At 34.6% G+C, this 63,840-nt stretch overlaps 1 protein-coding gene, 1 long non-coding RNA gene and 2 pseudogenes across 2 annotated transcripts; all 4 read left to right on the plus strand.

Moving 5' to 3' along the window:
- The first annotated feature begins 255 nt into the window (after positions 1-255).
- Positions 256-11,228, plus strand: LOC126695708 (pentatricopeptide repeat-containing protein At3g49240, mitochondrial-like; annotated as a pseudogene).
- Positions 11,229-30,334: 19,106 nt separating this feature from the next.
- LOC126694248 (uncharacterized) lies at positions 30,335-36,371 on the plus strand. The gene is made up of 3 exons (XR_007645692.1): positions 30,335-30,526; positions 35,119-35,236; positions 35,337-36,371. It is a non-coding gene; the product is annotated as an uncharacterized LOC126694248 (long non-coding RNA).
- Positions 36,372-37,482: 1,111 nt separating this feature from the next.
- Positions 37,483-48,058, plus strand: LOC126695709 (pentatricopeptide repeat-containing protein At3g49240, mitochondrial-like; annotated as a pseudogene).
- A 9,868-nt stretch (positions 48,059-57,926) lies between these two features.
- On the plus strand, positions 57,927-60,337 carry LOC126694247 (uncharacterized). The gene is made up of 3 exons (XM_050390331.1): positions 57,927-58,287; positions 59,438-60,122; positions 60,223-60,337. The coding sequence occupies exons 1-3, from the start codon at positions 58,036-58,038 to the stop codon at positions 60,270-60,272; spliced, it is 987 nt and encodes a 328-aa protein (XP_050246288.1). The 5' UTR covers positions 57,927-58,035; the 3' UTR covers positions 60,273-60,337.
- Positions 60,338-63,840: the final 3,503 nt, after the last annotated feature.

Genomic DNA, 63,840 nt, shown 5'->3' on the forward strand with positions numbered 1-63,840 from the left:
TAAAATAAAAATCTACTTGAATTTCTTTGAACTTCAATCACAAATTTTGCAGGGAGGGCTCATAAAACCTTGTATGCGCATGCAAGAATTTTTTTAACAATACATTCATGACTTATTTTTTTGCAACTTTCTAATTAATCTCTAAATTTTAATTTTAATATTTATTACTGCTTTGTAAATCAATTGTATTAGCTGGTCGAAAATTAAGACTTAAATCCCCTTTTGGTCATTTACTTGGGGTTGAAGAGCAAGACGATGTTTGAAGGGCAAGACGAAGCTGGGATTGGGGTTGTGGTTCAGAACTCATTAGGTGAGGTTATGGCAACTCAATCGGAAAAAATTAAAAAACCTTCATCAGTTGAGATTCTGGAGATGTTAGCTCAAATAACACATTATCTTATTGAATATGTGGATTTCTATAATGCATTGCTTTTCATACACATTCTTCATACCACAATAATGCACCACAATATAGGCATTTGCATGATGGTTGGCCAAAGCCCAAAGTTGCATGGTTCATAATATTTTCCTGAATTATAATTAATGTTGAGTTTTAGATTGACATCCGATGTCTAAATAATTAACAAAAAATATGATTTAATGTAAAAATATGTTTATTACTAAGATGAAGCCTTTGTTTTTGTTGGTTGCTGGAAATTATAGGAAATTATAGCTGAATTGTTTGGTATATTATCTGCATAAACATGATTATGTAACTTTTTCTCAAAAGAAGGAAAAAAAAAAAAAAAAAAAAAAAAAAAACCTTCTATAAAACAATATATGTTGTATTTATTGCAAAATAATTAGAAACATAAATGTTAGTAAAAAATAAAAATAAAAAGTAGAAACACTTCTTATGCCAGTTTTATTTCTAACATTGTTGAGATCTTCTCTTCTAGATTGTAGTCACTTTTCAGTTTAAAATGAATAAAGCAAGTTAATTTTAGATACTATGGGACAATACAATTTTATATTTATTCATAATGAAAAGAAAAAAGTACCTGCTATATCTTCTCTGCTTTCTTATTTGCTTAAATTGACATTGTTGTTGGACATGCATATATTGGAGAATGTGGGTAGCGATTTGTTGCTTTTGAATTTATTTTGCAACTTTGCCTCTTTATCTTTTTTGCATTCTTTATAAAATTCTACCAAAATAAAGAGAATTAGTGCAATAAGACAAACCGAGGACTGAAGACCCCATTAAATTAAAAATGTAAATTCTAATAATATATTAATATTATCTAATTAAAACGTTAAACAAAGAGAGAGAAAAAATTAAAGCTTACCTTCCTTGAAGCCCAAATACTCATATTCTATCTGGATATTACCTTGCTTAATCTCAATTAAAGTCTAAACCTATTTAATTTAATGGGTTTTGGTGGTACAGAGCATGAATAAGGTATTTCATTAATTCATCCAACAATTTGAGTGAGAGTAATGATACAATACAATTGGAGATAGAGATGATTCCATTCAAATATTGTAAACAATCCAAATGACTCTAAAATTCAAGGGACAATCAGGTTGATGATTTTTTTTAAATGTGTTTTGGTATTGTGTTTTTTTTTTTTTTTTTTTTTAATTTCCCATTACGAAGTCTTCACTCTCCCTTTTGTACAGCTTTGCTTGAATTCTGATTTGAGAGAGTTTAAATGGAATATATATATATATATATATATATATATTTAGAGAGTGTTAACCTATGACATTTGCTCCTGATGATAAAAACATTAATAGGTTTTTGGTATAGACGATAATTGAATCTCAAATCTCTTATTCAACAATTAGAGATTTTACTAGTTGAGCTAACTATAACCCACTAAATGGAATATCTAAATAGATTATTATCCACTCATTAAATATATATATATATATATATATATGGATTGTATTTAGTATTTTTTACTATGTTTCGAATCAAATGAAATATTTTTCTCAAAAAAAAAAAAATCAAATGAAATATGTGGACTGATTCTTTTGTTAACAATAAATGGAATATAAATATTAGTTATATCGGCTTATAGCTAGAGTTTCGTTTGGGATTTATAATTGAAATATGTATATTAGCTAAAGTTAATTTGGTTTTGCTCCGTTCGCTTTAAAGTAAAATATTTTATATGTATCTACTATTTTTTTCCAAAATAAAACAATTAACAATCAAATTACAAGCAACAAATAAAATGGATGACGATTATGGAATACTAGCCTCATCACACATGCTCACGTGTGCAATGAGACTCTTTTTCTTTTTTTTTCGTTTTTTTTTTGGGGGGGGGGGGGGGGTTTAGTGTCATAGTTTTTCATTCGTACCAATTTAAGTTTTACATGTTTTCCCACTAACATCACTCATTTAAAACCACTAATACAACTAGGAATGTCATGAGGCTAGCTTAAAAAAAATGAACAAATCCACACACAAACATATGATTTCAATTTTCGGTGTTCATTTTTTGGAGTTAGCCTCATAACACTCTAGCTGTATTTGTAGTTCTAAATGCATAATATTAGTGGAAAAACTTATAAATCTTTAATTGGGATGAATGAAAAATTATGACACTAAAAAAAAGTCATTGTGCATGTAATGAGGCTAGTATGATATTGTGATCTATAAGATCTTAAATTTAAGTCTCATCATCAAAATTTTGGCCAGTTTGTGGAATGAGGGAAATATCATGGGCTGAATTTAAGTTTCTTTATCAAAATCTATAGGTTTATATTGTAATAGCATTGTAAGATTTACATTGCGAACTAAACAAATGTGTACAAATCCATAATGTAAACCTTACATTGCTAGTATAATTTAAATTAAGAATTTTCCTATAAGGTACTCCACAAGTTTGGAGGCTCAACTTGAAAACTTAGCAAGAGAAAGAGATGAGGAACCTATCAATGGTCTTTAGAAGTACAAATCACCAAGACCTTTTTGTGATTGGTCCTTTCGAGCATTCACAATAAGGTTGCTAAAATGACTATTTAGTCATTTTAGCAATCAAAACACCAAAAACACACACTACAGCAAAGAAGGTAAAGCTCAAAATTTTTGAGTGATTGCTAGAGTGAGCTGCTATCTCTAGCAGTTCATTGTAGCTGGAAGGTATTAAAAAAAAATATTTTTTTTATTCCCCACACGCTCACTTCTCACTCCACACGCATATTTTTTCTTTTCTCTCTTTTCTTTTCTTTCTCCTTTCTCACTTCTCCTCTGCTCTCTCCTCTTGGTTCCGACTCCAACCCATGTGAAATCGGATTGTGGACATCGGCATTGAGGTGAGATCGGATTCGAGGGCATTGGTGTGGAGATCGGATCCATGGGTTTGGGTTGCCTATTTCGTGATTTGTGAGGTGTCGCCAGTTCGGATTCGTGGGTTTGGGTTGGCCGTGCTTGATGGTGTGGCTATGGGTCTCTTCAATATCTTGTAGTTCAATTGGTTCGTGGGTCGTGGGTGATTGTGCTTCGTTGGGTTTGATTGGTTCGTGGGTCGATTTGGTTGGTTGGGTCGTGGGTAACGATGATTGTGCATCAATGGCTCGATTTGTTTGATTTCTATTAAGTTGTGTTGTGTTTCTGGTTGTGGTTGAGAAGTGGAAGAGGAAGGTTGGTGGTGGTTGGATTATAGGTTTGTTTTGGCTTTTGTTTTTTGTTTTTTTTTTTGGTGGTTGGTGGTCATGGGTTGAGAAGTGGAAAAGAAACGTTGTTGATGGCTGAATTTTTTTATTTTTTTTTTCTGTTACGATTTGTGGTTGTGGCTAGTGGGGTGATGGTGGAGGTGGTTGTTGCTGTTGTGTTGGTTTTTGTGGTGGATGTTTATTATTATCTTATTGAGTTGTTTATATTATTTTAAATGAGTTGCTAGAAAAATAGTGTCTTTGATGTTGGGTGTATTATAAAGTGAGTTGTTAAAATAGATAAAGTTGTTTTTCAAGTTGCTAAAAGCTATATTTTTTAGTCCCAAGTTCTTAGGGTCAACTATAAATCCTCAATTCTATGTGTGTCAAATTCCACGTGTTCGTGCATAGCGTCGTATATTTTGTTCACAATCAAACTAGTCAGTCCTAAGCTTGGAAAAGGGGGAAGATTACGGTAAGTTGACAAACAGTTAAAATTTAGTCGCTCTATTATGAATAGATCCATTAATAATAATCTTTTTAAAAAAAATGTTGTTAGCTTCAGTGTAATATTGGTGAAAAGGTACACTTTGTTGGAAAAAAAACCTTTTTCCCAAGATTCCCTCAACCTCTAATAATCAATTAGCGCATATAATTGAATGAAAATTTGTAGCTAGATTCATATAAAGTGATGAAAAGAAGTATGAAAGCATCACCTTGGCCACTTTTAATTGGGAACCACCATCTATTCTCTAAGTGCCCTGTTAATGGACTTATATATGGGTTAAGATTAGACCACTCTTTGCTTCATTTTGGATGAATTATACAAGCAATACCACAAAAGGAAACATCCAAACATCACTATTTTTATTTGAAGTGTACAAAAGATTTGGTCCTAGGCTTATAATAGACCACATACTCTTTGTTTCCACCAGTTTTTTTTTTTTTTTTTTTATCATTGTTTCCACTGTTTGTTTCCTTTTGATCGCCTATTGCTCTTCTTCTTTTTTTACCTTCATAATGCCCCATTTGTGTTCGGCTTTGTTATTCTAAACGAAAAAGACAAACCCTTTTCCCCTTTTCTTCAATAATTTCGTTGTTAAATAAAAATAGGGATCTAATGAAAACAAAGCTTTGTCAATCATTGTCCTCTATCGTAATTTTCTCATCCTAATCAATCCTTAATTCAGGAATTTGTTCTCTAATACCTTCCTTTTAACTCTATAAACTATTCAGAGAGAGATAATGGACGTAAGGTGGGAGAAAGCTCATGTAACCTGGCCTATGAAAACCTTTTCTTTACCTAAAGCAAAAAAAAATAGTAACATTTCTATTCAATCTCATAGTCATAGAATCAACATTTGTGTACTAGAGTTTAGAGCCTTTTTCAAAAAAATTATCTAACCCTTTTTTCTTATTTCAACAAGGTAAACCCGGACCATTTTATGTGCCGGGTCATCAGGTTATCAGTTTGACTAGCCGGGCCGGGTTTAATAACATTGTACTCAACCATATGCATATGCAGGATTGAAATCTTGCACACACACTCTCGATTTCATGTATGCATCCTAAGTCCTAACACAAGAACTTAAATTTTACAAGTTAGATTGAGTTAACTAAAAAAAATTAGTTAAAGGAAAAGAAAAAAAAAAAACTGAAGAAAAACATAAGAAACCCTAAAAACTAAATATGATCAACTCAATATCATATTAACACAACAAGGAAAAGGCATGATCATAAAACGAATCTTGAAATGCATTACATCAAGAAACTCAAGATTAACCTAGCCTCTCTATATATACCCTATTTAAGGTTTCTTATAATTCAAACGATTCATTATGGTAAAAATACAGTTGCTGGGATTTTTTGAGGTGGATTTATGTCTGTCAAGTTGCACAAGTGTTGAGCAAAGTTTGTTTAACCAAATTGTGACTGGAGACAGAATTTGCCCTAGTTCATCTCTCTTATGAAGAAGTTGCTATGTTTGTATACCGTAGGGTTTTGTAACCAAGCATCTTCTTGATCTTCATTGTCTGGATGAACTGAAGAACTTTGTAGCCAACAACCTTCTCTAGTTGGTGATTGAAGTTGCGTACTGGGATCCATGCAATTGGTTAGTTATGTATTGGGAGTCGTGCATTACAAGGAGAGCTTGTCACTACAGAACAAGTCCAATTGGGTATTGGGATAAGGGTTCAACTGTAGGTTGGTATAAGGTATTGGGATTCCTTTACTTGTAACCGCTAGTTTTGATAATAATTGATTTTCGAGAGTGGTGACCTTAAAATCATCCGGTGGGATTTTTGCCGTGTTGGTTTTCCCCATTCGAAAACAAATCATCTTGTCAATTTAATTTCCGCTGCACTTAGTTTAATTGGTGATTTTTTTTGTGCTACCACGCACTTTGCATGTTAATTTGATTAATTAATAAACTTGGCTAATTAATCAATTCATTAATCACAAGGGGTTAATACGTTTTTGGCCTATCAAAGGGGACCAAATACTCTATAGCTAGGCTGACTGCACTTTCTGCCATTTCTCCTCCCTTGTTTGATCATTGGCCACAATTACCTACAAACGAACCAATTCAATGCTAGATGTCACATAAATAAAATCACATTTAGATGGAAAATAAAAAACTTGCCTCTGTTTCAAAATTTACCTCAATATCCTTGTTCTCCTTGAAAACTTTTACAAATTTATTGTGCACTAAAAGAAAAATCTCCTACAAACTCAGCGATGCAGTAGAACGAAAGAATCGTTGCCTTAAGCCAACAACCTACTTATTTAGAAACATAGTGACACAAAAATATATGTCAAATACGGGTGGCAAATGGGCGAGTTGGGTTTGTAATTACCCATTTATCCATTTATGACCCGTTTATATATAAATTAATTATCCATTACCCGCCCAACCCATTTAATTAGTAACCCATCCATTTAACCTAATATGACCCAAATACTTTAAAACTAGTTGAATACCCTATTGACTTCCAAAATTACTAAAATGCCCTTAAATACTCAAAATGACCCAAATACCCCCTACACTTCCAAAATTACCAGTATACCCTTGGACATCCAAAATATTGTCTGTGGAGGTTTATTTCTTTGTTGACAAACTGTATTTGAATCCAAGCAGTACCAAGTGGTTTTGTAGCCAACTTTGAACTATATAGTATATACAAAGTATACTCCGGAATCATCTTTTATTATTATTATTATGATTATTTTAAAAATTTTTGTTGCTTTAGCTTTTACTTTTTCTCTTGCAAGGACCATTTTGTAAAATGCTTCTAAGATGCTATTTTATTCTGATTTATAAACAACCTACCCTTTCTTAAAGAAAGCTAATTAGTTTGAACTCGATCCCATCATGAGAAGTGGTTTTCTTTTTCTTAGGAGACAAGTAGATAGCGAACAAAGAAAATGTCAAATTCGAACCATAGATTTAAAACACTCCAAAGAATGTCATTACCGTTCATCTATCACTTGAAGGATTAAACCCAATGACTTGTGAATTTATATGATGGAAGAGTTGGAAATGGATAGAAAAATAGGATATGGAATGATAAATAGCTCCCCACAACATCAACTTTCAAAGTTACGTCATCATTGGCACTGAATATCTTGCAGCGTCAAGCGTTGGAAAATGAATTCATTGACACTGAGGCTAAGAGTTGGAAGACAAAATTGGTGAGGCAAGTTTTTTTTTCCTCATAAAGCAAACGTTATTTTGGGACTACCAATCAGTACTGCTCTTCCGAATGATGCTCTGATATTGACAACAACTCCAATTGGGAAGTTCTCAATTAGAAGTGCTTACAAGATCGCTATAAAGTTTCGGGATCAAAGTGACAGTGGTAGCTGCTCTAATGATAGTGATACTAAGAAGTTTTGGAAAAGACTTCGGGGATTAAATATTCCTAGCAAGGTGGAACATTTTTCTTGGAGAGCCTACAAGAATTCTCTCCCTATTAAATATTCCGAATGATGCTCTGATATTGACAACAGCTCCAATTGGGAAGTTCTCGATTAGAAGTGCTTACAAGATCGCTATAAAGTTTCGGGATCAAAGTGACAGTGGTAGCTGCTCTAATGATAGTGATACTAAGAAGTTTTGGAAAAGACTTCGGGGATTAAATATTCCTAGCAAGGTGGAACATTTTTCTTGGAGAGCCTACAAGAATTCTCTCCCTACACTAGCTAACCTCCAACGTCGGGGTATTGTTGAGAGTGCCATATGTGAGCCATGTGGGAGTGGGTGTGAGTCTACGGGTCATGTCTTTTAGGGTTGTGCATATGCTACATAAATTTGGCCTTTAACTTATGTCCTCAGGTTGGTGAAGGGAGTTCAAATTCGTGAGTTCATGGACTTGTTAATGGTCCCTAATTTTTTATTGTTAGTGCAGTGAAGAGATTATTTTATTGTATTTTCTATATTATTTTAATTTATTGTATTCTAAAATAGAATCTTTGATTTTGGGTGTATTGTACAATAAGGTACTAAAAGCTAAATTTTTTAACTCTTTCGTTGTGAATGCTCTGAGGAATAAAAAATGAAAAAAGAAAAGTCAATTACTTCACTAAATATTTTTAATTAAAATCTTTAAAAGAAGTACAAAAACAAGTGACAAAAAACTAAATTTAGAAGACAATATACAAATAATATAATAATTCATTATTTTCATTAGTTATTTCTAGATATCAATGGTTTTACTAGACTGAAACTTTTTAAAGTTTCCTCAGCATAATGTTTGTAACTATAGCATTATAATTAAATGATTTTATGTTTCTAATTTTTTTTGAGATAATTTCAACCCAAGGCGTCCGCTCTTAATGATAGCTTTTTATCATTATCATCAAATCAAGATGCTAATCGATTTTTCGTGCATGCAGAGATTGAACCCCAAATCTCTTATTCATCATAAAAAACTTTACCAAATGAACTAACTGAAACCCACGAAAATGGCTTTGCTATTAGTTATTCTCGTACACCTTAAAACAGAGGAAAATGTAAAAAGAAAAAATAGTATAAAAATTTAAAATACCAATACAAAATATGAGATATTGAGACAAAAATATAAAGCAATTTTCTTTGGCTCAACTTTATTTTAAATTCAAATTTTGCTTTGTGTTTTTTTTTTGGTCCTAATCACTAGCTAACATGCACATGAGTTCTAGTGTTCTACGCAATAACAATTTCACTTACAAGAATTACTTGCCATGTGAAATTTTTAATTGAACGTACGTATGTTATTTACAACTTATAAATAAATCAAAGCTTAAATTTAGCATTAAGTGAGTTTGTTCATCGTGAATATTCTTTATTTGAAATGAGTTAATTTCATGATTTAGATTGAATATTGTAAATTTGAAATATTTATTCAATTTAAAAAGAAGGAAAATGTATTATTAAAATTTAAAATACCAATACAAAATATGAGATATTGAGACCCAATTTTTTTTTTCTTTTTTCTTTTGGGTAAATGATAATATCATTGAGAGGAAAACCACACAAGCAAATAAAACAACCCTTTTAATTTTTTAAAAACATAAGAACAAATATTCTTTAATGAATTCATTACATTCCAAAAGAAATTTTAAATGGTTCTTCCGTCCATTGGTATTTTGAAAGCAAAAAGAACAAGGGGGTGAAAAAAAAAAAAAAAAAAACTGATTTTTTATTCATCAAAAAAATATTTGAAAATCATTATGTTTTTTAGTATTTATTTTTTTAAATCATTTTGGGTTTATATGGCATAACGGCTAGTAAGTCTAATCATTTTGGTCTAGTGTTTTCAATTTTTCATTCTCTCTCACCTTCCTTTCTTCCCTTTTCTCTCTGAAAAAATTCTCTCAATTTTTTCTCAAATAACACAACCCATTTTGATCTTCAACCCATCTTCAAAAGCAGAAAATTTTCCCAACTGCTGCCTTGCTCTCTCCTTATTCGACACTTCCCAGTCCACAACAGACCTGATCTGGCTTTCCTCACCACAAAAACAGACCGATTCAATTCAAGAAAACGGGTTCAAAGATTTTCCCCAGAAAACAGGTTTGTTTTTTCGGCTTTAACTTCTGGAATTGCTTATAAATATGCATATACATTGTTGCTTGTTTGATTAGGTAGAAATTTTTGGCCTATATAATTGTAAAGTGTGAATCTTGAAAGCTGTTTCAGAACTTGGGTGGTTCTGTTTGTTTTGGGTTCATGGGTAATGTGGTTGTTTCATTTCAAGTCCTTGAAATTAAACAAGGCACACCTATTCCTGACAGGGTTTTTTTTTTCGGCTTTAACATTTGGAATTGCTTATTAATATGCATATACATTGTTGCTTGTTAGATTAGGTAGAATTTTTTTGGCCTATATAATTGCAAAGTGTGAATCTTGAAAGCTGTTTCAGAACTTGGGTGGTTCTGTTTGTTTCTTTGAGTTACAATATATGTTTTGGGTTCATTGGTAATGTGGTTGTTTCATTTCAAGTCCTTGAAATTAGGGTTTTTAATTGGAGAATGTATGATTTCTTTATTTGGGTGGGAAGTATTTGAAGAGATTTTCTGAATTGGCCAAACTTACTAGCTATTTGATGAATGGGTGCGTGAGGAGTGGGGATTTGGATGGTGTTTTTGGGCTTTTTGATGAGTTGAAGGAGAAGCTTGGTGGGTTTGTGGAGAATGGGGTTGTGTATGGGGCTTTGGTCAAAGGGTATTTCATGAAAGGGATGGAGAAGGAGGCTATGCAGTTTTATGAGGAGGCTGTTGGGAAGGGTTCAAAGGTGAAGATGAGTGCAGTCGAGTTTAATTCGTTGTTGGATGCTTTGAATAAAAATGGGAAGTTCAAGTTGGGGTTGAGGTTGTTTGATAAGCTGATTGAGGAGAATAGGCCCCCGTGGTGTTTGACGGTGAATTTGGGGAGTTTTAATGTGATGGTGGATGGGTATTGCATGCAGGGGAGGTTTAAGGATGCAATTGAGGTTTTTAGGTAGATGGGACAGTATAGGTGTAGTCCGGATACTTTGTCGTTCAATAATTTGATCGAGCAGTTGTGTGATAATGGGATGTTGGGTGATGCCGAGGAGGTATATGGGGAGATGAGTGAGAAGGGGGTGAACCTGGATGAGTTTACGTTTGTGTTATTGATGGATGCTTGTTTTAAGGCAGATAGGGCGGATGATGCAGCCGGGTATCATAGAAAAATGGTTGAGTCAGGGCTGAGGCCAAACTTGGGGGTTTATAATAAGTTGGTTGATGGGTTGGTTAGAGTAGGGAAGGTGGATGATGCCAAGTCGTTTTTTGATCTGATGGTGAAGAAGCTCAAGATGGATGTTGCGAGTTATGAGTTTATAATGAAGGCGTTGAGTGAGGTTGGGAAGTTGGATGAGGTGCTTAATGTGGTTGATACGATGTTGGATGATGATGGGGTTGAATTAACTGAGGAGTTGCAGGAGTTTGTAAAAGGGGAGTTGAGGAAAGAAGGAAGGGAAGAGGATTTGGGGAAGCTTCTAGACGAAAAGGAAAGGTAGAAGGCTGAAGCTAAGGCTAAGGAGGCTGAAGCAGCAGAAGCTGCCATGAGGCCGTTGCTTCTTTGCAAACTTTTGTATGGAGAGGCAAAAAAATGATATCATCTTTTGGTTTTTTAGTTTTCTCTGTGACATGCTATATTTTAACTTTCTGTTCAGGAAAAAAAAAAAAAAAAAAGGGAATTTATCTGCCTACCTTTTTTGTTGGGCAAAGTTGCTATACAAGCATTATCCTTTGATTAAATGACTTAAATTTCATTGATTTGTAGTTGGATTTATATTGATTAACCATAATTAATAGTTTTGTATATTTTAGACAGTTTTTTTTATTTATAAATTTGTCTTTTTTGCTGTTTGAACAGATTCTAAAATGAGTAAAGCAAAATATGTACCTGACCCTATTCTTGAAGACATCGTTCGCAACTGTGGGCTAGCTAGTCGATTGAAATTTTCTGCTGCTTCAAAGGGGTGGGGATTAATTGTTGAGAAAATTCGTAAAGACTCACCGGTGACAACAGATTTGGGCTTTGTGGTGGCGGCATATGCTGGTAGCATTAAACAAAGATTTACCATTTGGAAGGTTGAAAAGGAGGGTACAGAGTCTGTCAAGGTATTATCTGATACTACACGTTTGTCCTTCGTTGGCTGCTCCGGGGGATGTATTCTGTTCAGGGAGAATTTTTATGACCGAAAGAAGGAGTTTCAGGTTACTGATCCTCTGGAAGGATTTCAATGGAAGGTCCCATTTCATCCCAAAGCTGGTCCTCATCCAAAATTTGCAGTAACAGGACACAAACAGTTTCTGCTATTGTTCCAATTGTTCAAGCACACAAACGTAGTCGATTCAACTACCAGATTCGTGCTATTCAACTCAGGATGCCATGAGTGGGAAGAGAGGGTAGTTTATATAAGAAATTCTTATTTGATGAAAGAAAAAGAATTTAAGCGGGATGACTGCAACAAGGATGGGGTTTTTTGGCAACAGAAATTTTACTCCTTTTGGAGTTCTCTTCTAATGGAGTATGATGTTGATAATGATGTGTTGACGCTTTTCAGAATACCTGAGGAAATGCATTTGTTAGAATCAAAGTCAAGGTTACTTTTATACAGATGGTTGGATTCTGAATTGCATCTTTGGCGTTTCCAGGGGCAGCACAGCCAATCTATTTTGAAGAAATTGTGTGCAATAACAGAAATTTCTAGAGGCCAGCCTTTATTTTTTGATGAAGATGTAGGGATCATCTATATGAGAGGTCAAGATACGGTATTGTTTTCTTATAGTTTAGAGAATCACGAAGAGGTGAAATTGTTGGAAATAAGCAGCAATAATGCTGAAGTTAAAATGTATAAATTCTGAGAGGAAGTGAAGTGATGTTGAGGCTTCTGGAGGTTACACGGATTTTTTTGATGTAGGTGTATTTGCTGGTATGTTGACATTTTTTTAGAATTTCTTTTTTTTTTTTTTGAAAACAAATTTGACATTGGCTGCTCCAAATATCTCTCTCTTTACAGAAGGACAAAAAAGGGCATTCTCATCCCAAATGTATAGGGGTTTTCAATAGTAAATAGGGATTTTTTTTTTTTTGATATATTTGTGGAGGCTCCAAATCTCTCTCTTTACAGATAAGGATTGGCATACTTACTCATCGCATTCTCTTTTACATTTGTTAGTCTTTCTTCTTCTTCTTTTTTAGGACATGTATACTGTGTGTATGTGATTTCTGTTTGTTCTTTTGAAGATTCTGTGGATTCCTTTTCTTTGCAATTTACACGTCTATCCAATAGGATTAATTTGAACACACAAATTTCACCCTTCATTTTGCCTTTTGTTTGTACTAGTGACAAACCCTTCTGTGCCGTTAATTATTCTAACCCTTCTGTGCATGTGCCAATATCACCCTGAAGCAATCAATAACACATCACTGCTGAGTACCAATGTAGGCAATAACTCAACTGAAGTACTGAATGCCATGACACAGCCGTAACAGGTACAGACACTTCTGATTCTTCCCAGCAGAATGGAACAGTGACTGTACCTGATTCAGCTCATGCTCATAATTTAACAGTGGATGTTTTGACTACTGGAGACGGTGTGAGTGCACAAAGCTTGAAAATTGAAGAGACCAATAGCTCTACGACAGTTTCTGAAAGCAATCAATCTGATGGTAATTCAAAAGAAGCAGAACAGATAGTTATAGTTCTGGAAGAAAAAAAAAAAAAAACCCATTAGTGTAATTAATCCCTTCAGCTTATAGATAGTTGAATTTGTGCATTACGTGTGTGTTTGTATGAGAGAGAGATCAAACCCGACACCATGGTCCTGAAGCTTGAGGTATTGAAGTGAGGATATCAATGTAACTCTCACTGAGAGAGCTCCAATTTATATTTCAAATCCACTCTAATATTTTGTTTAGTGTCCCTCTATTTAGAACTGGTTTAAAATTAATTTTAACTCATGTAAAACTACCTTTAACATAAAACGACCTACAGTACCTGCTGCAAAATCGTTCTTCTAATAGTTTTTCAGATTCATAACACTAGTCACTTGATTTTGATGAATAAACTACCCGGACTGATTAACTTCCTCTATTTTTTTCCCCGGACTACCAAATGGTTGATGATGTATTTGTTTACTTCTAATGTACATGAAATTCTATGTATTTGTGAGAGTTTTCCCTTCTTATGTAAAAGAGAGAGTGTGTGCATTTCATGACATAATATTCTTTATTAAGCATGTTATAATTCTTATTCTTGCCACAACAACAAGATGCAAACAAACAATAAAACTCTGGTTGATTGAATTTTGAAAGAGAGTTTCATCAATTATTGTATTACTCTCATTTATATCTATATATATAATATAATAGGTAAAGCAGAGAAAAACTCAAATTAGAATTCCAAATTAGAGCTCCAATTTTGCGCCGTGTGCCCTAAATTATTTATTTTTAAAGAGTTTTATTTCTTAATTTTTGAATCAAATGTGGGATCACATCATAAATATTTATCCAAGTGAGTTATTATGTACAAAAACTAAAGAGTCTAAAATAAATAAACCATAAAAAAAAGCTTCACAATAATTTTAAAAAAAACACAGACAATTTACATTTTATAGCTAATTGTAGGGACACAACTCTCAAACGGCCCAACAACGACGTCGGGCTCGTGCGTGAAAGATCCCCCACAATAATATTTGTAGAGAGTGGGCTTGAAAGGCTAGCGTTGGGTCACGAGGCGTTGGTACAGGTCGAACTTCAGGTGAACCAAGACAGGAAAAGGCTTTAATCTGGATATTCAGGCCTTACACCTTTGTAACTTGAGAGATTTGGCTCCTCGGATCATGTCCAAGGAACACTAATGTTTTCTCCGGTTACCCGACGGTGGGTTTTTCGGGGTGATGCGCATATATTCTCCGGGCATTCTCCCTCCTGAAGTTTTTTCTCAGGAAGTGAGATGGGATCCCCCTACTTTGTTACCTTACGTTTTCTTTTATACTAGCCTACGCTCGTTGTCCCTCGTCCACGTGTAGGGTCGATCTTTCCGGGACAGATATTTGTCCCATCAATCTAATCCCGAAATTGTTGGAGATGGTCAATAAAGCCTAGGAATCCAGTTTTGTTAGGTGCAGTGTCATATCAATGAAGGGTATTAAAGACAACTTCCCCCAAGATATTTTCTGATTTCTCAAGTTAGCTTGTATTCCACTTTAATCCATGAGACTTTGGGTCTGCCGAGGACTAAGCTGTCCTCGGCGGTATCTTCGGGCCACTTTGAGCTTCCTATTTTTGGACTTGGGCCCTGGCCTCTTTTAGTTTGGGGCCTGTGGACTCCCCATAAGCGAGCGAGCCGGGCCCCTAAACTATTGGGCCACACAATAGCCCCTCAAAACCCTGCTGTCCAACGTCTTGGTTGGAAAGGTGGGTTTTGGTAATACCGAGCCTTTATTGCGGCTCATTTAATTCAGCCCTTGACCAACGTGGGCGACTCTTCACCTTCCCGAGGAATGCGCCGGTCTACAGGACGTTTCCCTCAATTTACGCGTGATGCGTTTATGCCGTTTGGTTATCCGAAGCGCGCCTTCAATGTCTTCCTTTTACGAGACCTCCCAGATCTAACGGTTACTGATGGCGTGAGGAACGAAACGGATGTACATTGATCTGCAGGTTTCCTTGGGGATTAGAACGTGTTAGGCACCCTCGTCTTCCTCCCCTATATAAAGAGAGATGACAAAAAGCGATTCTCTCATATTCGAACCCTTCAGGCTCTTCCTCGAGTTTACTTCTTTCCTCTGGTTATACCCTATCCAATAATACATCCACCATAGCAGTCAGCCATGAATAAACCCTTCCTTTTCCAGAAACGCCATGTCCTAATAAAACTTGAGATGGCTCGGTCGGGGCAAGGATGGCGGAGACTTAAGATTTGCCTCCCCCCTCTTTTAGCCAAAATCCGAAGCAGGGACTCGTCACATCCCACTTCCGGTGTGACTGAGTCGAAAACCTCCCTTGTCATCTCCATCCGCTCTCTCATGAGCATACCTAATATGGCTCCCATTTTCCCTCTTTTGCTCCTTTTACTTTCTTTTCATTGCTTCCCTCTTCTTCTCCTCCTTCCTGCTCATGTCTTCCATCTTCTTTTTCCTTTGCACTCCTCAGCGACAAGAGCTTGCTGAAGTGCTTCCATGTGTTCCAATTCTTCTTCCTTCCCCTTCTCCCTTTCTATACAAAGTTCTTCTTCTGATATGAACAGTACTGAGGCAGAGATTTTAGAGAGATTTTGAAGGCGAGTTTAAAGGACACCTGGCGGTTTACTTATCTGTATTACGGATGTTATTACTGCTTCAACAGTTCATTTTTTGTATAGGCTTGCTTAAGCCCTTCCTTGTACGTTGTAATAATTTTTTATATTAATAAAAGTTACTGTTATTCTATCTCGCATGTTCTGTTTATATGTTCTAATAAATTTGCAAGTTCTGCTCGGCACAGTAGTATAGCATTTGAACCAATGACAAATAAGGCCAAAATACTTGCTAATAAAAAGACGCCATAATAACTTTAACAAAATTATTATTCGACATAACAATCCGACCAGTGAGGAACGAGACTTACCTTAAAATTAATCGCGATGGGGATTAAGTGCTTGATAAGGTGCAAGAAGTAATTATCCGAGGACATGTCACCCTTTCAATGAGCAATTTCTTTAGGCTAGCGATCATTAGTTCGTTTCGCCATCTTCTTAACACACTGGCCTTAACCTTTTCCAGTATTTAAGCTGAGAAACTTCTCCATCCGAGTAGTTGATTTCCCAAAAGGCCTGAGTCCGAGGACTCCGCACAGCCAGGGTTTTGTTTAGGACTTATACTTTTTCTTTTAGGTGCTCGGTTTTCCCATAGGCTTGAGTCCGAGGGCCATGCAAGTCCTAGGTTCTGTCCAAGACTTATAAGATATCTTTTTTATGTTCCTGGTTTCCCTCTAGGCTTGAGTCCGAGGACCATGCAAGTCCTAGGTTCTGTCCAAGACTTATAAGATATCTTTTTCGTACTTGGTTTTCCCATAGGCTTGAGTCCGAGGACCATGCAAGTCCTAGGTTCTGTCCAAGACTCTTTGAGTTCAGATTCTCCCTTTCATAAGGCATTTCCGAAAGCGCCGAGCAGGGGTTGTCCTCGGCCACGGCCATTGCTCGGCGTGGGCCACAGTACCTGGGCCCTCACGCAAAGCGGGCCTGGGCTGCGAATCCACTTAGCCCATGAATTAAGAGATATTTCTGCAACCTCTGGCCACGCGGTACTCTCTGATGTAACAATGACCGAGGTGCGCCTTTACGAGGCTCTTTAATCTTGTGGTTGCAGTTGATGTTGGAAGTTGAGCCAGAACTGTTTTGTCTGTAGCGTTCCTTGGGACGCCGCATGAGTTGACTGCCATCACCTTGTCTTTCCAAATAAATGGGAGGGAAAAAAAGTTGCTTTATATATGCGCATAAATCCTTCAGTTTTCTCCCACATCACAGCTTCCATATCCGGAGCTCTCCTCCCTTAGCATAACATGTTTAAGGTAAGGGTTGGGAAGAAAGAACTCTCTCCGCCGCAGAAGCACCGTGTCCTCATGAGACTCAAAGTAGTAAGGTATGGGCACAGGAAGCATAAGTTCAGGAGAGCACTCCATTTCGACCGAAGGGGAAGGGGATCTCTCCCTCTTTTAGTCAAAATCCGAAGCAGGTTCTGTCCATGCCAGAATTTTGGTATGGCAGAAGAAAGATTTTCCTCCATCAGCGCCTCTGCTTTGCGGCAGGCGTATATTTAGAGAAAGCCCCTCAACTTCCCATTCCCTGCACCTTTCCTTCAACGGTGTCAGGTTCAAGTTGGGTCTCTTTTGCTGTTTGAGTTGTGGGCATATGAAAGCATTGGGGAAGAATAAGGTCTTGGAGCTGTAGCCAACCTCTCCTCTGATCTACTTCCTCAACTTTATTTTATTCTCTTGTATCTTCCTTTCTTTTTGGCTATGTAGTAAACTCCAGTAGCCCACCTATCGTCTGTACTACTCCTCGGCTTTATTTTATTTTTTTGTAACTTCGTATTCAATCATGTAGTGAGCTTTGATATAAGCTGATTCCAGCTTTTCATTGTACGCTGTACTATTTCTTTGTTCTAGTAAAAATAGAAATTTACGCACATGTTTTGAGTACTGATCTTTTGGCAGCATTATTTTGTGAATGGGTGTGCCCTATGCGTGTGTTTCTTCAAGAATATTTAGAGCAAAATAGCTTGAAACATAATCCAACTAACTCTAATTTACCAGATACTATCAGGCAATATATCGATAATTCATAGTAAATCAAACTTGGGAAACTAACCGGGATAGCAATTGAATATTCTGTGATAAGCGCATGAATACCGTCCAAGGTTGATAATCTCCAAATAATCCATCCGAGCAATCGACTGGGAAGTAGGGAACTCTGATGGTGCTTTTGTGTACTTAGTTTCCCCATAGGCTTGGGTCCGAGGACCATGCAAGGCCTTGGTTCTGTCCAAAATTGTAAGATATCTTGTTTGTACTTGGTTTCCCCTTAGGCTTGGATCCGAGGACCATGCAAGGCCTTGGTTCTGTCCAAAACTTTTAAGATTTCTCTTTTTTTTTACTTGGTTTCCCCATAGGCTTGGGTCCGAGGACCATGCAAGGCCTTGGTTCTGTCCAAAACTTGTAAGATGTCTTGTTTGTACTTGGTTTCCCCTTAGGCTTGGGTCCGAGGACCATGCAAGTCCTAGGTTCTGTCCAAAACTTTTAAGATTTCTTTTTTGTACTTGGTTTCCCCATAGGCTTGGGTCCGAGGACCATGCAAGGCCTTGGTTCTGTCCAAAACTTTTAAGATTTCTTTTTTGTACTTGGTTTCCCCATAGGCTTGGGTCCGAGGACCATGCAATGCCTTGGTTCTGTCCAAAACTTTTAAGATTTCTTTTTTGTACTTGGTTTCCCCATAGGCTTGGGTCCGAGGACCATGCAAGGCCTTGGTTCTGTCCAAAACTTTTAAGATTTCTTTTTTGTACTTGGTTTCCCCCATAGGCTTGGGTCCGAGGACCATGCAAGGCCTTGGTTCTGTCCAAAACTTTTAAGATTTCTTTTTTGTACTTGGTTTCCCCCATAGGCTTGGGCCCGAGGACCATGCAAGGCCTTGGTTCTGTCCAAAACTTTTAAGATTTCTTTTTTGTACTTGGTTTCCCCATAGGCTTGGGTTCAAGGACCATGCAAGGCCTTGGTTCTGTCCAAAACTTTTAAGATTTCTTGTTTGTACTTGGTTTCCCCATAGGCTTGGGTCCGAGGACCATGCAATGCCTTGGTTCTGTCCAAAACTTTTAAGATTTCTTTTTTGTACTTGGTTTCCCCATAGGCTTGGGTCCGAGGACCATGCAAGGCCTTGGTTCTCTCCAAAACTTTTAAGATTTCTTTTTTGTACTTGGTTTCCCCATAGGCTTGGGTCCGAGGACCATGCAAGGCCTTGGTTCTGTCCAAAACTTTTAAGATTTCTTTTTTGTACTTGGTTTCCCCATAGGCTTGGGTCCGAGGACCATGCAATGCCTTGGTTCTGTCCAAAACTTTTAAGATTTCTTTTTTGTACTTGGTTTCCCCATAGGCTTGGGTCCGAGGACCATGCAAGGCCTTGGTTCTGTCCAAAACTTTTAAGATTTCTTGTTTGTACTTGGTTTCCCCATAGGCTTGGGTCCGAAGACCATCCAATGCCTTGGTTCTGTCCAAAACTAAGCTGTCCTCGGCGGTATCTTCGAGCCACTTTGAGCTTCCTATTTTTGGACTTGGGCCCTGGCCCCTTTTAGTTTGGGGCCTGTGGACTCCCCATAAGCGAGCGAGCCGGGCCCCTAAACTATTGGGCCACACACTAATAATATCCTTACAAATTTGTTTTAAAGAGTTAACAAAATATAAAAATGACTATCAATAGTATTTAAATTATATATATATGAATTATATTATGCATTTTATTGTATATCTTTAAGTGTATTCATGCATATGTATGGGGTTGCAAGCTAGTTGACATAAATAGCATATCCTAGCATAGAAAAAGACAAGTACAAAAAATTAATCCAAAGCACTTAAAAACAGATGTTGAAAACAAGGGTCAAAATTTTGTGGTTGGATCCTATATAAAATAAGCTATGCTAGTGCCACATAAAGTGGCACAACTCGTGCCACAACTTGCCCCCGTGGAAAGTTATGAGTGGTAGAGAGGTAACCCCACATGGACTCACCATCACCTCTCTACCACTCACAACTTGTCACGTGGGATCACCTCTCTACCACTCACAACTTGTCACGTGGGCGAGTTGTGGCACAAGTTGTGCCACTTTATTCATATAAAATCCGTGAGCAGTGAGCACATTGTGGACGTATAAAAGATCACTCATAATAAAAGTCTAATTTCCTTAAAATAAAATAATAAGAGTCTAATGCGTACTGCAATTAATTTTCGCAAGTTGTTGCTTCACAACAAACAAATATGCTGATGTTGACTTGCACTAGCACTTCTACAAAATAAAAGGCATTAAAACAAAATAGTACCTTCTCTATAAATTGCACTTGTTCTTCTTCCTCTTAAGTAGACAAAGCAACAACTTCAACTTGACCATATATGTATGATAATTATCCTCCACTTAAAAAAGTACTTGTTTAAAAAGAAAGAGCGCGAGTTCTTACAGTTCAAAATACTTTTAATGGAGTCTCCTTTTATGGTTGGGGCTTAGGAACAGAGTCCCATAGGTGTATTTTGCTTTTCAAGTAATCGCATTTATGGATAAAGATGATGAAGGGAGATTGTGCCATTGTTTTGGGGTAAAGGAATAGCAATATATATATATATAAACAATGATCTAATGTATTCCCTCTAGCCTTTTTTGTCCTTTCCTCCACTACAATGGGACACAAAATAAATTGACCTAATTCTTTTTTTATACTCTCTAAGCATTCTCATTGGTTAATGTAATCCATTAAAATGCAAAATGTTTTCATAAAAAATGTTTTCATAAATTTTCACCACTTAGTACTTGCTACAATGGTTAAGTATACATAACCATTATAACATTGTGTCAAAGTTATTTTTATTTTCTCTTTTCTTCTATTTGACACTCTCCCTCTCTTCTCTCATCTACTGAAGTATTAAAGTAAATTTATTTTAATGTGTGCATTGCAAAATAAAGAATGACATGTAAAGAGTGTTGTAAAAGTGGTTATATAAAACAAAAACAATGGACTCACCATCACCTCTCTACCACTGACAAATCACCACGTGGGCAAGTTGTGGCACAAGTTGAAATCTGTGAACACATAAGTCAAAACAAAATCCGTGAGCACATTGTGGACGGATAGAAGATCATTCATTGTAAGAGTCTAATTTCCTTAAAATAAAATGAGAATAAAAAGTTGAAAGCCACCAGTGATGATAATGTATGTTAAATAATTATTGGATAAATTTTTTAAATTTTATGTAGTGAAATTTCTATACCTACTTCAATAATAACTATTTAAATTTCTAGACTAGGGGGCACTTTTTGAAAATTATTTATTTACCCATATGTTCTAATTATATTTACAATTAGCTCCTAAAAAAATGTCATTCTCAAAAAAAAAAAAAAAAAAAAAAACAGCTCCTAAAAAAATTTCACTTGTTCCCTTCAAATTTTTTTAATATTTTTAAATTCTCTTGTTTGTATAATCATATTTATATATATGTTTAAATTTTTGTTATTATAGATTTATAATCCTCCCCAAATATATTTCAAATGATAATAGATATATTAGGCTATATTTCAAACGATAGTAAAGTGATTTTTTTCTTTTTTGGGGGGGTAAAATGTAATAATATCTCTTCAAAAATAATTCATTTTTTAAAAATTTTTATAAATTAATATACGAATTTAGGAGATTTTATCTTATATAAATAAATAATTAAATGGAAAAAAAAATGATAACAATTGAAGAAGAGAAGAGATAAACAAAGACTTATTAAAACATAAAGAGGAGAGAGAATGAGGGGATGATGATAATAAGGCCATGTACAATAAATCTTACATTTTGTATTATATATATATATATATATATATTTTATACAAAACATAATTTCTACTCTAACCTAATTTAAGTGTATATGTGTGTGAAACTCCCTTCTAAAAACATAAACTCCGGCCCTTGTCCCCCACACCCCACAAGCTCTTATACTTGTGAAGTGACCAACGCACCAAGGGTGTGCGGTGGTAAATGGGATTCAAAACAAAGAGAGTGTAGAAAATTTAAAAAAGAAGATAAGATGAGTGAAATAGAAAAATGAATGACCCATGCCAAAAAATAATTTCTAATGGCTGAACAAACTTGTGTGTGAAGTACTAGTGTGAAATGTGAATGCGATGCGTGCCATGTTATTAAAGATCATTCCTCCAAACGCGGCCTTGACAACTTCTTTTATTTTATTTTATTTTTTGGATGAATATTGACAACTAATCATTATTCTTCCCTTTACCTGTGAAAGAGTGTGAGAGGGGAAAAATTCTTCCTAATTATTAATTCGTCAAGTGTCTTATATTTCAATTAGTTAACATTTTTTATTGCATCTAATGAAGATATCTAAAACTCAAATTCCTCTTTTTTTTTTTTTCAACTATCGAATTATATTTAAAGAAAAAAGTTGTACTTTTAATTCCATGCATACAATATTTTTTTTTTTTTTAACGAGAGAGTTTTAACTTATAACGTCCAAGAGGGGAAAAATTCTTCCTAATTATTAATTCGTCAAGTGTCTTATATTTCAATTAGTTAACATTTTTTATTGCATCTAATGAAGATATCTAAAACTCAAATTCCTCTTTTTTTTTTTTTCAACTATCGAATTATATTTAAAGAAAAAAGTTGTACTTTTAATTCCATGCATACAATTTTTTTTTTTTTTTTTTAACGAGAGAGTTTTAACTTATAACGTCCACTCTTGATAATACCTCTTTGTTATTAAACTAAAACACTAATTGGTTTCTAGTGTAAATGGGAATTAAACCCCAACTCTTTATTATTAAACATAAACAAGAATATTTGAAAAATAGCTCAACGCCAAGACGATAAAAAGCTTAACACCTCTCACAATATGAAAATGGAAAAAAAAATGAAAAGGACGCCTTGTGTTTGTTTGCAGGTGAAATGTAGTCAAACTTATAAAATATTTTCCATTAACCGTAAAATTCTTTCAATCTTTCAAATAATTATCCCAAAGATAATTATCCTAAAAACTTAATTTTCAATTCAATTTTAATATTACCATATTATTCATTTTATTCCCATGCAACCAAACTTATTTTAATTAAAATAAACTACCAATCACAAATGCTCTGAGTTGCAAGGGAGTCAATACCATACCGAAGACCGTTTCGTTTAGTTAATAGAATGAAATATTTCGTTACCATTTAATATCGGTGTACCATTTCGAGTTTACCACTATTTTATATAATATATATTATGTTAAGAATTAAAAAATTTCAGACTCATATTTCACCAATTATGTCAAATCTCAAACTTAAAATATCACTCCCAAAAATAATAATATCGATAATAAAATTTTTTTAAGAATATATTAATATAATAAGTCATTTCTGTATATTTCTTTATATTGAAAACTAGAAAAAGAAAAAAAAAAGTTGCTTCTCAAAAAAAAGGATAACTAAAATGTTCAATTGATGTGATGCAATTAATGCATCACATAACGTGGGGCTCAAAACTGAAAAAGAAGTAAAGGTAGCCCATCTTTTATTAAAAAAAATATAAGGGTATGTTTAGTAATTGTTTTTTCCTCTTATTTTTTGTTTTCAAAACAATTTTTTATTTTTGAGACTAAAAAACTTGTTTGGCAAACCAAAATGGATAGAAAACAAAAACTGTTCTCAAAACTCAATTTGTGAAAGAAACTGAAAACATGCAAAATGTTGTTTTCAGTTTCTACTTTTCAAAATCAATGAAAATACGCATTTGATTTAATGAATCTGTCTCATTCAATGAATTGGCAATAGAGTTCAAATCCTAGTAACAATATTATTTTCTATTTTTCTATTTTTTTTTCAAAAAACTATTTTTTTTTTTTAATTTCAACTAACCAAACATGTTTTTTATTTCAAAAATACCAAAAAAAAAAATTGTTTTTTCTTTATATTCTCAAAAACAAGTTTTTGAAAATAGAAAATAAAAACTATTACTAAACATAATCAAGTTTTCAACATTTCCAAGGCTAGTCACATGTAAAAGGGCTTAGGAAATTTCAAATAAAATACAAAACAAAGAAAGAGAAACCACATAGCAATGTTCATTGTTCAGCAAAAAAGAGAAGAAACCAAAGTAGTGGAGACACACAACAAACAAGAAGAAGAAAAACGCCTAAATATTGTACTTAAGTTATATATATATATATATATATATATATATATATAAACTAACTGCCATTAACTAATCTTGACAGCTAATTAACTAATCTTGACAATATATATGTACTCTCATTTAGAAAAAAGAAATGTTCCATCATGCAATTTTAGCTTGATTTTACCTTTCCCCAAAATCTCACAGGTTTCATCATTACCCATGTTGACTGAACCAAGTTCCGACTCTTCTAGGTTGTAAAACCATTCCTTCTTCGGACACATATGGAAGGTGCAAGCTGAATCCAAAATCCACTCATTTGAATGGCAAACAAATGATGAACTAGTCAATAGAAAATCAAAATCCTCATCACTATCATGTGCTACATTTGCATAAGAATCCTTCTTGTCCTTGTTTTGCAACAGAGGACAATCTTTTTTCCAATGCCTCTTTTTGCGACAATAGGCACACTTATCTTTCTCGAGTTTCTTATCATTAGACATGCCCTTAACAATCAAAGCCTCAGTCATTGTGTCCCTTTGAGCTTGCTTATCTTTCTTACGATACCCATTATTAGTCAAAGCATTGGACACATCATCAAACACAATCTCATCTTTTCCATATAGCAGTGTAGTAATTAGATGATCATAAGTATCAGTCAATGAATTCAGCAACAAGAAAGCTTTATTCTCACTGCTAATATTAACTTCCAAGTTTTGCAAATCAGCAAGTATTTTATTGTAATCATTCAAGTGCTCAAACATTGAAATACTTGTATGATATTGGAAATGAAAGAGCGTTTTCTTCAAGTAGAGACGATCCTCCACACTCTTGGTCATATACTTGTCCTCCAATTTCTTTCAAAACTCTTTCGCCTCTATCTCCCACATAACAAAATGCTTTTGATTCTTGGCCAAACACAAATGAATGGTGCCGCCTACTTATCTATTAATCTTTTCCCAATCCTTGTCTGAATCCTTGTCCGACCAAAGTAATATCCAACTCTTGTTGGACCAAGACATCTATAAATTCGTATTGCCACATGCCAAAGTTATTCATTCCATCAAATTTCTCTACTTCAAATTTGGCATTAGAAACCTTCATCCTAACAGCCAAAGGTTTTGCAGAAGACTCTGCCAAAGCTTTTCCTGACGAATCTACCAAAAATTTTGTAGAGGAATCATCTGACATCTTTCTCCCTAATAATCAGATCCATGAACTAATCATCAAAATCTCCAAAGAGAACAAATCCAAATGCCTAGGTAATGAACCTTGACTCTAATACCAATTTGTTGTAAAATAGCGGAAGCTTAAACTTACCACGATTGATTGTGAGAATATTTTAGGCTTGAAAAATATCTCCAAACAATTAATAGGAACGAAAGAATTAATCCAAACGAAAATAGACACTAAACACCAAGATTTACATGGTTCAGCAATAGCCCACATCCGCGGCGACGACGAACAAATTTCACTATATCAAATTGCAACCCACAAATATGAAATAACCAAACCAAGAAAGAGCCTCTTTTTCTCACCCCTCAGAATTCTCCTTAATTTGCCGCAACAACATTATGCTTATATAGGAAACTTGAGTCAGCTAGTAGATCCAAAACCAAGAAGGATTAGACTTCTTTTCTACACACAAAAGGAGAATCACTCCTATTCCAAATAGAACTCAAAACCAAGTAGTAGACAAAACTTCTAATAGAGCTTGATAACTTCAAACAACAGTAACCCAAATGGAATAAAATTCCTTTTTTATCCAAATCCAACAAGGAATCAAACTCCTAATTCGAGCCATATTCTACAAACACTTGCAATGATAAATTTCTCCATAACCCATTGAAAAAAGGAAAAATAATAATAAGAAAAATTCATACTTAACATTTTTAAATACAGTTTAATTAAAAATTTAAAACAATAAATTTTAATTTTGAAATGGAGGATAATCTTTGAAATTTGTCATTAAACAAAGGGCAAGTTAGCACACGACATTTGCCACTTATAGTTGCGGTAAAGAAATTGTGTAATAGATTATGGTAATATGATTTTTTTCCAGGTAATATAGAAGGACAATAAAAATGTCGTTTCACTGTTAAATCATCATTCCATGATGTGAGTTAGAGCTTGAAGGAGGATGAAAAATAGATCAAGAGGGGGGAAAATCTACATAAATAAAGGGAGAAGCGGAGATAGGAAGTGAGACGAAGAAACAACCAGCAAAAAGTAAGCTCGCTCCATGCTTCAAGGATACCTTCTGGAGTTCTGGAAGATTCTTTCATTTATAATTTTTTATTATTATATACAAATGGGCATATCTGAGAACTCAAAACTAACCAAAGGCAACTTGGATAAATAAAAAAATAAAATAAAAAGCCTTCAGACATTTTTTTCTTAAATATGTATTTTTTAATTTGGATCAACTAATCATTATCATAAACATGACTCAATAAGACTTATTTAATAAAATAAATAATTTATTTCTCATAATCATCATCATCATTAAATAAATTATATTAATTATAATAATATTAATAATATGAGATAATTACAGATTACCCACATGTGGTTTAGCCCGAATTTAACTTACCCACCCATGCTATCATTTTTGACACTTTATACCTACTTAAGGTTACTTCCGTTTAGTCTCTGTTACCCACCTCTCTTTAAAACAAAGGGGTAAATAAGTCTTTTACACCCATTTTATGTCTCTATCCTCCCAAAACAAGAAAAAAAAAACAAAAAAAACAAAAAACAAAAGAAAAACAAGATTAAAATATGGTATTACTTTCTCACAATTCACAAATATGAAGAACATACACCCAGAAAACTAATACAAATCAAATCAAGCAATACCATCAAAGTACCAACCACAGATCCATCAAAATACAATCCCTAAACCCAAGTCAAAATACAAACATCAACACACCCACACACATCTAAACCCACGGATCCATCAGTAACCATGCCTCAAATCCCATTTTTCAAACCCCAACAACCAAACGAAACCCAATCCCTAAATCAAATAAACGAAGAAGAAGAAAAATATAGCCCAACATTTGATACTACATTTTGTACCAAATTGGCTTCAAAATTAAGCCCACAGAAAAGAGTCACAAATTGCTAGCAACACATTGAAAATTAACATGCAGAGAGAGAAAAATCACAACTTCAACTTCTCTGTTGGAAGAAAAAAAAAACTTTGAGAACTTTAATGGAACTTAAGAACAAAGGAATTCAAACCCAGGCATATATTTGAAACCCCAATTTCAAATCCAGACATATATTTCAGGGACTTCTCAAACCCAGAAAAATTAAACTCAAATCAACCACTCCACAGATCTCATCCTCTCTCTGTCTTCCCCCTTTCTCTCTTTTGTCCATCCATCCAATATTTCATTGAAATCTCCTTAAACAGTGGAAAAATCCAACCATCAAATTCCAATTTACCCTCAATACATATATTATTAGAGTGTGTTAGCATTGGGAGGTAGAGGAACCCGTGGGCAAAGAAGACACCACGGTGGAGGAAGCCGTGGGCACTGCGGAAGGTGAGAAGCTCGATGCGATTGATGAGAGAAGGGTCAAGCCTTTGACAGCCAAACTTATCGATGAGCTTGTCATTGTCGATCTTGCCTCCGTCTTTGTCCAACACTATGCTTCTATCTCCGCCGCTTTTCTATCCATCTCCTAAGACCCACGGCGAGTTGCTACCCATGGCCCCATGAACCCAAGTCCACCCACAGCACCACGACCCAACGTTGATTTGAAGCCCTCCCAATAGAGAGAAACACAAACGAATTAAGACCGAAAGTGTTCCCAAACATGAACAGGTTGGTAACGCTCAAAACCCAAAATCTGTAGCTCTCCTTCTTCCTTGGTTTCCTTGCACGATGAAAACCTAGATGATTCTCGGACTAATAAATCAAGTGGGTGCCATTGTAGCATCTAAGATCTCAGGTGGGTGAGCAAGCGTGAGAGAGTGCGTGGGAGAGGAGTGTTTGATCTAATTTCTTTGATTTTTTGATGAAACTTGTTAGAGTAATAGAAAAATTAGAGGTGGGTTATGAAGCATAAAAGAAATGAACCACGGGTGGATAAAGTGTCAAAAATGAAACCACGGGTGGATAAGTTAACTTCGGGCTAAACCACAGGTGGGTAATCTGTAATTATCCCTAATAATATTGTCCACATTTATTTTTCCACTTCGGTCCTAATCGGCATTTTGTCCTATTCGGTCAAATTTGGTTCTGTTCGGTCTACATTGGTCCTATTGGGTCCATTTGGTCCATGTTGGTCCTATTCTATACACTTCAATCCTATTCAATCCACATTGGTCATATTCAGTCTCTTCAGTCCACTTTGATTCTATTCGGGGAGGCATGATCATGGGTTGTCCTCCCATGAGCCATTGAAGATGAGATACATTACAATGTGCTGCCCAAGCAAATTACTGACCAATGAGGATACCTAGTGCAGCACCATTTTAGGAATGGTCCGATACCACCCTAGGGTAGTGCTTATAATAATTATTATTATTAATTATTAATTATATCATACTTTAATAATCCATTAATGATGATTATGACGTTTTTTTAGTAATGATTATTATTTTTGTTTTTGTTTATAATTATTTTGTCAACGTTCCAAAATCATAGTGACCTAATTGTAATATTAATATATATCCTTAAAAAGACTACCATTAAATTGACTCTGCTCGTATATATAGAGGTCATGTGTTGAAACCTGTGTTGAATGGGGTATTTAAGATTTGATATTAACTTCTCAATCAATACAAATTGTATTTTTTTATTTTTTATTTTTATGAAAGTTTCTTCTAAAAGATTTTTCAATGTCACTTATTTTAAAGTTCTATAATTATTGTTACTATAGATTGCAAAAGTATAAATGTTCTTTATTTTCTTTTCTTTTTTATATAGTTACATAATGAAAAAGGAGAGAGAAGATTTGAATTTTAGTTTTCCTTATAAAGGAGAGTAGATAATATTATTTGAGTTACAAGACTCTTGGTTGTACAAATGTTATTTCTAGTTTATCAAACTCATGATTCTTGTTCTTCTCAAGTCTTTTTCAAACGGGTTTAACTTTGAATACTAAAATTTACCTTTTGATCGCGAATTAAAAAAAAAAAATTGTAAATTAGTTAGTTGTTGAAATTAAAAAAATATACTACAACATAGTATCCATCACCTAAAGAAAAAAGGGTTGACATACATTAAATCAAAGTTCACGTGAGTAAAAAAAAAAAAATTGAAACAAAGCCCACACCTCAAAGTGGTCTGCCACTACCTAGTACCTATGAAAAGAGAAATATAGGAGCAAAGCAAAAATACATAGAGGGTGTTTGGTTATTGATTTCAAAACATATTGTTTAGTGTTTAAACACTAAACAATATTGTTCAAAAACAAAAAAAATATGTTTGGTCATTGATTTTAAAAAGTATTGTTTAAAAAATATTGCTCAAAACATATGTTTCAAACAATAGTTTTTGAAATCAGCTTGGGAGTGATTTTGAACAACAAAAAACATTGCTGAGTGGCATTTTTGTAATTAAGGTGAACAGTACCGGTCAGCTTTTTCACACACAGTGAACAGTACCGGTCAGCTTTTAAACAATATTTTATATTTTTTTTGTACTTTGCTGATTTAAAAAATATTTATTTTATACTTTATTCAGCTTTTTTTTACCATCTAACACACACATACCAAACACATATTTTATGTTTTTGAACACTGAAACATGTTATTTAAACCATGATACCAAACACATTTTTTTGTTTTATAAACACTAAAAACATATATTTCAATAACACTTTTTAAACTACAATTTTCACATCTTTTTAAACAATAATTTTTGAACTCTATAACCAAACGGGCCCATAATTATCCTGTTTTAGTGTAATTACCTTTTTTTTTTTTTTTTTTTTTTTACAAGATTAACCTTATATTTCGTTATAGTATATGCGTCAATACTTTTTTTTAATTTTTTAAAAAGACCATATGCCTCGATACTTATCGCAAAGGCAAATTCACTTTTTAATGGGATCGATTATAATTAACAAGGAGCATACATTAACTCTTGAATTAAAAAAAAAAAAAACTCTAGAACATTACTTTGTGGAATTAAATAAAACTTACATGTACTAAATACAAGAACAGAATCTTCTCCCAAAAAAATGGGCATTTAAAATGTACAAAGTACAAAGGCTGGCACATACGGCCACTTTTAGTGACATTAATCATAGCCCAACCCAACTTTAAATTCAGCCCAATTAAATAAAAGAAAAGAAAAGAAGGAAAAAAAGAAAATCAATCATCACAGTCACCGCCCTTGAAATTGTAAATACTCTCATTCCCTGTTTGGTTCGCGAGAAAACAGAGAGAAAAACATTAACCCAGAAGGTAAAATCTCTCAATTTGCGGTCTTGTTCGTATCTCTGTGCCCATAGCCAATCCTGAGGCCAACGAAAGATACAATTTTACCCGAGGTAAATCTCTCTCTCTCTCTCTCTAAGTTTCTATTTCTATTTTTTAATGATTTCTTCTCTCTTTATGTGTTTTGTTTTAGTGAGAATCTTCATTGACTTTGAGACTAGTGAATACACACAAATTCGAAGTTTCACATTCTGAGTGTCACAAATTTTGCAACATTAACTTCGTATCTTTAGATCTCTTATCGTTTGAGACCTCTAAAACTTTGTGTCCAATCACAAAGCAGTTGTGAAAAACATTGTGTCCCTAGCATCATTCATTTGCGATATTTTTATATTTTATGAGATTCTATTAATATTGAGAAATTGTGATATTTTCCCGTGGCTCACTAACGGAAATCCATCGTTTTCTGTAATTATCCATTAATTGATTTTTTTTTTTTTTTTTGGTTGAGATTAGATCAAGAGCTTGATATTGAACCCCAGTTTGAGCTAGATAATTAGCTCAAGCTCAACTTGACTAATGAATCAAGTCAAGCTCAAGCTTTTAGAATTTTTGACAAGCTCAAGTTCGAAATTGTTTGTTGGCTTTGATTGAGCTGGAGCGGGGTTTGAACATGTTACTGTTATTGTCAAGCTGACCTTGAAAATTCACTACTTGGCTTATTTGATTACAGCCCTTGGACTAGTTAAAGTTCTACATATATTCCTATCTTTTGTCCCAGTGTTTTCTTAGCGAACGAATGCAGTATGATGAGGACATTTTAAATTTGAGGTTTTTTCTTTGTGCTAGAATATTTTCATATAGTTTTTGTTATTGTTTTTGTTTTTCTTGTTTGTTTGGTAATGTGTCAGGATGTTTTCTAAAGCTGTATGAGTCCAAATTTGTTGTTTATTTTTTAAAAATGGGTTATTGATGGTGAGCTTATGTATTGGGTTAGTTGTGTGATTGGCTTTATTTTTGGATCTTATAATTATGTGAATTCAGTATCTAGTCTTTCATATTACACGTGATGCTATCAAAAGATGATTAAATAAGCCAAAAGATGTAAAAGAAGAAAAATCCATTGTCATGGTCTTTTTGATAATTTTTAAATCAGATTATTATAAGAAATTCTGCAATTTCAACCCAAGTTCTTTACTAACTATTTAAGAAAATTAGTAACAAATGGGCTCGACTCCCATGCTAAGAACAAATAAAACAGAACAAACTCATTTTAGGTAGTTCCAATAGAAGGCATTAGAAACGTATGAAATTCTGCCCAACTACTTTACATTTTATGGAAAATTATTAGGTACCTACCTTAAGAGTAAAATAATGTGGTATTTACTCCTCTCATATAAATGGTAGATCCCACCTTGAACTTAATTAGTGGGATCCATTATTATGTGAGAGGAGGCATTATCATGCTGATCTACTCTTGAAGTACTCAATATTAACTCACATTTTACATCTCTAGAAAAGACTGCTTTGCATTTCACATGTATAGTAAGGAAAAAAAGATAATTTTCATGTAAGAACAAGATGCAATAACAAGTTGATTTATAAAATCGTCCATTAACAAGTTTTGAGAAATTAGTAAGGAAGATATGATCTATCAGTCAGTGGGAGTGTAAGATGTCAAAGTATTTTAGGAGAGACTCTCATCAGTAAATAAATGTTTAATACTAATTGAACCAGTGTTGAAATTGTTGTTTAGCAGTGGACTAACATTTTTATCATTATGAACGATGCGTATGGGAAAAAAAAAAATCTAGTTTGTTTAGATGTCTATTGAAACACCAAAATACCTCTTTTGAAGTTTCTATTTAAATAATTGAATTACTATCTACAAGCCTAATATTCAAGGTCAGATACTCCAATGAAGACTTTAGCATTTGAAACTGGAGAAGAGTTGGTGATGCTAGAAAAAAGAAACCCCTTGATTATATGTAAGTTTTATTTTAGCTGAGTGAATGTAAGATTTATGCAAATGCGATCTGAAATTTGTTGCAGAAGTTTTGGATTTAGGGAAATCAGATGTTGCAGAAGTTTTGGATTTAGGGAAATCAGATTTTTTTTTTGGGAATTCATATCAGGTTCTATGATATTAAATAGGCATAGAATTGGGTATGATGAGGGAAAAGTGGTAGGGATTGGTATGGAGTGGTGTTTATGAATTTCTTGGGGTTGGAAGATGAAGAACCAGATTATCTAGATCGGAATTTTAGATCTTTTTGAAATGGAAAGGGGAAAGAATTATGTTATTTTTGCAGCTACTCATACTCTTTACCATATTTTTTCAAGGCCTAGAGGAGAGTCCTATTCTTCATCAGATCGATAAGAAATTCCAAACTTAAGAGGATAGAGACTTAGTATATAATTAACCTTTTCAATATAGTCATAGGAGTATAAGAACTAATCTTTGAGAGCTAAATATCCAAGCTTTAGAGCTAATGTGGGCTTTAGTCTTCAATATATGTTGATTTGCATTTACATATCTGTTGGACTTAAATGAGGCACCTAAGGAATGCAATGAAGGTGTACATCTTTCAGTATAGTAGGACAATATAACCTTGGTGTCTAGAAATTGAAGACATTTATGCTTTGCCTTTTGAAATAGTTTATGTACAGAACAACCCCCCCCCCCCCCCCCCCCCCCCCGCCCCCAAAAAAAAAAAAAAAACAAAGGACAATCTTTGCCAGCCATGTGCAAAATGTATATGCAAAAGGCCATAACTTTATGTACTCCTCAAACTTATGCTTTATATCTAATTTTTATTTTTCAGCTTGCATTACTTTTCTCAATTAAAGGGTTTGGGGGTTTATCTAATTAAAAATTTGTTGGATTATCTCTAACTTTGAAGATTATGCATGCTGTAACTATTTAGTCAAAACCTCTCTAACCTTTGAGATTATAATAAGATTTGCTTCAATCCGGGACTTTGTTTTATGGGTCACTCTTGCTGAGTGATAAATGCTCACACCATTGACAAAGACAAGCCAAACATCAATGTTATGAATCAAGTTTAGAGACAGTGGCGGTAACACACTACTTATCTACTTTCTAAAATATGCAAATTGATGATTGTGGTCATGTTAGATATGCTTATAATGTAAGATTTTGAAGCAAACATCATATTCAAATGGAGTCATTATCTAATAGATAATTGCACTATTGTTTTTTTCTTAATGAATCCGTGCATCGCAAGGGTTAGCTACTAGTTACTCATTACAATCGAATAAAGCATTGTGGTTCATTAATTTCGCACAACATATTATATGTTGGTTCTTCAAATTACCAAAATCAAATTTAAACTATTTAGTAACAATCAACTACTAATATCATCATGCTGCATATAAAAAGAATGAAATGAAAGTAATAGAAATAAGGACCAACCTGACCTTCTTGCTGAGAATGGCTTTGAGCTTGCGAGCAAGGTCCTAGGATCGAATCTTGCGCTCAAGGTTCTTGCGAGCCAAGATGCGCTTCTCGGAGTTCTTGATGTGGTGCCTCTGCTCCTTCCTTATCAGCCATTCGATCTCGCTAGATTGCATCTTCCTTTGCATCCACGTCAGCGCCTGCTCCAAGTTACCGTCCCGAACCTTCACTCAGATCCCCCTCCATTGTTGAGTCTGATAATTGTTCCGTCCCCAACTCATTGAGTCGATGCTCCCACTATGACTCGGCCCTCTCAATAGCCTCCATGCTTGCCTCGCCATTGAGTTCATTTTCGAACAAATTAGGGCCTTCAATTCTCTTTGTTTAAATGGAAGAAGTCGATATGAGTTTCCGAATTGCTTTTCAAAACATGGGTCAGGATAAGAGACATTTGACCCATAAACCTAAACCGGTCTCAAGCTGTATAATTAGATCACTATATAATTTCGTTAAAAAAATTGCTATTTTTTTTTTTTTTAAGTTAAAGAAAAATTTGCTATTAAGTATGTAATTAAATTTTCCTTTAAAAAAAAAAGAAAAAAGAAAGTTTGTAATTAACTGATGAAAAAAAATGATTCTTAAAAAAAATAAGCTAATTAAATTTTTTATTATTATTAATTTTATAGATTTTTTTAATGTGAGAAAAATATTTTTAATGGTAATTTTTTAACGAAGTTTGATTAAAAACTTGAGTTGAATAAATTTAAAATATAGAGAACTTAATTAAACAAAAGTAAAATTAGATAACTAAATTGAATTTCAGTCAAAATTAGAGTGTGTAATTTGCAGTTTAACAAAAAATAAAAATAAAAATCTTATAAAGTACTAGTACTTATGATTTGTTTTGAAAATATTATGAATGTGTGGGTTCCAGTTAGCTCAACTTTTAATACGTTTATAGTCCAATGGGTGACCCACTAATTAAATCAATTAAGGCTATGAAGGAGCCGAGCAAATCCGAGTATTAAAAGTTTAGTCTTGTTTATGTAGTTTTATTTATTTCAAACACAAGCTTATCGCCAAACAATATTATATGCTCAAGCTTGATTCATTTTCTTATCAAACAAGTTCAAGCTTGTTCACGAGCTACTGAATACAAAATGCCTGGATTGACCTTATGAATTATAAGGTCAACATTTTTGGATGAACTAAATGTTATCTTGATGTTTAATTTATGCCAATTGCTTATGACTTGTTTTGATTGCAAAATTGTGTTATTTTATATAGATGGACAGTAAAAAAACATTCCTAAGTATGCACCAGCACAATTTTACATTGATAATGTTCTACCCCAAATCAAGGAGAAGAAGATAATGGCACTTAAACCTTTTGTCAATCGGCTTGGGTAAGTCATGAGTGTTTTTTGTCTATGTTTTACTGCAGTCGCAGTTCTGGATTTATCCAAAAAAATGTAATGATTGTCGCATGCAATGATCTGGGTTCAGGTATGACAATGTTCCTCAAGAAATCAGCAGGCTAAGGTGCAGGGTGAATTATCATGCTCTGAAATTTCTTCCTGAGATTGAGCAGATGGCTGATTCACTGGCATCAAGGATGAGAAACCGTAGAGGCAGCTCAAATCCTTTCATGTATGTGAAATTGGTTGTGAAGGTTTCTGAACAATATTCTGGGTCTTGCTAGTAGCCAACCGTACTAACTAGGAATAACTAGGAATAACTAGACGTTATAAGGTGACCTGGAATGATGACACTTTGATTGGCTTCTGGGAGAGAAGTTAATAGAAACAATTTACCAAACAATTCTGTGATCGGGGTGTGCAAGTTGTCGTCTGATCTTTTTCCGGGGAAGGACTTATCGGCCACATCACTTTCCGTGACGTTCGGGTTAATGAATGTGATAGGGTGTTGGTTTGGAGCTATGCCAAGTTGCCATGGTGATGGTGGGTTAGCTGGGCAGTACAAGTTTGGTGGTAGGAGTGGTGGGTGTGTGGTACTTCTTGGCACAGCTAAATTGATGTTGGGTTTGGTATTAGGGACTTCTTTGGGGAAGATTTTGGACCAATTTCCTGTTGGGATACTTGGAGTTTTGCTCTTGTTTGCGGGGATTGAGCTAGCTATGGCTTCAAGGGACATGAATTCCAAGGAGGAATCTTTTGTGATGCTTATTTGCACAGCGGTTTCACTTGTGGGTTCAAGTGCAGCGCAGGGTTTTGTGTCTGGGATGATTGTGCATGTGCTTCTTAGGCTAAGAAATTTGAGTAAGATCAACCCTGTTGTTCCATAGTATATTGTGTGCCCACTTCTCATCTTGTGGTGATTTGATAATTTCTAATGTATCATTTGAAATCGTGTAGATTTTAAGTTTAGTTCAACAGATGTCTTTTACTAATGAAAAGGCACAGACAATCCAAAGCAGCTTGTTAATTCAGCTCTTGAGCTTTCTTGCATTTTTCCTCCAGATTCGTCATCTCGAGATTGTACTAGTCCAAGTTCTACAAAAAGCAACTTGTTCAGAAATAAGGACTTGAATCTTAGAGGAGGTTTGACAGGGGATTATTAGTTGGTGATTGTGGTGCTTTGATTTCTTTACAAGTTCTTTTAGCTTTATTGGTAAATATGGTATAGAGGGTAGACCGGCAGAATCATACATAGTGGAATGCGCCTGTACAGGCTAGGAAGGGTTAAAGCCATAACAGTGTTGCTACTCTACAGCTGAGTAAACTCAAAGAGTACAGGAAAAAAACAATAAAATGCCAATCGTAGGATTCTTATCCAAGGCACATCTGTTACCAAAGCTCCATCATCCTTTATTTTCTAACTTAAGCATTAGAAAGGTTTTGGCCACCACATCAATGTTATTTTGATAGTATATACATTGCCTAGTATAGCCGTGCAATCAACTGTGATTATCATCAGCAAATGGTACGAAAGTGTAAAATGCAAGACCCAATCCTTTTGCAGATTCCAAGTCATCGAAGAGCTGTGGAAATAATTGCTCCTTTGGCTTGAAAGGCAATTGCTTTATTTGAGAGTCAATATTGGGGAGGAAAAAAGGTTCTGCATGGTGGATTTGATTAGAACGAGCCTGAGGAGGCTATAAAGGTATTCATGGAATTGCAAGAAGCCAAGAAATGGTTGGTTTGATTAAAAGGAATCCATGGCATATTGTGTAAAGAGACCAAGAAAATTGTAGTAGTAATATAGGAATATTAACAATTTAACATGTTACTATCGATGCCATTTCCTAATTATGAAGCCATGTAATAGACAGGTGTGTAAATTGGATATATTTAAAGATCAACCACTAGGGTTTAGAGGGATAACCTAGTGGTTCTAGCACTTCTTGTGGTGTCTGGGCAATGCCGTAGAACCAAAATAAAATAAAAATCTACTTGAATTTCTTTGAACTTCAATCACAAATTTTGCAGGGAGGGCTCATAAAACCTTGTATGCGCATGCAAGAATATTTTTAACAATACATTCATGACTTATTTTTTTGCAACTTTCTAATTAATCTCTAAATTTTAATTTTAATATTTATTACTGCTTTGTAAATCAATTGTATTAGCTGGTCGAAAATTAAGACTTAAATCCCCTTTTGGTCATTTACTTGGGGTTGAAGAGCAAGACGATGTTTGAAGGGCAAGACGAAGCTGGGATTGGGGTTGTGGTTCAGAACTCATTAGGTGAGGTTATGGCAGCTCAATCGGAAAAAATTAAAAAACCTTCATCAGTTGAGATTCTGGAGATGTTAGCTCAAATAACACATTATCTTATTGAATATGTGGATTTCTATAATGCATTGCTTTTCATACACATTCTTCATACCACAATAATGCACCACAATATAAGCATTTGCATGATGGTTGGCCAAAGCCCAAAGTTGCATGGTTCATAATATTTTCCTGAATTATAATTAATGTAGAGTTTTAGATTGACATCCGATGTCTAAATAATTAACAAAAAATATGATTTAATGTAAAAATATGTTTATTACTAAGATGAAGCCTTTGTTTTTGTTGGTTGCTGGAAATTATAGGAAATTATAGCTGAATTGTTTGGTATATTATCTGCATAAACATGATTATGTAACTTTTTCTCAAAAAAAAAAAAAAAAAAAAAAACCTACTATAAAACAATATATGTTGTAATTATTGCAAAATAATTAGAAACATAAATGTTTATAAAAAATAAAAATAAAAAGTAGAAACACTTCTTATGCCAGTTTTATTTCTAACATTGTTGAGATCTTCTCTTCTAGATTGTAGTCACTTTTCAGTTTAAAATGAATAAAGCAAGTTAATTTTAGATACTATGGGACAATACAATTTTATATTTATTCATAATGAAAAGAAAAAAGTACCTGCTATAATATGTAAATTAAAAATGTAAATTCTAATAATATATTAATATTATCTAATTAAAACGTTAAACAAAGAGAGAGAAAAAATTAAAGCTTACCTTCCTTGAAGCCCAAAAACTCATATTCTATCTGGATATTACCTTGCTTAATCTCAATTAAAGTCTAAACCTATTTAATTTAATGGGTTTTGGTGGTGCAGAGCATGAATCAGGTATTTCATTAATTCATCCAACAATTTGAGTGAGAGTAATGATACAATACAATTAGAGATAGAGATGATTCCATTCAAATATTGTAAACAATCCAAATGACTCTAAAATTCAAGGGACAATCAGGTTGATGATTTTTTTTAAATGTGTTTTGGTATTGTGTTTTTTTTTTTTTTTTTAATTTCCCATTACGAAGTCTTCTCTCTCCCTTTTGTACAGCTTTGCTTGAATTCTGATTTGAGAGAGTTTAAATGGAATATATATATATATATATATATATATATATATATATTTAGAGAGTGTTAACCTATGACATTTGCTCCTGATAATAAAAACATTAATAGGTTTTTGGTATAGACGATAATTGAATCTCAAATCTCTTATTCAACAATTAGAGATTTTACTAGTTGAGCTAACTATAACCCACTAAATGGAATATCTAAATAGATTATTATCCACTCATTAAAATATATATATATATATATATATATATATATGGATTGTATTTAGTATTTTTTACTATGTTTCGAATCAAATGAAATATTTTTCTCAAAAAAAAAAAAAAAAATTCAAATGAAATATGTGGACTGATTCTTTTGTTAACAATAAATGGAATATAAATATTAGTTATATCGGCTTATAGCTAGAGTTTTGTTTGGGATTTATAATTGAAATATGTATATTAGCTAAAGTTAATTTGGTTTTGCTCCTTTCGTTTTAAAGTAAAATATTTTATATGTATCTACTATTTTTTTCCAAAATAAAACAATTAACAATCAAATTACAAGCAACAAATAAAATGGATGACGATTATGGAATACTAGCCTCATCACACATGCTCGCGTGTGCAATGAGACTCTTTTTCTTTTTTTCGTTTTTTTTTGGGGGGGGGGGGGGGTTAGTGTCATAGTTTTTCATTCGTACCAATTTAAGTTTTACATGTTTTCCCACTAACATCACTCATTTAAAACCACTAATACAACTAGGAATGTCATGAGGCTAGCTTAAAAAAATGAACAAATCCACACACAAACATATGATTTCAATTTTCGGTGTTCATTTTTTGGAGTTAGCCTCATAACACTCTAGCTGTATTTGTAGTTCTAAATGCATAATATTAGTGGAAAAACTTATAAATCTTTAATTGGGATGAATGAAAAATTATGACACTAAAAAAAAGTCATTGTGCATGTAATGAGGCTAGTATGATATTGTGATCTATAAGATCTTAAATTTAAGTCTCATCATAAAAATTTTGGCCAGTTTGTGGAATGAGGGAAATATCATGGGCTGAATTTAAGTTTCTTTATCAAAATCTATAGGTTTATATTGTACTAGCATTGTAAGATTTACATTGCGAACTAAACAAATGTGTACAAATCCATAATGTAAACCTTACATTGCTAGTATAATTTAAATTAAGAATTTTCCTATAAGATACTCCACAAGTTTGGAGGCTCAACTTGAAAACTTAGCAAGAGAAAGAGATGAGGAACCTATCAATGGTCTTTAGAAGTACAAATCACCAAGACCTTTTTGTGATTGGTCCTTTCGAGCATTCACAATAAGGTTGCTAAAATGACTATTTAGTCATTTTAGCAATCAAAACACCAAAAACACACACTACAGCAAAGAAGGTAAAGCTCAAAATTTTTGAGTGATTGCTAGAGTGAGCTGCTATCTCTAGCAGTTCATTGTAGCTGGAAGGTATTAACAAAAAATATTTTTTTTATTCCCCACACGCTCACTTCTCACTCCACATGCATATTTTTTCTTTTCTCTCTTTTCTTTTCTTTCTCCTTTCTCACTTCTCCTCTGCTCTCTCCTCTTGGTTCCGACTCCAACCCATGTGAAATCGGATTGTGGACATCGGCATTGAGTTGAGATCGGATTCGAGGGCATTGGTGTGGAGATCGGATCCATGGGTTTGGGTTGCCTATTTCGTGATTTGTGAGGTGTCGCCAGTTCGGATTCGTGGGTTTGGGTTGGCCGTGCTTGATGGTGTGGCTATGGGTCTCTTCAATATCTTGTAGTTCAATTGGTTCGTGGGTCGTGGGTGATTGTGCTTCGTTGGGTTTGATTGGTTCGTGGGTCGATTTGGTTGGTTGGGTCGTGGGTAACGATGATTGTGCATCAATGGCTCGATTTGTTTGATTTCTATTAAGTTGTGTTGTGTTTCTGGTTGTGGTTGAGAAGTGGAAGAGGAAGGTTGGTGGTGGTTGGATTATAGGTTTGTTTTGGCTTTTGTTTTTTGTTTTTTTTTTGGTGGTTGGTGGTCATGGGTTGAGAAGTGGAAAAGAAACGTTGTTGATGGCTGAATTTTTTTATTTTTTTTTTCTGTTACGATTTGTGGTTGTGGCTAGTGGGGTGATGGTGGAGGTGGTTGTTGCTGTTGTGTTGGTTTTTGTGGTGGATGTTTATTATTATCTTATTGAGTTGTTTATATTATTTTAAATGAGTTGCTAGAAAAATAGTGTCTTTGATGTTGGGTGTATTATAAAGTGAGTTGTTAAAATAGATAAAGTTGTTTTTCAAGTTGCTAAAAGCTATATTTTTTAGTCCCAAGTTCTTAGGGTCAACTATAAATCCTCAATTCTATGTGTGTCAAATTCCACGTGTTCGTGCATAGCGTCGTATATTTTGTTCACAATCAAACTAGTCAGTCCTAAGCTTGGAAAAAGGGGAAGATTACGGTAAGTTGACAAACAGTTAAAATTTAGTCGCTCTATTATGAATAGATCCATTAATAATAATCTTTTTTAAAAAAATGTTGTTAGCTTCAGTGTAATATTGGTGAAAAGGTACACTTTGTTAGAAACAAAACCTTTTTCCCAAGATTCCCTCAACCTCTAATAATCAATTAGCGCATATAATTGAATGAAAATTTGTAGCTAGATTCATATAAAGTGATCAAAAGAAGTATGAAAGCATCACCTTGGCCACTTTTAATTGGGAACCACCCTCTATTCTCTAAGTGCCCTGTTAATGGACTTATATATGGGTTAAGATTAGACCACTCTTTGCTTCATTTTGGATGAATTATACAAGCAATACCACAAAAGGAAACATCCAAACATCACTATTTTTATTTGAAGTGTACAAAAGATTTGGTCTTAGGCTTATAATAGACCACATACTCTTTGTTTCCACCAGTTTTTTTTTTTTTTTTTTTTTATCATTGTTTCCACTATTTGTTTCCTTTTGATCGCCTATTGCTCTTCTTCTTTTTTTACCTTCATAATGCCCCATTTGTGTTCGGCTTTCTTATTCTAAATGAAAAAGACAAACCCTTTTCCCCTTTTCTTCAATAATTTCGTTGTTAAATAAAAATAGGGCTCTAATGAAAACAAAGCTTTGTCAATCATTGTCCTCTATCGTAATTTTCTCATCCTAATCAATCCTTAATTCAGGAATTTGTTCTCTAATACCTTCCTTTTAACTCTATAAACTATTCAGAGAGAGATAATGGACGTAAGGTGGGAGAAAGCTCATGTAACCTGGCCTATGAAAACCTTTTCTTTACCTAAAGCAAAAAAAAATAGTAACATTTCTATTCAATCTCATAGTCATAGAATCAACATTTGTGTACTAGAGTTTAGAGCCTTTTTCAAAAAAATTATCTAACCCTTTTTTCTTACTTCAACAAGGTAAACCCGGACCATTTTATGTGCCGGGTCATCAGGTTATCAGTTTGACTAGCCGGGCCGGGTTTAATAACATTGTACTCAACCATATGCATATGCAGGATTGAAATCTTGCACACACACTCTCGATTTCATGTATGCATCCTAAGTCCTAACACAAGAACTTAAATTTTACAAGTTAGATTGAGTTAACTAAAAAAAATTAATTAAAGGAAAAGAAAAAAAAAACAACTGAAGAAAAACATAAGAAACCCTAAAAACTAAATATGATCAACTCAATATCCTATTAACACAACAAGTAAAAGGCATGATCATAAAATGAATCTTGAAATGCATTACATCAAGAAACTCAAGATTAACCTAGCCTCTCTATATATACCCTATTTAAGGTTTCTTATAATTCAAAACGATTCATTATGGTAAAAATACAGTTGCTGGGATTTTTTGAGGTGGATTTATGTCTGTCAAGTTGCACAAGTGTTGAGCAAAGTTTGTTTAACCAAATTGTGACTGGAGACAGAATTTGCCCTAGTTCATCTCTCTTATGAAGAAGTTGCTATGTTTGTATACCGTAGGGTTTTGTAACCAAGCATCTTCTTGATCTTCATTGTCTGGATGAACTGAAGAACTTTGCAGCCAACAACCTTCTCTAGTTGGTGATTGAAGTCGCGTACTGGGATCCATGCAATTGGTTAGTTATGTATTGGGAGCCGTGCATTACAAGGAGAGATTGTCACTACAGAACAAGTCCAATTGGGTATTGGGATAAGGGTTCAACTGTAGGTTGGTATAAGGTATTGGGATTCCTTTACTTGTAACCGCTAGTTTTGATAATAATTGATTTTCGAGAGTGGTGACCTTAAAATCATCCGGTGGGATTTTTGCCGTGTTGGTTTTCCCCATTCGAAAACAAATCATCTTGTCAATTTAATTTCCGCTGCACTTAGTTTAATTGGTGATTTTTTTTGTGCTACCACGCACTTTGCATGTTAATTTGATTAATTAATAAACTTGGCTAATTAATCAATTCATTAATCACAAGGGGTTAATACGTTTTTGGCCTATCAAAGGGGACCAAATACTCTATAGCTAGGTTGACTGCACTTTCGGCCATTTCTCCTCCCTTGTTTGATCATTGGCCACAATTACCTACAAACGAACCAATTCAATGCTAGATGTCACATAAATAAAATCACATTTAGATGGAAAATAAAAAACTTGCCTCTGTTTCAAAATTTACCTCAATATCCTTGTTCTCCTTGAAAACTTTTACAAATTTATTGTGCACTAAAAGAAAAATCTCCTACAAACTCAGCGATGCAGTAGAACGAAAGAATCGTTGCCTTAAGCCAACAACCTACTTATTTAGAAACATAGTGACACAAAAATATATGTCAAATACGGGTGGCAAATGGGCGAGTTGGGTTTGTAATTACCCATTTATCCATTTATGACCCGTTTATATATAAATTAATTATCCATTACCCGCCCAACCCATTTAATTAGTAACCCATCCATTTAACCTAATATGACCCAAATACTTTAAAACTAGTTGAATACCCTATTGACTTCCAAAATTACTAAAATACCCTTAAATACTCAAAATGACCCAAATACCCCCTACACTTCCAAAATTACCAGTATACCCTTGGACATCCAAAATATTGTCTGTGGAGGTTTATTTCTTTGTTGACAAACTGTATTTGAATCCAAGCAGTACCAAGTGGTTTTGTAGCCAACTTTGAACTATATAGTATATACAAAGTATACTCCGGAATCATCTTTTATTATTATTATTATGATTATTTTAAAAATTTTTGTTGCTTTAGCTTTTACTTTTTCTCTTGCAAGGACCATTTTGTAAAATGCTTCTAGGATGCTATTTTATTCTGATTTATAAACAACCTACCCTTTCTTAAAGAAAGCTAATTAGTTTGAACTCGATCCCATCATGAGAAGTGGTTTTCTTTTTCTTAGGAGACAAGTAGATAGCGAACAAAGAAAATGTCAAATTCGAACCATAGATTTAAAACACTCCAAAGAATGTCATTACCGTTCATCTATCACTTGAAGGATTAAACCCAATGACTTGTGAATTTATATGATGGAAGAGTTGGAAATGGATAGAAAAATAGGATATGGAATGATAAATAGCTCCCCACAACATCAACTTTCAAAGTTACGTCATCATTGGCACTGAATATCTTGCAGCGTCAAGCGTTGGAAAATGAATTCATTGACACTGAGGCTAAGAGTTGGAAGACAAAATTGGTGAGGCAAGTTTTTTTTTCCTCATAAAGCAAACGTTATTTTGGGACTACCAATCAGTACTGCTCTTCCGAATGATGCTCTGATATTGACAACAGCTCCAATTGGGAAGTTCTCAATTAGAAGTGCTTACAAGATCGCTATAAAGTTTCGGGATCAAAGTGACAGTGGTAGCTGCTCTAATGATAGTGATACTAAGAAGTTTTGGAAAAGACTTCGGGGATTAAATATTCCTAGCAAGGTGGAACATTTTTCTTGGAGAGCCTACAAGAATTCTCTCCCTACACTAGCTAACCTCCAACGTCGGGGTATTGTTGAGAGTGCCATATGTGAGCCATGTGGGTGTGGGTGTGAGTCTACGGGTCATGTCTTTTAGGGTTGTGCATATGCTACATAAATTTGGCCTTTAACTTATGTCCTCAGGTTGGTGAAGGGAGTTCAAATTCGTGAGTTCATGGACTTGTTAATGGTCCCTAATTTTTTATTGTTAGTGCAGTGAAGAGATTATTTTATTGTATTTTCTATATTATTTTAATTTATTGTATTCTAAAATAGAATCTTTGATTTTGGGTGTATTGTACAATAAGGTACTAAAAGCTAAATTTTTTAACTCTTTCGTTGTGAATGCTCTGAGGAATAAAAAATGAAAAAAGAAAAGTCAATTACTTCACTAAATATTTTTAATTAAAATCTTTAAAAGAAGTACAAAAACAAGTGACAAAAAACTAAATTTAGAAGACAATATACAAATAATATAATAATTCATTATTTTCATTAGTTATTTCTAGATATCAATGGTTTTACTAGACTGAAACTTTTTAAAGTTTCCTCAACATAATGTTTGTAACTATAGCATTATAATTAAATGATTTTATGTTTCTAATTTTTTTTGAGATAATTTCAACCTAAGGTGTCCGCTCTTAATGATAGCTTTTTATCATTATCATCAAATCAAGATGCTAATCGATTTTTCGTGCATGCAGAGATTGAACCCCAAATCTCTTATTCATCATAAAAAACTTTACCAAATGTACTAACTGAAACCCACGAAAATGGCTTTGCTATTAGTTATTCTCGTACACCTTAAAACAGAGGAAAATGTAAAAAGAAAAAATAGTATAAAAATTTAAAATACCAATACAAAATATGAGATATTGAGACAAAAATATAAAGCAATTTTCTTTGGCTCAACTTTATTTTAAATTCAAATTTTGCTTTGTGTTTTTTTTTTGGTCCTAATCACTAGCTAACATGCACATGAGTTCTAGTGTTCTACGCAATAACAATTTCACTTACAAGAATTACTTGCCATGTGAAATTTTTAATTGAACGTACGTATGTTATTTACAACTTATAAATGAATCAAAGCTTAAATTTAGCATTAAGTGAGTTTGTTCATCGTCAATATTCTTTATTTGAAATGAGTTAATTTCATGATTTAGATTGAATATTGTAAATTTGAAATATTTATTCAATTTAAAAAGAAGGAAAATGTATTATTAAAATTTAAAATACCAATACAAAATATGAGATATTGAGACCCAATTTTTTTTTTTCTTTTTTCTTTTGGGAAAATGATAATATCATTGAGAGGAAAACCACACAAGCAAATAAAACAACCCTTTTAATTTTTTAAAAACATAAGAACAAATATTCTTTAATGAATTCATTACATTCCAAAAGAAATATTACATTCCAAAAGAAATTTTAAATGGTTCTTCCGTCCATTGGTATTTTGAAAGCAAAAAGAACAAGGGGGTGAAAAAAAAAAAAAAAACTGATTTTTTATTCATCAAAAAAATATTTGAAAATCATTATGTTTTTTAGTATTTATTTTTTTAAATCATTTTGGGTTTATATGGCATAACGGCTAGTAAGTCTAATCATTTTGGTCTAGTGTTTTCAATTTTTCATTCTCTCTCACCTTCCTTTCTTCCCTTTTCTCTCTGAAAAAATTCTCTCAATTTTTTCTCAAATAACACAACCCATTTTGATCTTCAACCCATCTTCAAAAGCAGAAAATTTTCCCAACTGCTGCCTTGCTCTCTCCTTATTCGACACTTCCCAGTCCACAACAGACCTGATCTGGCTTTCCTCACCACAAAAACAGACCGATTCAATTCAAGAAAACGGGTTCAAAGATTTTCCCCAGAAAACAGGTTTGTTTTTTCGGCTTTAACTTCTGGAATTGCTTATAAATATGCATATACATTGTTGCTTGTTTGATTAGGTAGAAATTTTTGGCCTATATAATTGTAAAGTGTGAATCTTGAAAGCTGTTTCAGAACTTGGGTGGTTCTGTTTGTTTTGGGTTCATGGGTAATGTGGTTGTTTCATTTCAAGTCCTTGAAATTAAACAAGGCACACCTATTCCTGACAGGGTTTTTTTTTTCGGCTTTAACATTTGGAATTGCTTATTAATATGCATATACATTGTTGCTTGTTAGATTAGGTAGAATTTTTTTGGCCTATATAATTGCAAAGTGTGAATCTTGAAAGCTGTTTCAGAACTTGGGTGGTTCTGTTTGTTTCTTTGAGTTACAATATATGTTTTGGGTTCATTGGTAATGTGGTTGTTTCATTTCAAGTCCTTGAAATTAGGGTTTTTAATTGGAGAATGTATGATTTCTTTATTTGGGTGGGAAGTATTTGAAGAGATTTTCTGAATTGGCCAAACTTACTAGCTATTTGATGAATGGGTGCGTGAGGAGTGGGGATTTGGATGGTGTTTTTGGGCTTTTTGATGAGTTGAAGGAGAAGCTTGGTGGGTTTGTGGAGAATGGGGTTGTGTATGGGGCTTTGGTCAAAGGGTATTTCATGAAAGGGATGGAGAAGGAGGCTATGCAGTTTTATGAGGAGGCTGTTGGGAAGGGTTCAAAGGTGAAGATGAGTGCAGTCGAGTTTAATTCGTTGTTGGATGCTTTGAATAAAAATGGGAAGTTCAAGTTGGGGTTGAGGTTGTTTGATAAGCTGATTGAGGAGAATAGGCCCCCGTGGTGTTTGACGGTGAATTTGGGGAGTTTTAATGTGATGGTGGATGGGTATTGCATGCAGGGGAGGTTTAAGGATGCAATTGAGGTTTTTAGGTAGATGGGACAGTATAGGTGTAGTCCGGATACTTTGTCGTTCAATAATTTGATCGAGCAGTTGTGTGATAATGGGATGTTGGGTGATGCCGAGGAGGTATATGGGGAGATGAGTGAGAAGGGGGTGAACCTGGATGAGTTTACGTTTGTGTTATTGATGGATGCTTGTTTTAAGGCAGATAGGGCGGATGATGCAGCCGGGTATCATAGAAAAATGGTTGAGTCAGGGCTGAGGCCAAACTTGGGGGTTTATAATAAGTTGGTTGATGGGTTGGTTAGAGTAGGGAAGGTGGATGATGCCAAGTCGTTTTTTGATCTGATGGTGAAGAAGCTCAAGATGGATGTTGCGAGTTATGAGTTTATAATGAAGGCGTTGAGTGAGGTTGGGAAGTTGGATGAGGTGCTTAATGTGGTTGATACGATGTTGGATGATGATGGGGTTGAATTAACTGAGGAGTTGCAGGAGTTTGTAAAAGGGGAGTTGAGGAAAGAAGGAAGGGAAGAGGATTTGGGGAAGCTTCTAGACGAAAAGGAAAGGTAGAAGGCTGAAGCTAAGGCTAAGGAGGCTGAAGCAGCAGAAGCTGCCATGAGGCCGTTGCTTCTTTGCAAACTTTTGTATGGAGAGGCAAAAAAATGATATCATCTTTTGGTTTTTTAGTTTTCTCTGTGACATGCTATATTTTAACTTTCTGTTCAGGAAAAAAAAAAAAAAAAAAGGGAATTTATCTGCCTACCTTTTTTGTTGGGCAAAGTTGCTATACAAGCATTATCCTTTGATTAAATGACTTAAATTTCATTGATTTGTAGTTGGATTTATATTGATTAACCATAATTAATAGTTTTGTATATTTTAGACAGTTTTTTTTATTTATAAATTTGTCTTTTTTGCTGTTTGAACAGATTCTAAAATGAGTAAAGCAAAATATGTACCTGACCCTATTCTTGAAGACATCGTTCGCAACTGTGGGCTAGCTAGTCGATTGAAATTTTCTGCTGCTTCAAAGGGGTGGGGATTAATTGTTGAGAAAATTCGTAAAGACTCACCGGTGACAACAGATTTGGGCTTTGTGGTGGCGGCATATGCTGGTAGCATTAAACAAAGATTTACCATTTGGAAGGTTGAAAAGGAGGGTACAGAGTCTGTCAAGGTATTATCTGATACTACACGTTTGTCCTTCGTTGGCTGCTCCGGGGGATGTATTCTGTTCAGGGAGAATTTTTATGACCGAAAGAAGGAGTTTCAGGTTACTGATCCTCTGGAAGGATTTCAATGGAAGGTCCCATTTCATCCCAAAGCTGGTCCTCATCCAAAATTTGCAGTAACAGGACACAAACAGTTTCTGCTATTGTTCCAATTGTTCAAGCACACAAACGTAGTCGATTCAACTACCAGATTCGTGCTATTCAACTCAGGATGCCATGAGTGGGAAGAGAGGGTAGTTTATATAAGAAATTCTTATTTGATGAAAGAAAAAGAATTTAAGCGGGATGACTGCAACAAGGATGGGGTTTTTTGGCAACAGAAATTTTACTCCTTTTGGAGTTCTCTTCTAATGGAGTATGATGTTGATAATGATGTGTTGACGCTTTTCAGAATACCTGAGGAAATGCATTTGTTAGAATCAAAGTCAAGGTTACTTTTATACAGATGGTTGGATTCTGAATTGCATCTTTGGCGTTTCCAGGGGCAGCACAGCCAATCTATTTTGAAGAAATTGTGTGCAATAACAGAAATTTCTAGAGGCCAGCCTTTATTTTTTGATGAAGATGTAGGGATCATCTATATGAGAGGTCAAGATACGGTATTGTTTTCTTATAGTTTAGAGAATCACGAAGAGGTGAAATTGTTGGAAATAAGCAGCAATAATGCTGAAGTTAAAATGTATAAATTCTGAGAGGAAGTGAAGTGATGTTGAGGCTTCTGGAGGTTACACGGATTTTTTTGATGTAGGTGTATTTGCTGGTATGTTGACATTTTTTTAGAATTTCTTTTTTTTTTTTTTGAAAACAAATTTGACATTGGCTGCTCCAAATATCTCTCTCTTTACAGAAGGACAAAAAAGGGCATTCTCATCCCAAATGTATAGGGGTTTTCAATAGTAAATAGGGATTTTTTTTTTTTTTGATATATTTGTGGAGGCTCCAAATCTCTCTCTTTACAGATAAGGATTGGCATACTTACTCATCGCATTCTCTTTTACATTTGTTAGTCTTTCTTCTTCTTCTTTTTTAGGACATGTATACTGTGTGTATGTGATTTCTGTTTGTTCTTTTGAAGATTCTGTGGATTCCTTTTCTTTGCAATTTACACGTCTATCCAATAGGATTAATTTGAACACACAAATTTCACCCTTCATTTTGCCTTTTGTTTGTACTAGTGACAAACCCTTCTGTGCCGTTAATTATTCTAACCCTTCTGTGCATGTGCCAATATCACCCTGAAGCAATCAATAACACATCACTGCTGAGTACCAATGTAGGCAATAACTCAACTGAAGTACTGAATGCCATGACACAGCCGTAACAGGTACAGACACTTCTGATTCTTCCCAGCAGAATGGAACAGTGACTGTACCTGATTCAGCTCATGCTCATAATTTAACAGTGGATGTTTTGACTACTGGAGACGGTGTGAGTGCACAAAGCTTGAAAATTGAAGAGACCAATAGCTCTACGACAGTTTCTGAAAGCAATCAATCTGATGGTAATTCAAAAGAAGCAGAACAGATAGTTATAGTTCTGGAAGAAAAAAAAAAAAAACCCATTAGTGTAATTAATCCCTTCAGCTTATAGATAGTTGAATTTGTGCATTACGTGTGTGTTTGTATGAGAGAGAGATCAAACCCGACACCATGGTCCTGAAGCTTGAGGTATTGAAGTGAGGATATCAATGTAACTCTCACTGAGAGAGCTCCAATTTATATTTCAAATCCACTCTAATATTTTGTTTAGTGTCCCTCTATTTAGAACTGGTTTAAAATTAATTTTAACTCATGTAAAACTACCTTTAACATAAAACGACCTACAGTACCTGCTGCAAAATCGTTCTTCTAATAGTTTTTCAGATTCATAACACTAGTCACTTGATTTTGATGAATAAACTACCCGGACTGATTAACTTCCTCTATTTTTTTCCCCGGACTACCAAATGGTTGATGATGTATTTGTTTACTTCTAATGTACATGAAATTCTATGTATTTGTGAGAGTTTTCCCTTCTTATGTAAAAGAGAGAGTGTGTGCATTTCATGACATAATATTCTTTATTAAGCATGTTATAATTCTTATTCTTGCCACAACAACAAGATGCAAACAAACAATAAAACTCTGGTTGATTGAATTTTGAAAGAGAGTTTCATCAATTATTGTATCACTCTCATCTATATCTATATATATAATAATAGGTAAAGCAGAGAAAAACTCAAAATAGAATTCCAAATTAGAGCTCCAATTTTGCGCCGTGTGCCCTAAATTATTTATTTTTAAAGAGTTTTATTTCTTAATTTTAGAATCAAATGTGGGATCACATCATAAATATTTATCCAAGTGAGTTATTATGTATACAAAAACTAAAGAGTCTAAAATAAATAAACCATAAAAAAAAGCTTCACAATAATTTAAAAAAAACACAGACAATTTACATTTTATAGCTAATAATATCCTTACAAATTTGTTTTAAAGAGTTAACAAAATATAAAAATGACTATCAATAGTATTTAAATTATATATATATGAATTATATTATGCATTTTATTGGGAGAAAATGGGAAAATACCCTTTTTTGGGAAATTAAACATTTGTTTGCCCTCTTTCTGAAACTAAATAGGGAAATGCCCCTCTTTTGTAACTCGACAATAGAGAAATCGAGTTTTAATAAATAACTCGATATTTTTATGATCAAGTTAGTCTGACCCTTCGAATTTTTCCCAATAAAAAAATGTTTGTGTAGACGTTCATAACTCGGGAAACTGGAAATCGAGTTTTTTTCAGCGGTTTGAATCAATAGGACCCTAACGTCTCACAACGCTATTCAGTCACTCGCTCTCCCTGTACACTCTCTTTCCCTCGCTCTCTGCCATCACTCTCTCTCCACACTCTGCCTCTCTCGCTCTGCGATCAGGCTTCCCCACTCTTCCTCGAGTCTCCATCAGTCGTCGTTGGTTCCCGCCGCCGCTGATTACAGGTACGGTCCTCTCCCTCTGAAATATTTTCTGATGTTGGTTAATGTTAGGTTGCGTTTTGTGTGGGATTTTGATTATTTTGTTGAAACTTAAGAAGTAGTAAATTTACTAATGAAGATGAGAATTTTGTTATCTTTTATATGCTGCAATGATGATTTTCTCATTAATGAGTTTAAATGTGCTTGGGGTTTTGATGAGGGGTTTTGGCAAATCGGGTGGTGGTGTTTCAGTGATGTCTCTGGGTTTAGTACAGCAACAAAGAGATTAAGTTCTTTGATATCCCTTAAAAGTTTTAGTACTCATTGTTTTTGGTATATCTAGGTTGTTATAAATTTCATTATTTCTTGGGATTGACACTACTTTTGTTGTGCATATCAGTCCAATATAGAAAATTTTAAGTAACTGTACTGAAAAAACAAATTAATTCCCTGGTACCCTCAGCTTATATGTGCAACTGTATGGCTAGAGAAGCTGATATAGCAAGCATAGAAGTTCTTTTGCTTGCAATACAGCTCCTATTTGTTTTAAATTGACCATATGGAGGGGGAGAGGAATAATTGAACATTCAATGGTCCTGCACCCTTTGGTGAATTTGAGATTCTTGTTTGATCCGTAAAATATTATAATATTGTTTACTCTAATTCTTTATTTAAAGAATTTGGAGAGTGAGTGCCTGCTTATTAAGGTTTCTCTAAATCAAGGTGGTACTCTTCTATAGGAGCACAAATATGTGAACTATTTTTTGCCCCCTTTTATTTTGAGTTGGCTAGTTACTATGGATTAAGAAATTTAAAATCTTTGTGTAAATGAAAATGGGTGCTTCTATTGTGGATATTTCAGGCCCCATTTGTGCGGTTGTAACTCATTCCAACACTCGACATGTTTCCCTGGTTTCTTTTTCTATTGTCATCCATTTGCACTCATCACAAGTTTTTAGAACTTAAGATTTGCATAGATGAATTTGTCATTCGCTCTATAGCCTCATATGATACTTTGCATTAGTCAATGGTGAGCAAATAGAAATGATTGGCATGCTTTATACATGGTTTTTTTTTTATCTAAATATGGAAGTTTAGGTATGTGCTTCCTTATTTGCACTCTTCTATTTTTGGGTCATGCTTTGGGATACAAGGGTTTTTATGAATTTTTTTACCCGTAAATGAATCTGTTTAATATGTTTAAGTAAGGTATGTCTACATGGGATGGTGTTTGATGAGGATGTAAGGAATGATCTTTCTTTATCAATTGATTTATTTATTTTCTTCATAATGTGTCAGGTTGTGTGTTTTTTCTTAGCCAGACTGCAACTTCGTTTTTGTTAATTGAAGTCTAGCTATTTGTTTTCTATATCATCATTGATATCATTTTCTGTCAGGATGGAGACCACTGGAGTTTTATACTTTTATAATTTTATTATGTCTTGCTATTTGTTAGTTAGAAGTTTTGAATCTTGATGTGTCTACAAAAGGTGAAATTGTGATTCACAATCTTGATTTGTGATGACGTGTCTACACTCTATAGGGAGGGAAAATGTTGATTTTCTGATGCAACAGAGTGTGTAGAATTCTTGAATCTTTATATATGAGGACATAAGGCAATAATCTGTTTTTATCAATTGAAATCATTATTCTTTCCTCAACATGCGAGTGCCTCGGTTAAGGAAAAAAAAATGATTGTCTTTAGTTTGTCAGCTTGCAACTTGTTTTATGGTAAACACTGATTTTTCATTAGGTCTTGCTATTTATTGTTAGTGAAAAGACTTTAACTCATGGTTTGTCTACGTGAGGGAAAATTGTGATTTACTTTTGCAGCAAGGTTATGGTGTAGAAGTGTTGAATCTTTATTACTGTTAAGGGGCAATATGAAAGCCCTTGAAATATTCTTTTGATTTCACATTTTTTACCGCTAAATGTTTGAATGTTATCTTCTCACTTGTTCAATTTATTTTATGGATTTTGTTTCTTGGCAGTTTTTTTAAGGCATATATGTTTGATCCGTTTTTCTTGATCACTTTGGTCCTCTTTATTAGGTGCACAAATATTTTAGGTGGTGCACAAAAGTAATAAGGAAAAAGTTAACAACGAAAAAGTGAATAGAGCAAAGAAAAGGGTGTTGTTCTCACATTCATTGAGGAGTCCATTTTGTAAATTAATGGTGGGGTTCATAATAAATTTGAGAGGAGGGGGTTTCATTTCTTCGTATTTTAGGAGCACTTAAATTTTTAGATTTTGGGGTTCATAATAAAGCTTAGATTTTGGATACATTTTTAGGGACTTTGTAGAGGAGAAGAAAAAAGTATTTAGTTTTTATGACGGTTGATTATAGTTCTCATAAAGTGGTGTTATAACTTATATTTTCATAAATAGTTAATTAATAATTATCCTAAGCTTTAAGAAGTGATTTAAATAGTTTTGAAATAATTTTTTTTATGGCAAGTTCTTATTTATTTAAGAAGTGATGTTGAAAATCTTGTGCTCAAAATATAATGTCTTACTGAATCTATGCTTTTATTTTATATTAATTGTGGTTTACTTGTTAGAAAATTGCTAACAATGTATTTGCTGCCATGTCAGATATGCAGGCACTAGATAGAGTGCGGCCTGGACCCGATGTGGATACCCAGTTGGCCCAGCAGCCGAATCATCGGTCAAGTCCGCTTTGGAGGTGCGCCGCTGACAAGGTATGTAGTAGTATTATTAATACATGTTTGTTTTATAGTTACCTCGTGTTTAATCTCCTAACACAATACTCGTCCGTGTGCAGGAGGTGCCTGGCATGATAAAGGTTCGACGCCGTAAATGTGTATTGCCACAGGGTGGGCTAGATCCACGTATCATGCAACACATAGATGCAGCAGGGTTGATTGGTTTATTCAAGGTTCCTGATATGGAGGTCGACCACGCCTTGATCACGGCGTTGGTTGAGCGGTGGCGTCCGGAGACGCACACGTTCCACTTACCCCATGGAGAAATGGGTATCACCTTGCAAGATATGGAGGTGATGTTGGGGCTTCCGGTGGATGGGTTGCCTGTCACTGGGAAGACAGACTACCAATGGAGTTAGCTGTGTGAACAGTTGTTGGGCCATAAACCTCCACCCCCGATACCAAAGTCAAACAAGTCTACCCTTGCTGGGGCGAGGATAAGATACACCTGGCTTGATGCACAGTTTGCCGATCCCTTAGCTGCGGACGCTGCTGACGAAGTCGTGCAGCAACATGCCCGCTACCACCTACTTGTACGGATGGGGGCCCTCTTGTTCATGGACAGGTCTGCGGACGGGGTCTCACTAGTGCCTCTGCAGTTGCTCAACCCAGTCAGCAATGCGAGACGGTATAGCTGGGGTAGTGCAGCATTGGCCTGGCTGTATAGGCAACTTTGTGGTGCATCGAAGAAGGATGCGATGTAGATTGGAGGAGCACTCTTGTTGGTGCAGCTATGGGCCTATTCAAGGTTCCCACAATTATGCCCTGTTGTGAGGCCGCCTCTACCGCCAGTGCACTCAGGGCCCCTTGCCATTAGGTACGTTCATTGAGTTCTCGTTATTTGTCTCTTTCATATAATTAAAAATATGCCAAACTAACAAACAAAAGAAACTTATCAATGCTTAGTATATGGATGTGAAATATAAAAGCAAATTTTGTTAAATGTAAGGTTAAATGTAAGGTTCAGTAATGAGCATTTGTCGACACCCCATGTTTGGTAGGTGGAGCGGGCCAAAATGCACCGCAGAGCATGCCACACACGTCCTTGCTGCATACTGGGCGTCACTGGCTACACTACGGGCCGAGCAGGTATTCGGTTAATTTAGTTTGAATTCTTATGACCACGTTTCCCTCAATTCTTATGACTACGAGCCGAGCACGTTTCCCTCAAATGCACCGCACATGCTTTTATTTTCGTTTCCCTCAATTGCATGACCACGTTTTTATTTTTATTTTATTTTGAATTCTTGGATTGTTGTAGGAATGAGTTGATTTCATAATACCATCCCATCATTTTGTTTGATACTTGGATTTCCATCCCATCATTTAACTCAATTGGAATGTCCATCGTGAAGTACTTCACATTAGAACTTCCATTTGTAGCACCTGCATGAATACGACCAAACATAAAGTAAAAAATTCTTGAATGTTAAATCAAAGGGTTTTTTCCAAATTGGGTTGGATTGAAGGGTTTTTTCTAATGCAACCCAACTCACATGACTCAGGTTAAGTTGGGTTAAATCAATGGGTTATATATAAATTTAGTCATATATATATAAAGTAGAATTTGGCTATATTCTTCATTATGTACGGAAACGTTTGTGATTTACACCGAAAAAAAAAAAAAGAAAAAAAAAAAGAAAAACACAGAATAAATTGTCCCTTTTCCAAGATGTTTGAAGCATGTGCAACATGCGCAAAAGATTGAGCATGAAGTCTTGGTTTAGTGCAAGACAGTGAGTTCAAACTTGTGTTGCAACCAAAAAACAAAAACTCCACCAATTGTTACAAATGTCATTAATCTGATGCAATGAAGAGAAGACGCACATATTGGATTATGTAATTGGTTATAATTCAATGAGAAATGAATTTACCTAAGAGTATACCAAAGATAATCAGATTTGTCCTTGGTTGTATTTGTGTGCTCAAGTAATTCATTTGATTTTAATGATGCATCTTCGAAACTCACGATGACATCTTTAAATTCTTTCCTGCTACTAACTGAATCAAAAGTTTGTGTTCATTTTCTGATTATGTCATTATACACCGTTTCAACCTATTTAACACGAGAAAATAGAACTTTTAGCCTGCTATGAAAATAAACTAAAAAATTTCAAAACAATATTTCTTAAGACTTTATATAAGGCGAATGATTGTAAACGCAGAAGATATCAATTAAATTCTAAACAACAAATTTCCTACTATAAACTTGACAAATATGGGTCTTTTCAGAACAAGGGAATCAAGGCATATTAGAATACAAATGATATTTTCAAAACGCAAACAATATATGCTACAAATTTGATTAAACAAATAAAATTTAAGCTTGTATGGTTTGTAATTAAGCTTGTACAGTTTGTAATTAATTAATAAAATGTTATGAGCTTAAAACCATAGTTATTGCTCTGCCTAATAAGTAGACAATTTAGTATTTCTTCTTCTAACATAGGGGTATCCAGGATTACAAACATTGTTATTGTGATGCAAAAAACATTGTTACATTGTAAGTTATAAATTACCTTTGCTGAATTGAAGGTTATACTTTTACAGTCTAGTAAAATACTGTTTGACTTCGATTTACGTATTCAAGTGGTATATTCAATTGTTAATCAGTGATATATGAGAAAACATAAAGACGCTTGACACATTACCTCTTGTTGTTGACCTAAATGAAAAGTTAGTTCGTGCTCCTTGCACCAAAGTTGGAGAGCACAATTTAATTGCAGCATGCAACTCCTTAAGTTGTCCCCACTTTAGCTGCCTTAATAGTCCTAAAATTATTAAAAGCTATGGATTATTAATGAGTACTTTATTCATATAATTTTAGAAGCGTGTAAAATATGCTACTCACCATATTCTTCAAGAGGAATGTAATTTTAGACATTGACATGATTAGTTTGAGATAACTAAAAGGCTTACGTAATTTCGAACACTAAAATTTATAAGAAATATATATTTACATAGAAATATAATAACAGTATTTGATGAGGATTATACCATGTAATAATTTACATAGCTTCCATTTCTTGCAATATAAAGTGCTACTTGAAATGCAATGTCTTCAGTAGACCTTATATATGTCTTCCCTCCATATTTTTTATAGCTTCAAGAGCAAATTAAGTACAGTTACTTTAGTGTTACAATGATTAATAGTCATTTTGTTCTCATTCATTGAAACATTGTTAATGACTAATGCAATTAATGTAGCACAATATTTCTATTATGATAAAAAGATTTTGCAAAATCATCAACTTGGATTCATCTTACAGCCATAAGGATGCTCTAGTACCCTCCTCTAAGTTTGGTTCAGATTGAAAACTCTAGTATTTGATGGTGTCAGTTAGCTTTCAACCCTGTCCAGCATATGAACATGGGGCTGAAAATGGTGGACATGAACAACCTAGATCTTTTAATATTTTTTGCAGGTCAATTTTGTGGTTCTTTTACTTTCTGCCCAATAATCCCTGAAGATTTTGTGTACGGCTAGAAGCAAGAAGTTCCATGCTTTGCATATTACATATCACAAACATAATGTTAAATTAGTATGATGTCTTACTATCACAAACATAATCCACTTATGCAGATTGTATGGGAGCCATACACGCATACGCTGGGCTCCCTACCTGCGTATTGCACTGCCGGGCAGCATATTTGGAGGGCCGAGGTGCCGTTGATATTCTTTTGGATAGTGGAGTGGCATCATCCTGAGCGAGTCCTCCGTCAGTTTGGGATGAAGCAACCAGTTCCAAGTGTCGTGGATACGTCGACTACCCTTCACAAGATATCCCTTCAGGGTAAATGGGAGAAGAACTGGGAGGTAGAACATGATCCCTTTATTCAGCAATGGGCCAACCGAGTGAATGTAGTTCGCGGGTCCGATCTCCTAGACGGTGATGATACGTACCTCGTTGAGTACATGATGTGGTACAATCGCCACACAAGGCGGTACATAACACCAGAGTCTGCGTATTGGGAACTCATGGTGAGGCAACAATTCCTATTTTATGGATGAAACCATTGTTCGATTAAATATCCTCAGCAGCTTTATCATGCATGCAAAAGTCCACAATAATTATCATTGTTACATCTCTATAAGTTTCTCTGTCATTTTGTTTTAAAGTCAAAAAATACTGCATGAGTCTTTCATTATGTTTTAAAGTCAAAATACTGCATGATTTAAGTTGTTCATAACAAACTGAATTTGTCTTGATCCAATTTGTTTGCGTGAGGAATGGTTAATGGGCAATGACTAATGATGACCACACCTTTGTTCATATAATTACATTCAACTTTTGAAAAGGGTGGGTTGGGTTGGGTTTTATTGTATTTTATTTTATTTTCTGTTTAATTTTTTTTTTTTGTTTTTGGTTGGCTTGTACTTTCAAATGGACGGTGCAACTCTGTGTAGTAGTGATAAATTCACATTTCATGATAGTTTAGATAGCCTTTCCTCCAGGACTGATTAATGTATTACATATTCCTTGATAGATATTACCTTTAGGATTGGGAAGTCCCTTACTAAACTGTTGGTAGAATGCAATTCCCAACAGCTTAAAGGTCATTTAAAATCTTGCAAGTATGTAGCAAGGAGATGTGCATTTATACTAGATTCAAGTATGATATATGTTCTAAGTTTTTGGTACTTCCCTTGATTGAAACTTGAAGCTCGCGTTTGATATTTTCAATTCATTTGATTTGGGCGTGTACATTAGGAAATAATAACTTCAAAATATGTGTCCTGATTGCAATGTGATATTAATGGAGTTGTAAATCTAGTGAAGCCTAGATACAGAAGTGAAATTCTGATATTTTCACTTATGCTAAGATTGAACTTATGTACAACCAACTATACGTGTTTTTTAGAAGTATTATCTCAATGTTTAGATTGCATAGCGATAAACATAACAGGAAACTGAAAATTCCTGAGTGTTGGGTTGGAACTATAAATTTTTGCACAGGGGGGGCCAACCCCTATTTTTATACACTGTCTTTTTAAAGATGCTTCATAATTATAAGTAATATAAGGATTTCATTAGCTATGTTTGCTACTTTTTCTTTTGATTTTGGAACAGATTTATCCAAGTTTTGCATCATACTTGCGTTCTTGCTTTTATGACGCCCTTGTTTTGTAGGTTCGGACGATGATTAGGTCTATACAGAGGTGCGATGAAGGTTCTGACATGCACACTGACCTTACATTTACACTAGAGCTTGTGGAGGAGCTAGGCCGACTTAAATTGGCGAATGCGCTTGCAGAAGCAGTTGACATTGGTACACAGGCCCCAGTTCGTGGCGGGCAACGTGGTGGGTCTCATGGGGGTGGACATCGTGGAGGTGGTCAAGCTGGTCGCAACCGTACGACCGAGTCGGCTCCCATCTACGAGGAAGGGAATAAGTCGGGTGCAGAAGAGGCATGGCTTGGCACTGATTGGGTACTGTCTGATGACGACGGCAGGACACCGCGATGCACGCCTGGCGATGGTGCTGGGCCATCCCATAGCGTCGATCATCAGGGCACTGTTCCAGCCCACACTACATCCCATGGTGCTAGCACGGACTATGAGGGCCCTCCTCGTATGTCGCCCCCAGTTTTCAGTGGATCTGCCCATGATGGTGGATGCATATTTGTCCCCACACCAGGCATGCCTACCCCACCTCTAGTGCATGTGGACCCCACCATGTTAGCTCCATCTCAAACCCCCCACGGAGAGGCTGTACAGATTGAGCAGATACCGGCTGAGGACATTGAGCCGGTGGAGGCTTTGCGGAGATCGCGACACCCGCGTGCGCATGCTCCCGATTGCGGGACCGGTGATGGTATGTACTTCGTCTACACTTCCCATCTTCTTGAGCTACTTCTACTGTGCATTTGATTGATTATGTTAATTTAATTATGCTGTTGTGTCTGATGAAACAGGTAAGATTAGACCTGTCAGGGCATATGGGCGGAAACGAAAAGATCATTAAATGCCTTAGTGTATGCTTATACTTCCTGCCTATAGGTGACTGCATAGTTACGTTTCACTTTTCTTCTAAAGTAGTATTTTTTTTTTAGACCTAACTGCAATGGTGGACACGAAAAGGCCATTGAGCCGGATTGTCCCTGTGTGCTTATTCTTCATGTGTATATGTGACTGGAATAAGCATGCAAAATGTTCTACTAATTGGGGAGAATCTTGGTGGCTGTGCATCTATTTCTGGATCATTGCTTGGGGAGAATACTGGCTGTCAATGTGTTTGTTGTCAAGAAATTGATATTTTGGAGAAAACCCATAAGGCGTATTGTATTTATTGATGTATTAGGAAGTTTTTCTGCACTTGGAGTTTTGATTGTAAATTGACAAATGTCTGGATTGGTATTCATTTGAAGCCAAACTTTCTTGTGTTTTTGTATGTTGTTAGCTACAGTAAAGTGGGTTGTAAGAGAGTAATTTGTTTTTTTATTTTTTATTTTTTATTTTTGTGAGAAACAAATGTGTGGTATTGTTGATAAGCAAGAAGAAATAATTTGATACTTTCCGTAAAAGAGTTTCATGACGAAGTTTATGCGGATCAATGGCAGAACCAACTCCTTTGTAGCAAATCAAGGAATGCCAGTCTCTACAATGCTTGGCTACGTATGTGTCTCTCTCCTAATTTTCTGATTCGCCTTTCCTAAAATTCCTAGATTGGTACATCCTCCTTCCCATTTTCTTATTTTTAATCTCCTTTAAATCCCCTCCTCTCTAGAATGATTAGATCTGTGTACATTTGATTACAAGTTTGTTAGTAGGAACTTTGGAGAATAGAATTTATTTATTTTTTTTCTGAGTTCTAGAGCAGCTCACAATATAACTTACCTAAAGCTGAAAACGGCAAAAATCTTAGTTATGTGTGCATGTTTTGTTCCTTTCGCTTCTTGGGGTTTGTAATTGTTATTTATCATTGTATATATTAGCTTTTCATTTTGGTAGCAATTTGGGAACCCAATGAGAAACAAAAAATTGATTATTGATTTTTTCATCAATTAGCCTTCTTATTTTATGATTTTCAGTATATATATATATATGTTGTGTGTGTCATTGGCCAATGAATCAAATCTTGTCCATCATTTGCTTTAATGAAATGATGGAGGCGTTCATTGCTTGAATTGGGGATGAAACAGCCTAATGATTATCTTGAGGGCATGGTATCCGTTAAAAAATTAAAAAGTAATTGAGTGTGTTTTCTATTCTGGTTGGAAAAGTAATAGGATTTAAAGCTGCTCACTCTTAGTGTTGTACGATGGTTACTCACACCATCAGAGCACACTCCTATAATTATTGCATTTGCACGATAGGCTTGTTTTGTTGAATTTTGTTTGTAGTTTCGAGAGATACTTATATGATGATATGTGTTTGATTTTAGATTTATGTAATTCAAGAAAGTGGTTTAGTTGGCCTCAAGATTGGTGGTTTGATTTGCACGGTGGAAAATCTGATATGCAAGGTTGAAAACAGAACCACCGTCTGGCATTCATTACCAATCTGACTGGTTTTGTATTTATCTTCACATGATTGAGAGTTGAGTTATTTGCTTCAAAGTTGGCTTTATAATATGCATATGGGTGTTAGAGGACGCTAGAATTGAAAAAAAAAATTCCAAGGCTTTGCTTACCCTTCCAAGTAGTTGCAAGTCTATGTTTATCCTCTATTTGGTTGAATGCCTTGCTAATCAATTTGCTCAAAATTTTATGAATTTTGGCTAACCATTTTAGCAAACACATTCTCTGAAGATAACAAGGCGGAGTATAAATTATAGATCTTGATAATAATCTCAGCCATTTCTCTTATATGTTATTCTTCAATAATTCATCAATATTTTATAGGTTGTTTTATCTGTTGAATACATGGTTGTTCATGCTTCTAATTGTATAGTTTATGCTTAGGAATTTTCATTTTTCCTTGGAGGGAAATGCAGTTAAGACCATTGAGCTGACATATCAGCTGGCACGTGACTTGTAGGAGAAGAATAAGGACTTGTCTGCTCTAGAAAATGGTATGCAAAGTAGCAAAAATATTTCGTAGAGAATGAATTGCTGAATTATTGCTTCGTTGCTGGCATTTATCTAGTTTTTCATTAGACAATTTGTTATTGCTATAGGACTTTCTGCCCCTGCTTGCATATGAAGGGCTGAATAAATTCCCAGCGGTTCATCTGCTTAGGAAATAGTTGCTGAAACTTTGAATTGGCCTTTTCTATAAGTAGAGTGCAAACACATTGGTCTTTTCTATAAGTAAAATACTAAATCTGTGCATGTTCTCGCAAATGCTATAAGAGAATACATACCTAATGATCTCAACTTGTGAAGGTGGGAGATTTTGTCTCACCCCATTGAGTCACAAACTTGTTTTAGGTTGTTAGACGTTCTTACTTTCATTATAAACTTGAGACATTTTCTCATCTATAAGGCTAATTTATTCTGTTGGGGCTTCTAGGTTCGAGGGTCTTTGAGTTTTTACAAGGGCATTACACCAAACTTTCCTGAAGAATGTTCTCGTTCGAAGGGAACCGGCCTCCATCAAATTGGCCATCTGTGGGTAAAGTTGAAATACATGGTTTGCAGGTAACTATTTTTTTTTAATTTAATTTAAAAATGTATAAGGTTCTTATGCTGAGATTCTAAGAATATCATTGATAAAACAGATCAAATATAGGCTGATGCACTTGTTCTAAGGGGGATCAGTTGCACATTTGAGGAAGGGCACAAAATACGTATTGTTGGCAGAATTGGCAGTGGCAAGACCACTCTCATGGAGATGAACCTGTTTTGTCCAGTGGAGCTAGCTAGAGGGAAGATATAGTAATGTATCTATTGAAACCTGTAGTATTCCATGTAATGTTCACTTTTTACGTAACTTTGAAATTTTAAGTGTTCATTTTTTTTCTAATTCAGAATAATATTACAAGGTACATCATAATTTTAGGGTTTTATTTACTGTGTTTGAGATTCAAGAACCTTTATATAGCTGTGTTATTTGTTTTTTTAGTTGGTTGGTGTCAATTTTTATTCATGGTCATTTTGTTCTGGACTTTCTATATTATGGCAATTAAAATTTTCAGAATTGACTTGAAGAATTTAGATAATTTTCTAATGTTGGACGATTTATCATGTATGAATAATTCCAATCCTATCTTTTTTAAACTTTGAATTTTCTTTGATTGGTATGGATTGCAGTGAATCCTCCAACGAGGAGGATTTCCAAATCGTTCATGTAGAGGTTATGCAATTCATTGTTGTTTTTGACGTCATGTACATTCGTTAATCGTGGCTCATTGTGTATAGGCTGATCTAGTATTTTGTAACTACACAATAATGGACTGCAGTGAATCAAATAGACGGGGTACGACCAAAGCCGACTGAATAGGATCAAATAGAGTAAATAGAATGTAGTACACCGATTTTCCTAGAAACCACAGTGGACCGAATAAGACCAAAGTAGATATAATGGACCGAATAAGACCAAAGTAGTCCAAAAACAAAAATAATAAGGTTATTTTTCCATATATACATATC

The sequence above is a fragment of the Quercus robur genome, chromosome 8 (assembly GCF_932294415.1).
Source record: "Quercus robur chromosome 8, dhQueRobu3.1, whole genome shotgun sequence".
NCBI lineage: Eukaryota > Viridiplantae > Streptophyta > Magnoliopsida > Fagales > Fagaceae > Quercus > Quercus robur.

What these genes read in the sequence shown, in the direction of transcription:
- LOC126694247 (XM_050390331.1), top strand. Translation starts at nt 58,036, where the DNA reads ATGAAGCAACCAGTTCCAAGTGTCGTGGATACGTCGACTACCCTTCAC. An exon ending in CTGCGTATTGGGAACTCATG is followed by an intron (nt 58,288 to 59,437) that starts GTGAGGCAACAA and finishes CTTGTTTTGTAG; the next exon opens with GTTCGGACGATGATTAGGTC. An exon ending in CGATTGCGGGACCGGTGATG is followed by an intron (nt 60,123 to 60,222) that starts GTATGTACTTCG and finishes CTGATGAAACAG; the next exon opens with GTAAGATTAGACCTGTCAGG.